The sequence below is a fragment of the Solanum lycopersicum genome, chromosome 4 (genome assembly GCF_036512215.1).
Source record: "Solanum lycopersicum chromosome 4, SLM_r2.1".
NCBI lineage: Eukaryota > Viridiplantae > Streptophyta > Magnoliopsida > Solanales > Solanaceae > Solanum > Solanum lycopersicum.
Window position 1 is genome coordinate 34,926,095 of NC_090803.1, and position 72,089 is coordinate 34,998,183.

General features: G+C 36.5%; 2 protein-coding genes, 1 long non-coding RNA gene and 1 pseudogene across 3 annotated transcripts; 3 read left to right on the forward strand and 1 right to left on the reverse strand.

Annotated features, from left to right (window-relative positions):
• The first annotated feature begins 15,299 nt into the window (after positions 1-15,299).
• On the forward strand, positions 15,300-20,906 carry LOC101245642 (squamosa promoter-binding-like protein 3). Its single transcript, XM_004237646.5, has 4 exons — positions 15,300-15,728; positions 15,809-15,936; positions 16,718-16,981; positions 20,210-20,906. Exons 1-4 carry the CDS (start codon positions 15,385-15,387, stop codon positions 20,527-20,529), a joined length of 1,056 nt encoding a protein of 351 aa, XP_004237694.3. The 5' UTR covers positions 15,300-15,384; the 3' UTR covers positions 20,530-20,906.
• A 3,088-nt stretch (positions 20,907-23,994) lies between these two features.
• Positions 23,995-26,187, forward strand: LOC104647012 (uncharacterized). The gene is made up of 2 exons (XR_741213.4): positions 23,995-24,149; positions 25,929-26,187. It is a non-coding gene; the product is annotated as an uncharacterized lncRNA (long non-coding RNA).
• A 4,651-nt stretch (positions 26,188-30,838) lies between these two features.
• LOC101265915 (uncharacterized) lies at positions 30,839-47,151 on the reverse strand. Its single transcript, XM_004237517.5, has 4 exons — positions 46,687-47,151; positions 46,400-46,513; positions 31,095-31,178; positions 30,839-31,011 (listed from the first exon to the last, which is right to left on the reverse strand). Exons 1-4 carry the CDS (start codon positions 47,032-47,034, stop codon positions 30,955-30,957), a joined length of 603 nt encoding a protein of 200 aa, XP_004237565.1. The 5' UTR covers positions 47,035-47,151; the 3' UTR covers positions 30,839-30,954.
• Positions 36,638-36,921, forward strand: LOC138348277 (large ribosomal subunit protein eL37x-like; annotated as a pseudogene).
• Positions 47,152-72,089: the final 24,938 nt, after the last annotated feature.

Genomic DNA, 72,089 nt, shown 5'->3' on the forward strand with positions numbered 1-72,089 from the left:
TAACTGACTTAGATTATGTGAGCTAACATGAAATCAAGTGTCTTCCCCACACTGAAAATAGGTGGTTCACCGGCTAAAGTGAACCTAGATCATGTGAGTTAACATGAAATACAATATCTACCCCACACTGAAAAGAGGTGGTTCACCGGCTAAAGTGAAACCGAATATGGATCATTTAACCGACATAGATCATGTGATCTAAACATGAAATACAGTGTCTTTTTAACTGAAAAGAGGTGGTTCACCGGCCATACTACCTAGCACTCTTAGGTGGAATCCACTTGCTTGTACCTATGCTGGCAACATAGTTCAAAGACTAGGAGTTTTAGGAGACTCTTATCCACCTTGGTGGCAGTCCATCTCATGAGGCTTACATGTGCTTGCACAAGCTCATTGCTAGTATATAGGTGCTTTAATCAATTTCTTATATTTTACATCTTTTAGAGTTGACTCATGCATTATGGAAGCTCTCTTCTAGTATGAGATATACTTAAATTAATGGATGATTGGTCATCCCTTTTCTATACTTGATGAATATGAGCTTAAATCTTACATTATCATCATAGTGTGAGTGAGACTTGTGTCACAGTTTCTAGCACCCTCTTTTGTGAGTATCTTAGACTTAATCGTTTAAGTGTAAGTGAGATTTGTGTCACTTCCTTTAACACTCTATGTTACGTCAATTTCATAACTCATAGATTTTTGTTCTTTCATCACTCACCTTATATTGCTCAACTTATTTGGTAGTCTTGTACCATTTTTTATGGAATTTATAAGGACCTATTCAAAATGTTATTATGTTGACAAGTTTGTGTGGATAGGGTATGTTAGGACTTGTCCTAATTATTAGCACCCCCTATGTTAATATTTCATTCAGTTAAGATTGGTATGACTTTACATATTTTGGAAATAATATTGCTGGCCAATTTATTGGCATAAATTAAACTATGATATTATCACAAGCCAAGTCAATTATTTCATGAATACATTATAGTAATCTCATCACGTTAACCAGCCAACTTTTAACCTTTAATTATCCTATAAGAACAATTCAATGAACAACTTATAACAATTTCATCTTCTCGAACATAAGTAGGCATTACAACATTTATCATCTCACATAAATAATACCCTAATCATAAGAATCTATCATATAGGTTTCATTCGACATTATAAAATATAGAACCTACACATAATGATAAGTTAGAACCACATACCAACAACATGCTCGAGATTTACATTATACATACTACAAGAATCGGAAATAGGGAGAACTAGGGAGATAAACATGTGATTCATTAGGAACAACCCTAATTTCGGTATTCTTGAATTCAAAATGTTTGAAAAGAATATTGGGGAAAGAAATCCAAGAGAGAAAACGCATACCTTATTGTAGAATTTAATCTACGAATATCACCTTGCAATTTGCACGTAAATCTTGAAGGATTGCCTTGAATAGCCTAAGGAGAACTTTCTTATGTTTGTTACTATTTTTTGAGTCATGAGGTTTCGACTGATTAATCGTGAGTCTGTCTTAGGAATTAATTCAACTTAGGCTAATTAATTTAATTAAATAAGTAAATTAATTAATTACCAAAATGCCCCTCCTAAATTGACTGAAAATAGGAGAGCATTTGACTTAGCCATCTGAAATTTTCCTAAGGGTTTCGGCTTTGACCTTGAATTTTAATTAATTAATTAAGTTTCTAATTTTATTAATTAAGTTACCTTGGGTAATTCCAAAGTACCCCTAAGTCATTAGGACCATAATCAACACCTTTGGACCATCCTAGGTTAGGTACTAGGATGTTTCTTGAGTTAGTCACTAAGTTAGTGTCACCCGGTTAGGTCTTAGGATTTCGGTCACACTAGTTAGTTTATTTTAGTTTGTCCTAGGTAATATATCTAGTTAGGTAGAGCCTAGAGTTGGTTAGGAAGCTATTCCCCACGTGGCTTTAGTTGTTCGCTCGCCTGGCCCCTAACCGCCCTAACTGAATTCAATTGGGCTTGGTTTCTTGTCTCTTGGCCGGTTAGCACATGTGCTTGCACATGTGGTGCAGCTCATTTCTAGTCCAAGGACCCTCATTATATCCTTGGGAACTACTTAATCTACATGATCATTTTATATGATCTTGTGCTATGGCACCTAGGCTTGACACCTTGATGCCTCGTAATGCTATTAGCTTAGGGTCTTCATTGCATGTACAATTCTAAACAAGCTTGGATTGGGGAATTTGAGCCAAAATGTATTTTAAGTTACTTATTAATACATAGAAATTGGCTACCCTTAAGCCAATATTCTCTAACATGACAAATATTACTCAATAGCGGGCATTGGAATGCCTATGTACCCCAATACATATTCTTAAAATCTAATAGGCTCTTCACTAGACAAGTACATTTTCTATAAGGTTACAGTTACTTTATGTAATATGATCATCATGGGTTTGTTTGCAAACTACTTGAATTAATATGGCTAACTATGAAGTTGGTTATGTGAAGTATGACAATATTTCTCTACATGTGAAGTCATATATGGGTTCTTCTATCATGTAATCTTAGGTGATCATGTTAGACTATTACTATGGTTTGTGTGTGTATATTCTTAGGGTTGATGTATGTTATTCTAATTGACTATATGAGTCTATGTTGGTCACATTGATGATGATATGATAGTGTATAGGATGACTTGAAGATGATATGGTTATGTCTATGTGTTTTTAGAATGACATGTATTATGAGTTAAAGTGAAGTATGTGGTGTCTTGTCTTGGTTGACCTATGTCACTTGCTTGATGAATGTATGAATGTGAATATGTGATGTATTAACTTAGGATGCAAAAGTCTCTTAGTCTTTAATGAATGAATGACATGTGACCTTAAATAAAGTTAAGAGGGTCTTTTATGTGAAACACTGAATCTAGTGGTAAGGTTATGAATGTTAAAGTTCGTAATCCTTGATGGTAACCTTCAAAGTAAAGGAATTATAGACTTAAGGTTAATCGGCTGGAATGGCATCAAATTAATCCATAGGAAAGTTATTATGGACTTTTTGTCGCCATTGTAAGGTAACCCTAGAAGACCTCTTTGGTAGGGTGAATGTAATTGGGTTATGACTTAATGTGGAACCCTTTTATGTGAACCTTAGGTGTAAATTAATCTATGGGAAAGAAGGCTAGCACCGAATGAATATGGAAATGGAATCAGTTCTAGTTTAAGAATGAGAATAGATTACAAATCATGCCATTCATATTCCTTAACCATGTGCCTACATGGTATGTGTCCTAGTTCTACCATTAGCAAGTAGAACAATCTCATTGGAGTAGGTTAGAACTCCGGATTCCATGTCTTACTATCTTGGTCTATGTTGGTTATTGCCTATTTTCATCATGTGGGATACTTACTAGCATTAGAGAATTTTTATAATGTTTAGGTGGTTGTATGGGATGCTATATAGACATTGCACAATAGGCTTTGAAGGCATTAGTTAGAGTCCCTAGGTCTTGTCCAACACTATTACTTGAATGTCTTTTATGTGTTCAATGTCTCATAAATGAACTAATGAATATAATGACATAAGTTAATAAATTATGTCAATTGAACCAATACTTATCTAGAGTAGTTAAGGGTTGTCTAGTTAAGGTGTGAAGGGGGCATAGGAATGGTCACTTCGTATCTTACCTAGATGAGTCTTAAGAACGACTCTAGTTAGGAAAGATGTTGATTATGTGGACATGATCTATGTCTTAGGTAGTCTTAAGGATTATTTAGGTAGTCTTGAAGAGGTCAATCATGGACGTTATCTTCTTGATTTACTTAAGTAAGTCTTTTGATAGCCTTTGGAAGGAGAATGTCATACTATTTATGTGTTGATGCTTTGATATCTTGTAAGTGTGTACGTGACTTCTTATAAGTGTTCTTGAGGTCCATTTAGGTATGAATAGGGAGGTTTTATGGGTGGTCTCTATTTGTGTTGCATAAGTGGGTCTTGGGATAACTTTTAGTGAGGGAACTACATGCTAGAAAGTGTGTAAACTACATGATAAGACACTTCACTGTACAATGAATAGAGTTACTGTAAAGTGACTCTAAAATTACGATATTTGGTTTAAATGGTATCTTATGTCTTTATAAGTTGATAAATGTTCTTCTTATGTTTATAATGTGATTTTTAAATGAAAAGATGCATATTTCAAATAAATGTCAATTTTCATGATTTTTATGTATTTTGTCATACTTAATACATGTGGTTGTTCTAATTCCATGTTTTTATCTATCTCTATAGTTGTTGGTAGGTTAGGAGCATTTGGGAAGGAAGACTTGGACCGTAGCATCGTTCAAAAGAAGTTTCAGTATGTCCTCATTTGACTCGAAGGCATAGATGTCTTTTATGTTTTCTATTAGAAGTATTATAATAGACTAAGTGTTTCTAAATTAGTATTGTATATGGGCCGTGTCCGAAAAATATTTCTCGTGTCTTAAGTTTAATGAGATTGAGACTTAGTATTTCCAATGACTTTATATGAAAGAGTTTTTATAGACTATGATATGTTTTGCGAAATGTTTTAATTTCATACTACTTTTCATTATGTTTTTGCGATGAATGATATGTAAGGCCTTGTACAAGACCTCCGAGAGGTCAAGAACGCCGATTAGAAATCTAAATTGCCCCTAACTTCTAGGGTATGGTTTTGAGATGTGACAATTATGTTGAATTTCTAAAAACCCTATGTCTAATCATGTTATGGGAATCAAGAATATGACTAAAAACTAGGGATCCAATGGGAAAAAGGAACCCAATAGTGAAATTCCACATACCTGGTGATGAAATTCACAGAGAAATCTTTAGATTTTGGGGTTGGAACTAATGGAACCTTGTTGCGTTCTTGAACTAGGGTTCTTGACCTTTTACTCTTCTCTTGCTTCTCATTTTCTAAGTTTTTATTAATGATTTTGACTCAGGTGAGTTATTGTTATTTTTTTAGGCTTAAACTGACTAAAACCTCATAATTTAGGATCTAAATAATGAAGCTTAGGGGTCTAACGATGTGGTAAAAGACCAAAAGACCGTTGACTTAATTGTTGTCAAAGTGATCGACAGACCTGGTCCACGGACTGTGGTCCTAACTACGGTCCATGGGTCCTGTCCATCATCTGTGGACCAAGATCTACAGACCTGGTCCACGGTCCGTGGTTCTACCTACGTTCCGTAGAACATGGTCGTCATTTGGTTTAGAGAATGGGTATGTGGACCAAGATCCACATACCTGATCCACAGACCGTGGTCCCACTTGCAAGCCGTCATGTTTCTCTGTTGTTTAATTCATAAGATGGGTTCTGAGGACCAAGATCGATGTACCTATTTTATGGGTCGTGGTCATACCTATGGTCCATAGGTCCTAGACATCGTTTGATATCTTTGAGTTTTTTGTGGACCAAGATCGACGGACGTTCCACAGACTGTGGTCCTACCTATGGTCCGTTGGTTGCCATCGTAGATGGCACCTGTACTTCTGGAAAATCTGAATTTTGGTGTATCTAGGATACGCGTTGTTACATAACTTATCGAGATCTCTTAATTTTTTATCATTTTCAGGTATATGAACCTTTGCCAAATTTTGATGAAGTGTTATGTCAGAGTTCTCTTTGAAGCACTTACCTCATTATAATGACCATTTTGATAATTTGCTCCTCTCCTTCCTCAATGAATTTTATGTTTGAATCCGATTGGTCTATCACGCTTGTGGTGTACCATAGACTCTGTCTTTTAAGGACTATTGATTGGAGAATTTGCAGTTTAATTAAAATATTAGATCAGCAAATACATCGGGCAAATTATTTGCTACATTTTGCAAATAAATTATTTCTTGAACTTCAAATTCACATTATCTTGTAACGATGATCTAGATAATTCACCTCACACATGATTTTCAGGTGCTAAACTATCTCCTCCTAATGTGAGGAAATCTAACATTTATCCCCAACCTAATTTAGAGATCCATCTTTTAGCGTGGTGGAGCAATAAAATCATATGTGCACGCATCAAATTATTAGATGGAAATTAATTGGTCCCTGACGCTGAACCAATTGTGATAGATGAACCTTGTTGTCTTGATGCATACATGTTAAATAAACTCATCTCATATCACATTTAATTGCGAGATTTGTTCACATAATCAATTTTCTAGCAATAATTGGAGGCAAACAATTTCTGTTAAATCAACTAGTATTATCAACATTGTCACGACCGGAATCTAGACCCCTGAAGAGACTGGCGTCGTTGACCTCTCAAAGGTCGCAGACAAGCCTACATACGTCATTCTTACTTCATCTAGGTTAATTTTAGCAAAAAATTTGAATCTTTTTGTTTCTTAACATGCTTACTAAACATTCTATTACATGTATAGTTGTTCACCATCAACCATCAAACATTAAAATCATCAAATGAAAGAAATAGTTCATAGCTGCATTAAATGTGTTCTTGTCAAAACGGCACCAATACAAAGTCTAAAATGAAATGGGAAATGAAACACTAGTGGAACATGCTCCACTAGCTAAAGCCTACATCTAAGCTAGATAATAACAGTAGACAGCCTCAAAATCATGAGGGCCTATTATGTCCGGATGAAAGCTCCACGTCTGGATAGATGCAACATCGTACTGTAAGATCTAACATCAACCTGTATCTGCACCTAAAAGTAGGTATTTGTATGGAATTAGTAAGCACTTGTAATAAATATGGGTATATTCAAGCACACACCAAGGACATGCATGAGAAAGAATAACTCTTTCCTAACAACATGATTTATGGAAAGTCAAGTCAGAAGACTTGCCAACTTTGGATCAGGAAAATCAATGGACCTGCCAAATTTGAATTTGGAAAGTCATGCCATGAGTGTAACATGCATCATCAAACTTATCATTTTGCAAACAGCACATAACATATTTCACATATCATATGAAGTAGTTCATATAATTCTTTCATATACCATTAGACCTTGGGATCATGGAATTGACGTTAGGACTTCCCAAAATAAGGGCTCAACATATGGGACCTCAACTAGGGATCTTTCTTTAGAAAACACAGAGTCTGCTTCATTTATTCATATGTACTTGATTTTTCATTCTTTCATATACTAGTGCAATCACCAGTCATACCTGGGTTATAGTTTAAGACTCTCATCAGGTTTGTTGTGCAATGCCCAAGAATGACCTAGCGTCATTACTTTAAGTCTAGCTCACCTTTTGATTATCCTATCCCTACACCTTTGGTATCGTTCATTTCATTATGTGCATCATTTGAGGGTGGCCTCATACATTCTTTGGTAACTTCAACTTTAACCGACTTAGATTATGTGAGCATCATGGAATCCAGTGTCTCCCCAACACCGAAAAGAGGTGGAATCACCGGACAAAGTGACCAAAATTATGTTGGCTTAAATGGAAATTTAACCCCGCCAGATCGCTATATTGGAAGTAGAGGTTCGAAGACTAAAGGATATAAGGAGACCCATACCCTACGTGCCGGACAATATCATCTCATGAGAATTACGTGAAACTCTGCCCTTCCCGAAAGAAGGCATCATCACTCATAGCTAGCCTATCGGTGCTCAGTATAAAGTTCCATTACATTCAACTCAGATATCATGGAAGTTGGCTTTTAGCATGAGAACATCATAGCTTATTAGATGATTTCTCATCTCATCATTAGTATTAAGCATGTATTAACTTCAATACTTTCATTAGAGTGTTCATAGAGATTGGTCTCTTCATTAACTTTACACTCTCATAGGTGAGTATGTTTTGGTAACATTTACTTAGGCTCGTTTGAGATTGCTCTCATCTTTTACATTAGCCTCATATCATGTTGTCACCACATTCATTAACATTAGCACATTTGCTCTTCATAATTACCCACCCCTTTTTACGTGAATGTTCATTTCACCATATGTCAATGCACTTGGACATTTAGTGTGTTTGATACTCTTACTTAACCCTTCTAGCGTTTCATCATTTCATTGTTCATTTCATCATTTTATTGTTCATTTTTTCATATGCCAATGCACTTGGAAATTTAGTGTATCTTACACTCGTACTTAACCCTTCGAGGGTTTCATCATTTCATTACATACATCTTAGGTTCACTTATTTTTAATCGTATGCTAGACTTATGGGTATATACATACAATCCACGAGGCTTCATTAATAGTTTGTTAAGTGATTCATATATTCCTAAGATTATGTAGTACTAGACTTATGTATCTTGTATGTATGTCAAGATCTCAATTTCGATCTAAGTAGGTGGCATTATTCTTGAACATTTAATTCACGTATGATTTATGTATCAATACAGAAAGTTGGTCAAGGGAACCCAAGTTCGAACCCCTTGGACAATACTTACATTTTTCCTTGACTTTATTTTTAGTCTTGATGACATTGGACCCTAGATCGAGCCCCAACATCAACATTCTATCTTTATTTTTCTCCTTGGATTCTCCTCTTATTTGACCGAAGGGTTGTGGTATCGAACCCCCACAAACCCCTTTAAGTTTTCATTTAAAATTGTGTTGTCCAAATCGCCTAGACCAAGAGGTTGTGGGATCAAATCCCCACAACCTCTTTTTATTTTACTCTTTATTTCGCTGGGAATTGGGAGGTTGTGGGTTCGAACCCCCACAACCTCCTTAATTTTATTTTGTTTAAAATTTTCCTTACCTATGCGTAGGTAGTGAGGTTGTGGGATTGAGCCCCCACAACCTCACTTTATTTTTTATTTAATTCGCCCATTATCCCTTCCATCCTTGAGGTCTTGAGTTCGATTCTCACGCCTCACATTTACTTTCTTTTAATTTTATTTCCCTTCATTCGCTGATTGGAGGTCGTGGGTTCGATTTCCACGCCTCTCATTTTATTTATTTAAATTGTTTCTCTCTCCTTTCTCAACCAGTAGACCCCATTTCGAATCCCCCCAACTCATTTCCTTTTATTGCAAATTTAAGTTTTCACACGGGTGATGTCACAGGTTCTAATCCTTGTGGCCTCACTGTAACGACCTGTTTAGTCGTTTTGAGCAGCAGACTTCAATTCTGGGAAAACTGGCAGAAACGACAGACCCCACGACGGACCGTCATGGGAACGACGGACCGTCGAGGGGGTCTCGTTCCAAAATACTTAGAATTCTGAAAAATGGGCACTGAAATCGACTCTATGAACTTCGTAACGGAATAGCAGGACGGACCGTCACAGGTGTGACGGACCGTCACAGACTCTTCAGAGAAATTGAGTCTCTGAACTCTGTGACGGAGCAGAAGGACGGACCGTCACAGGCGCGACGGGCCGTCACAGGCGCGACGGGCCGTCACAGGCGCGACGGGCCGTCACAGGCTGCGTAATCCCAGTCTGAGTCGAATTTCCTCAATTGTTTTAAGGGACGTTTTTGACTATTCCTGCTTTAATTATATAGTTATTGGGTTAATGTTAATAAGTCTAATTACTTGGGGGTTAAAAGAGGTAACCTTAAGTTAATTAGTGGGTTATTATTGCCATCTTTTATTCATAATTATATGCTAATTAGGGTAAAAGAAAGAGGGTTTTGAATAAAGAAAATAGAAAGAACAAGAGAACGAGAGAGAAAGTCAAACGAGAAAGAGGAGAAACGAAGAGAAACAAAGCTTGGGAAATTGCTTGCTTGATCACTAATCTTCGGTGGAGGTAGGTTATGGTTTCTCGTACGATATTCGTAGTAAACTCTTAATAGTGAATGATATGTACTGATAATATTGTAAACCCTGCTATGTGCTTAATTGTATGCTTGCATGAATGTAATTATATAATTGTGATTATATAAGCATGATGAAGTTATTGAATCCCAAATCTTGCAAAACCCTAATCTCTTTGTTAATAATGAGGCCTTGGTATAAAAGAAGGCGTGATGAACTAAAATAATGAGATTGATGATACCTTGGTAAGAAAGGAGGCTTGATGAATTGATAGAAGGAGATTTAGGGGATCGAGTGTCACGAACCGACACGTAGATTTAGGGGATCGGGTGTCACGAACCGACACGTAGATTTAGGGGATCGGGTGTCATGAACCGACACGTAGATTTAGGGGATCGGAGTGTCACGTTCCGACACATAGTAGTAGGGGATAGGAGTGTCACGTACCGACATAAGAGGATTATGAATATGAGGGAGCGGAGTGTCACGTACCGACACAAGAGAAATAAAGATAATGAATCTTGAAAGATGTTAATATACTCAATCTAATGAACATAATTCCCAAATGAGTATGGTATTGAGGCTTGAGTCCTCATGTGTGAACTTGATGGTAATTGTTAATGATATAGTACTTGTTGTTGCTACATGTGGAGTATCATAGTTGATTTTATGATATTACTTGGTATATATTGATTTCTGTTTTGAGTTGGCCGATGATATCTACTCAGTACCCGTGTTTTGTACTGACCCCTACTTTTATGTTTTCTTCTTGTTTATTTGTGGAGTGCAGCAAACGTGTCGTCATCTTCGACTCAACAGTAACTCTAGCCAGTCTTCATTACTCCGGATATCAGGGTGAGCTAATGCTTCTAGCTTGGACTGGATCTTCCTCTTCATGTCTTGATGCCTTGAAGTTCTGACATGGACTAGCTTTTATGTATTTTTAGCTTCTTAGAAACTCTTAGATTTAGTAATTTGAAGTAGATGTTCTTGTGATGATGACTTCCAGATTTTGGGAAATAATAGTTATTGAATTGTTTTTTATTAATGAGTTTAAGTCTTCCGCATTACTTTATGTTGATATTACATTGAAATGTTAAGGTTTAGATTGGTTGGTTCGCTCACATAGGAGGGTAAGTGTGGGTGTCAGTCGCGGCTCGGTTTTGGGTCGTGACACTCACCCTTTTAAAATTAACTAAATTTTCAAGATTTCTTCACTAAACTTTAGCCTAAACAAAACTTATAATTTTTACTGAAAACTTAATCTTTTTCTTACTTTTTTCATCAATATTTTCCACTTGAAAACTTAGGAAGATTCATGGATCGGTTAACACTTTTTGGGGTGTATTTCATAGATTCGTTTAACCGACATATTGACACTCAAATCAGCCCCACTTCCGTTTCAATGAACATCACGATTTACATAGGTTTATACACGTAAAATGACAATCAAAACAATATCAAACTTGAAGCCTTAACTTGAGACTTCATTCACAGTACATTCACTATAACCTTTTTGCACATACACACACTTGCTCAAACTTTAGAACACATGGTTGTCTTTCCTACGATTTCAAGCATACAAAAAAATCATGTTCATCATAAAATCATAACATACACTTAAATCTACCAGCAATCATATCCAACCTATGATTCATTGGGAGCTAGTGACTGTGGCATGCAAAAAGGGAAACAATCCGAGTTTTCGAACAAATAATTTGAACATCAAGGGGTCTCTTGGAAAATGTACCAAGACAGAAGAAAACTCATACCTTTTTGAAGTTAAACTCTTGAATTTCTGCCCAAAAACTTCACCCAAGAACACGTCTACACCTTCTCAATATCAACTCCACTCGAATGACAACCTCTCTTAGCCTAGTCTGCAATTAATGTTTGCTTTCTTGTGATTTCGTGTTAGTTCTTCAAGTGTGAAGAACTTGGTTTATTTTTCTGCTTTTGTATCTTATTTTAGCAGAGAAATTTCATGTGAAATAACAAGGGATATTAAGCGTGAGAATTGAGACATAGACGTGAGAGAGTAGGAGTTATATTAGGCTTAGGAGTCTAGTTTATGACTTAATCAAATAAGATTTACTTAATTATTAAAAATCTGATTTTTGTTTTATTTTAAATCAACTAATGAATAATAATTATTAGTTAATAATATTAATTCAATAGCTTAAATAAAAATAACATTAATTCATTGCTTCCACGTAGGTCCAAACCCGGGTGAAGCAAGACTTCACTTCCAAAGCTCAATTTTGGCTCTCTCTCTCCAAATTGACCCTCCACCTTATTAATTAAATAATTAATTATATATTTAAGATAATTATGATATTATCCTTATCCTGGAAAAAGACCATTTTACCTCTAGACCCTCCAAACCTAAGATTTCCTCTTTTTTAAGTTCAGTAAAGACTCATTTGAGTAAATCTTCGTATTCGAGAGCCATACATGGTTGGACCCAATCTTTCCTAGCTAAACAAACTCCCATGTTAGTTGGCTTGGATGTATCAAGGGTTTCGAAGTCTGGTTCTACGCACATCAATCCGTGTGAACCCTGATCTAATCATTGGCATTCTTGACACATTAAGTATCACTTAGTATATCCCTTTTTAGGGTTGTTACATAATTTTATATTAAACTTCTCTCTTAATTTAACAATTTTTGCAAACAATCTTGCAAAAACTAATTTGTAAGTTGATACAAATCACATGTGAACATTCCATAGATGCATTTATTAAATCATAATAGTAAGAGGTCCACATGGCAGGTGAACGACCCATATTCACCTTTTTATATGTTCTAAATAATTCAAGGATACAATCTCAACCTTTGTTGGTACAATAATCATTTTATCATGAGAACAAACAACATAAGAGAATTCTTGAAAAATCTTTTATTTTTTCAAACATATAGTCACGTGAATTCTCAACTTCTTTTGCATCACATTTGAATTGAAATGTTCAATTGATTATGCCAACTAATACTTAAAATAGTAAACTTCTAGTTTACTTTTGCATGTGATTTTATCATCATGCCCGCATTTTTATACAACAAAGAAAGGGTATATAATGGGTAATCGTATAAGTAAATAATTATAACCCACTTTGGTTGTTGTAATTTGAAGATATTAAATTTTCCCATAATATATAGTCTCAATACAATATTTTTTTCAATTCTTTCAAAACATAAAAAGTTTCTTTGAGACTTACTGCAACATCAATATTATGAACAATTTCATTCCTTCAGATAGTAGTAAATTAGCCCTTTCGGAACTCCCAATTAATTTTGTGTACTACCACAAATTTTACAACGTCATTCTTATGATGACCATCTCCTTCAAGGAGAAAAATATTATTATTGGCATGGTTAAAGTTATCACATGCAAGACTTATATCTTGGCAATCAATGACAAATTTGTGTTCCCACACAACAACATTTATTTTGGTCATGGCCACAATCTTTATAGAAAAGATTTATTTCTTTCTTTTGTCCTCCAATAGTTCATAATAAAACATACCACAATTTTTGTGTAGTACTCAAAGTATATAAACCAAAGTGATCATTTATGTCAAAATATTTTCTTTCAATCTCTCAAACCTCCTGTAAAGGTGAGATGTGATATTCATCCAACAATACATGGACATATTCTTATCCATACGAAAACAAATCACATTTTCTTCAAGAAATTGATCATAACCATTTGAAGGAACATCTTAAGAACCCGTAATGTTACCATTAATATTTTACCACACTCATATTCATATAATTAACCACTTGTCATTTTTCAGTCATATTATGCTCTACGAACACATTCACATAAGAGAATGGAGCAAATTAATTGGGCAGATTTCATGATTTTTATCAAGAGCATATCAATTTGCTCAATCATCACTATAATCAGTATTCTATATTATGTTGGGACTTGAATTCAATTTCTTACCCGTAAGAAGGCATTTTAGGTCATCATTTGTTGGGATCCAATGCAACATTTTATCAACATGATGTATCAGGACTATCACCCGATTACCTCTTGGTGCGATAGGACTTGAATTCTTTGTCTTACCCTCAATCAATGACATAATATGGCAAATATGGTATGACTCACCATTGAGCCTTTTAGAAAAAATATTATCACTTTCGGATTAATATGTACAAATAAATATAGTCCAAAAGAAACACGATAAAAATATTCTCAAAAAAGTACGTACTAATATCGTAAACTTATCAAAATAGAGAGTTACATATAGCATACATACTAATATCGTAAACTTATCAAAATAGGGAGTTACATATAGTATTATATTATGTTATATTATGTGTGGTGCATAATAATTAAGCTAGGGAATTATATTTATAAATCAGGAAATCAATATCCAGATTGAGAAAATAATAATTCCAATCACACTGAAATAAAACTGCTTCCTACCATCACCCATTTTAAATTTTCAGGTGAACTCAAAATATCTCACACACAAAACAAAATAGATTAAACACTTATGTAATAACGAAAATAGTGAGCATAATCATAAATAAAATATAAAATTGATTATATAATAATTTACTTTGTTTCTGAGAGAAAAATAAACAGATATTTTTACTTTTTTTATATTTACTTTGTTCCAATCCTTCAATAGTAGAACAATCGTGTTGATAACGTTTTGTAAAACATAAGAACAATAGAATTATATAAAGATGAAGATAAGAAGAATATAAGACAAGAGAATAACTTTCTTTGTTTCAAGTATTCACCAAATTTTCAAGTGTATACAATATGAACTCTTATATCTTTACTTATAGTGTAACATAGAGACACACAAAAAGTTAATCATAAACATGAATATAATGGGGGATGTTATAAAAGTAAAAGGTTATAAGAATAATGATTATGAAGATTATGATTATATTCATAATTGAGAAACTAATAGAGTAAATTGTTATTTTAGTGGACATTCACATATATTATTTTATAACTTCAAATAGTAAAAAATATTAAAGGGTAATAGATAGAGTATTTTAATTAAATGAAATATACGAAGCCCAGGATTTTTTGTGGATGCGAAGTTAACTGTGGGGGATTTGATGCCAAGTTATGTTGGCGGTTTTGGGAAACTGTAGATTGTTGTTTGGGGTTTTTGTTGGCTGATATTTATTTCCTTTTGTTTTCTTCTCTTTTTTTTTCAAATTTATATTAGTTGTATTTTCATTATCATGATTTGTACCAAGACCTTTTCAATATACGAATATTTACTGTAATGATTCTTGTTGATTTGTTGCGGAAGTCATAAATCTTGTTACGTGAGATTTCTATTGTGCTATGTAATACAAATTTATGGTTAGTTTGATAGTTTTAAAAACTTATGGGCATAAATCATATTTTTTAAAAAAATGAAATATGTTTCTCAAATTCTATGGCCAAACACATGGTAAAATTTCATCCAAATTTTCATCCAAATAATATTTGCCAAAAATATTTGAATATCTATGACCGAACGGTAGCTTAATATTTAGGTGAGTGAAAAGGATGTAGTGGTGTTAATTATTAATGACTTAATGGTTGTAGTTGTGGACTTATTCTTTAGTCAACTAACCAAAATGAATATTGTCTTTATTTGCTTTGGGGATAATTTTGCAATTACTCAATGTTTATGTAAAGTTGATTGATGATGTTTGGTTCAGGTTTTGACAGTCCTCCCGTTGGTGTTTATGAGAAGAATTCGAATTGTACAGTTGAGGAGGGATGTACAAGTTCAGCAGCACCTATGATGTACGGACTTGGGAAGCGAAACAACAGCAGTGTTGAGCTGCCACTCCCGTCCTTGTCTAAGAAAACAAAGTCATCTACTCACAATCCACTAAAACCGCACTGTCAGGTTGATTCCTGCAATCTTGATCTCTCTTCAGCTAAACAATATCACCGAAAACATCGAGTTTGTCACATTCATTCCAAATGCCCAAAAGTCGTTATACTAGGTCGACACCGACGCTTTTGTCAGCAGTGTAGCAGGTAAACCACTTAATAACAACTAATTCTTCTTTCGTCCCCATGCCATATTTTGACATCATTAATTCCTTCTCCCACTCAAGGTTCCATAGCTTGTCTGATTTTGATGAAAACAAACGAAGCTGTCGCACCAGGCTTTCTGATCACAATGCACGCCGCCGCAAGCCACAGTTTAACTCCACAAGCACGAGGTTTTCTTCGTTGTTTTATGGTATGATACCTATATATGTTAAGATTAATTGCTTAAATGTGAATCAGTGAGCATTCAAATAAAAAGGTTTCTGGAGAAGACTAATTTTTAATATGGACACAAATGTGATTAATTCCCAATGTTTCTATAAGATCAAATTCTTTTTCTATGCCATTGGTTTGCTTTAATCCATACATTTTAATTTTAAGGCATACACACACCTATAAAAGTATTTATACTCGAACAATTTTCCCATCTGAGATTGGATATGTAGCTTCTTTCTTATAATGACATGAAATGTGACTTTTTCTGTACGTCTTCTGCTATTATCTTTCTCTGTTTTGTTTCTTTGAACATGTTCTGTGGTGGAGGTTCATCCAACTTTTAGTTCACCTCTTTTTGCATTTTTCTAGTTCTACTGTCCTATTATACCCTTTCTTTCTCTGGTGATGGGTGCTGGTGCATGAAGGGTGGAGGTTGTGGTGACTGCAGCAGCGAAATCAGAATTTTCATAATATTAATGAAATCAACGGGATTCTAACAGACAGTATATGTGCATAGAATTATTTTTTATACCATTCAGCATGTAATTTTTCTGCAAAGTGTTGTCAATTGACTCTTCTTGGACGAGTATAGCTTCACAAACGGTGATGACTGATGAGTGTGGGGTAGGGAGCTAATTAGAACATTTTTTTATTCAGGTTTCTACCTTATCAATTATCATCTAATTGAAAGACATTTCTTACATTGTTTTTTGTCTTGTGCTTACCCACTACCATTTCATGTTCTTATGCATTTACAGATAATAAGCAATCGATGAATCTTGTGTTCAACAATGCCCCCCTTGTCCACTCTAAACCTACTGCAGATTCTACCTGGGAAACCTCTGAAGTTTCCAAGTTCACATTAACAAGAGGGTTAACTTTAAAGCCCTACAAAGCTGACAGTTTTAATGGGCAATCACTTGTGGGGGGATTCAAGCTTTCAGGGACCACTGAGATGCAGACCAATGCATCTAACTTATACTCGGTGTCCAATGACACAAAAGCTGAGGTCTTCAGTCAAGGTTTGTTTCAATACCAAGGAACTCCACCCTACAATAGTTTTCATTTTAAGTTCTGTTGTAGTTCTCCTTGTTGTTCATGAGATCCATCATTAATCTTTTCTTCTCTTGATTTGAGTGGGAAAGATCTCTACTTTTGTGTTGGTAAGGCTAGTTCTCTCTAAAGATATGCATCAAGTCATTGAATTATTAGCTTTCAGTGGCTGCAAGATATCTTAATATAACAACTGATATTTGCATGATAATCACATGGCTTGCACGAGTACTTAAACTTCTTGATGAACCTATTGGATAAATTTTATATTCTGCACACTTTTTCTTGGAACTGAATTGAAAGCTTTACCTTTATGCCGTAGGAAACCCTTGTATGTTGGGTTATAAATATTGGTTCTGCAGATGATAGAAATTATTGTTATTGCCTGATTTCTGGTTGTGATCCTTAATTTCTTTTAAAAAGCCTAATCTTACTAGACTCTCAAGGGTTCAAGTACAAATTATCCATGTTTTTTTGTTACTGAGACCTAAAATAATGGTTGAAGCTGAATATAAATTATCATGACCCAAAAACCAAGGTCCTGATGGAACCTATCCTAACCCACCGATAGGTGAGCCAACCCTTATCTAGACCAAATATTAAATACATCGCCAGACAAATGTAAATAAGTAGCGGAAGTGAAGTCTTAACATTAGGCTTTCATAAATCAAAACCGAAATGTGGAATAATAACGTTTGCAACCCCAAAATCTGGTGACATGAGTACAAGCCTCGAAGATATACCAATAAGATCCAAAATTACTACACTGTTTGAAAGTTAAGACAGGAAATAAACAAAGAAATGAAAGTTTGGATGCTGCAGAACAGCTAAGCAGCTACCTAGAAAGACTTCAATGAACACCAATGAGGATCACCTAGTGCTAGTACTGGGCTCGGAACCTGCACAGTAGAGGTGCAGAAAGCAAGGGTGAGTACGAAAGATCACATGTACTCAGCAACATTGTTGACCGACTTTTAAAAGAAGCAATGGCGAAGATCAGTCCTACACTGCTCCTTCAACACTTGGGCAAAAATATCAGAATAAAACCTTTGTTAAAAGGCAGACTAGCAGTTAAAGACAATATCAAATCAGTTCATAAACAATGCCTAATCCAGCTAAAATCTGCGATTTCCACAGTAAATATAAACTATGGCACACCATCTATTTGGGTCAAAACAGCCAACAAAGAGAAAAATAGTCATGTTCATTGACACTTAGCCATTTCACATTCACGAATCAACAAGTTATGTAAAGATGATGGGATGAATGCAATGCATGTGCTACGTATACACCCGCTTCCTCTGTCCGGTAGTAGGTACCAAGGAGGACACATAAGGTCTGTCTACTGTGCAGGCGTGCAACTCCGATCCATAAATATTATTTAATAATACATGTAGAGATGTGCAACTCCGATCCATATATGTATGTGCATGATGCAACTCCAATCTCAATGATATTGTTATGTAGGCGTGCAATACCGATCCCAAACTTTAAAACTTTTTATGAACCTTAAATTTTTTAAAAATCATGAATCCAACCAATAATCAAATCACTCCCGAATACTTGGGGATCCATACCAACCACCCAATTAAGTCAAAAATCACTTTTCCAGACCTAACAGAACTGTTAGACTTTGAACCTGCACTTGTTAACCTAGAAAATTGACTTTGGTCAAACTTTAGGCCTTCAAATTTGAAAATATCATCCAATATTCATCCGACCACCTCAGTAATCATGTCACTCATCCCCGCAAGTCACAAATGATATACTGAAGCTATGGAGTGGGTTAAAAAACAGGACATGCAGAAAACTAAAAACGACTATGAGTCGTTACACAGACGGTCTACCACTTCTATTGTTCGATGATCAATTCATTTGTAAGAACTTAACTTGAATGCATCATAAACTAATAGAAGTATGCAGTGGTTGTGGATCATGATTTATTTTCTCTCTTCTCTCACTAAGTATCTTGGAAAATTAAAAGATTTAGGTGACAGCATAGAGCTGTTGCCTAATACCACCAAAAGGTTCTTAACCAAGAAAGGCCTAGATGATGGTTAGGTTAGTAACCTTGCATTAAAGATTGTAAGCACTGACAAAAAGAAGTGAAATGTTCAGTAGCATCTGTTATACAATGTATATGTACTAAGCTTGTAAAAAATTATGGGACGAAAGAGTTTGCTTCTTTACAATATAGCTATATGTAAACGTGTTTAGTTTCTTTGAAGGTACAAAGTATCTATTGCTGGTACACACCAAGGTGTAGCCCGACAGTCAAAGAACGGGAGTGACAATTTTTGCTCTGGAGACCATGGTACAAATACAAAAGAGGCACACTGGGTGAGCTTGTTTTATATGTGCAAGCTTTGGTGGACAAAGTTATCGATATGTGCTTTGGTAGAGAGTTCTAGGTGGCCTGTGGATTAAAGTAAGTTTCAGTAAGTTGGCCTAATGCCACTTGAAAAGAAAGGTTACCAGCTAATCCTGATATTTCCCATTTGATGGGATGTAAATACTCTATCAGGCACACATAGAATGTATAGTTTCTTTCATCAGTCGAAGAAGCCATGTGCAGGCATCCAAAAATGTGGACATTTACCTTTCTTCTTAGTTCTGATAGAAAACACTTGGGCAATGTACAGAAATGATGGGACAAATTTTGTTTATCTTTGTTTGATGGGAGTTTGGAGAGGAGTGACAGGAGATGCTTGAGCGTTTGATTTCTTAGACAATTTGCCTCCAGCATTTATATGTTGCTGATCGGAGTAAAGAGGATAAAATATCAGTTATATTGTTGTTTGCTCTCATTAATGGAGTAAAGAGGATATAATATCAGTTATATTGTTGTTTGCTCTCATTAATGGTACAATAATAGTGAGATTACATGTTGCTAGTTATATATCTGCAGTAGAATATTTTGCCCCTTGTCAGTATAATAGGAATAACGTACTTGAATCCAATTTATCTTGTTTGCTTTTATGATTGGCCAAATTACCTTTGTAAAAGCTTCTAAGGAGCTGTCTTCAATCAGTTTTCTGAGAGTTCTCTTACATTCATATGTGTTCTCAAAAGTAACTTGAAATGCTAGATATTATATTCACCTGAGGCACCATGTTATTTAAAATTCACAATGTTATTACTTTTATTTCTATGATTGTTTGATTATTAAATAAAAAAACCTTTGATTTCTCTATCAGGTGTCAAGGAGACCACGTTCTCTCTAAATATGGGTGTGGCGCCAGAATTACCTCGTGCTCTCTCTCTTCTGTCAAATGAGAATGAATTTATTTCAATTGGCCACTCCAAGCATGTAAACCAGATCATCATACCGGAGCAGGTGACGCATGCAATTCCTCAGAGTTTGCCATTTGAGTCCAGTGAACGCTGGCAAGCTGAGCAACATCTATTCAATCCACACATTCATACGTTGGTTGCGAATGGTCACAGTGGTGGTAGCTTTCAGGAAATCCAGCTTTCCAAAGATCCATTTGACGATTCCTATATGTCAATGGATTGAACTGCAGGGTAGAATAGTCAGCCTACTCTCAACATCGAAATGGATCTGATTACAATTTTTGCTGGCTCTACTTTTTCCATTTAAGCAGTTGTTAAACTGGACCCACCAGATGGTTTATAAGTAGGGTATTGGAAGCAGCCTTTCAGCCTTACACAAGTGCATGGAACTCCAGATGTCGAAAGAAAGCTTTGGATTGAAAAGTATGCCGTATTTATTTGCTTAATAAACCAACATGGGTTGTTACTTGTTTCTGCACTTTAACATGATATTACGACAAAGATCTAATGTAATGTATGATAGGCCAAAACGCCGAGATGGTGAATTTATCTATCTAAAATGGTTCTGATATGGGATTCAGTTGAATTGGATTACCTTCACCTAGAATTTTCGGGTAAAAATGACTAATATGGTTTTGTCTTGTCAAGACGGTTGAACTTACATAACGATAATAGCTTTAGTAAATTTTGATTCTTGAAGTCTCTTATGTTAGAAATCATTTGTGCTGAGCTGAGATCCTGGGAAATTTCTGATACCAAAATGAAGGTATGAGATAAGAAGAACAATAAAGAGGAAGAGGAAGAACATACGAGAAATTGAGAGAGAATTAGGGAGGAATGGGAAATTGTATTGAGCTCACACATTCAAATTATGCCTCACAAGTATTATCCACTCCTATTAATACTACTTAGTCAGAAGTAAAGGAAAATACAATGAACAATAAACTAACTATTTTTCCCGCCAAAAAGTGATCATGCTAATTGTGTGATCGTCAAGCTCAGCAATGATGTGGCACCTGCATGTGATTGAAGCATTACATGGCTCTTGAATCCAAATTGGTATCAATCGCCTCTGTGAAACAACACCCTTTCCCACAAGGGTGATAGAAGAAAACCTACTCTACAATGCAGAAGCCAACAGTTCCCAAGTTGCATGAGATTGATAAAGACCAGACCACTGGATAAGTCACTAAGCAACCGTTTGATACCATGCTTCACCATTCGGCGCTCCTAGATATATTCAGGCTCAGGGCGATAAGGACTAGACAATTCAATGACAAAAGGATGCACTATAGTACTGCAATTCATGACAAAATTTAAGCCAAGAAATATGGAAGATAGGATGCATTTGCACCTCAGGAGGGAGGAGTCTGTAAGCCACAACATCTATCTTCTCCACAACGAGATATGGACCAAAATATCTAGAACTGAGTTTGTGATATGGAAAAATAGACAAGGAAGACTGTCTATAAGGTTGAAGTTTAACATAAACCCAATCACAAACCTAGAAATGCCTATCAGTCCTATGAGTATTGGCATGTGCATTCATCCTTTGTTGGGCTTGATGCAAATGAAACTTAGCCAACTCAAGTTCAAATTGTCTGCTTAACTAAAATCCTGAACAATATCAGATTCAGAGTCACCAGGCAAGTACAAAAGATGTAAGAGAGGAAGATGACCATATAACAACTCAAAAAGAGAAGTTTGAATAGAAGAATATGGGCCAGAGTTGTACCACCATTCAACTAAGGCTAGACAAGAAACCCAATTAGCAGGAAGAAACATCTGAGATAAGTTTCAAGACACCTATTCAGAACGTCAGTTTATCCATCAATCGGAGGATGGTAAGTTGTAAAAGTCTGCATGGACACCCCCTGAATACTTAAGAATGCCTTCCGAAAGTTGCTAATGCATATAGGATCCCTATCACAGATTATAGTTGCTGGAAACCGTGCAATTTGAAAATGTTATCCAAGAAGATAGGAACAAGAGATTGAGGACTATAGGGATGTGATAAGTCAATAAAAAGACCAGCTTTGGTTAATCTATCAACTACTACCCAAATAACAGTTTTTCCTTCATATCTAGGGAGTCCTTCAATAAAGTACATACATATAATTGTCCATGGAAAAGAAGGCACAGGCAGGGACTGGACCAGACCAAAATAAGATGATGTCTCATACTTGTTCCTTTGGTACATAGCACACTTGGGCACAAAAACAACTAATATGATTGAATACACTTCCAATAAAAATAAGCCATGACCTTCTTATTAGTGGCATCAATGCCTGAATGCCCACCACTAGGAGTATAATGCCATACTGATAAAGATTTTGGCCTAAAATAAGAATCATCACTAATAACTAATTTCCCTTTTCTTCTCAGTTGTGCATTAAGCCAAGTGAGATGCTTATGAGGTTGCGCCTGCAAGTTCTGCACCTTGGATCCTAGACAAAGCATCCGCAACCAAATTTTTCTTATCCTTTTTATACTAAATTTTAAAGTCAAAAGGCAACAGTTAAGCCAATCACCTAATCTGAGAATCTATATGTAGCTTTTGCTCCAATAGATAATTCAAGGCTTTGTGATCAGTTTTAAAAATGAAGTGTTGACCAAGTAGTGAAAGCAAATATGAAGGTCAATAATTCCTTCTCGTACACAGATAAAGCAACATAGAATGCATATCAAAACCTTGCCAATGAAAGAAATAGGGTGGTCATGTTGCATAAGGATAACAAGAATGCCAATATCACTGGCATATGTTTCAACAACAAATGAAATAGAGTAATTAGGTAGAGCAGGAACATGTGCAGTAACCATTGCTGATTTCAACTCCACAAAGGCTTGAAAAGCACGGCCAGACCTCATGAATTGTCCATTTTCAATTACTCGGTGAGGGGTCTGGTAATGAAACCATATCCCTGAGTAAACTTTTGTTAATAACCTGCCATACCTACGAAACCCCTACATTGATTAAGGGTACTAGGAACGGGCCAACTCTATAAAGCCTTTATGTAACACTCCAGAAGTCCAAAATCTAATCTAGAGCCTCACATATTGAACTCAGGTTGGTAACACTGTTTTAAGGCTTAAAATATTGCATATAAATCATTTAGGAAGTTTTAGAGTCAAAACGTCAAGGAACGTCCATGACGTCCGATGGATTGTGAAAAGAGGTAATTGTGTCTTGGCATATTTCATGGGGTTTTAGAAGTCGGAATTCAATGAAATTTGGTAGGATGATGTTAAACATGTATTAGAATATGTTTGAGGTCGAAACGTCTGGGTACGACTCCCCAAAGACCACCCTAAGGGTCCTTTGAGGAGGACCCTTTAAAATGACAAAAAAGATGTCAAAAGACAGTAGCCATCTACTGTTGCCAAACGATGAGCCGTCGTCTTTTTGACGGGGCGTCGATGTCTCCGTGCCCCCAGCCTTAGACATTTTCCAAAAGTTGTCCAAAGGACTAGTCTTTGAACTTATCGACGGACGTGCAGTACGGGAGACATGGCTGGCGTCGACTGACCTACGGACCATAGGTCGGGGTGTCGTAGGTCAGGTCTGTTATGGACTGTTCAATTTTTAATGAAGCCACTTAATTAGTTAATTAGTTGGGGGTTAATTTGGGGTTAAGAGATGTTTGATTTAGTTAGTTAAGAGACTATAAAAGGTCTAACACTCATTAAACTAACCTAACACTCTTCAATTAGAAAACCCAAATCCTCCACCTTCTCTCTACTCTCTCTCTCTCCTCAATGAAGACCCTATTGGAGACCAAGGTCAAAGGGCTTAGGTCTGCAAGAACTTCACTTTCTATCCATCAATATTCAAGGATTAACAAGGTATAGGAACTCTTCACCTTTGGGACTCATTTCCCCAAAGGGTTCTTTCAAATTGATTTCCAAAAGTTGAGAAAAACATGGGTTTCATTCTTAATCCTAAATTAATGTTTCAAATTTTATTGTTCTTGATTTCTTTTTATTAGTACGAATGAATTATGATGGATTATTGGTGATTTAGGGTAGTTCTTGATGTTAGACCTAGTTCTATGAAAGAGATCATGAATTGACCCTATTTTCCTAACCCTAGGTTATGAATTGATGTTGAATTGGTTAGTGATGATGCAATTGACTTAGTTCTTGTGTTAATTAATATATTATGATATTATTAAGTCTATTATTGGATTAATATGGTTGGTTGATGGTAAGACCATGGAATAAGGCTTGTGAAAGTGAATTGGTAAGACCTATAATTTTGAATCCTTACTTCAATTGTGATGGCTTATAATTGATGCTGGTATTCAACTTAAGTGTTGGTTTTGATTAGATTATATAGGTGTTGGTATGATGAATGTAATTAAAATGTCTTGATCATATGGATTGTGAAATTTTGATTAAGGTGTAATGATATAAGGTTGATTGTGAATCACTTATGTGTCTTACTATAACATGATGATGCTAATGTGTTAATCTCACATATAAGGGTTGTTATGAAAGGAAGTTCTCATGCAATTTCAAATGATCTAATGATTATTATATACAAGGGGTTAGTCCTCTATGATCTATACAAAGCTATGATGATTTATAAAGACTTAAAGACATTTTAAAAAAGGGACTTTAGCTTAGCACTGAGTGAACTCGACAATGAGAGGTGTTGACTCCCTCATAGAAGGGAGATTCACCAAGGGTTACCATGATATAGTGTCTATAATGGAATTGTGCATAAAGAGAATCCAACATATGTCTCCTAAATCTGAACTATGTTGCCCCATAGGAATACTAGTTAGTGGATCCACCTAGAACACTATGTTCATGTTTTGGTACTACCTTGGCAAGTAGTCCACCTTCTTTCAGTGTAGGTTTTCATGACACTGGATTCCACATTAAGGCAATTGTTTCCCGAAACTAAAATGAAGTAATAAATTGAACTCTAACTATGGTGACTTAAGGGGTTTGGCTTAGTCTAGCTAGGGGTATGTGACTCTACCTATACATTGCACTAGTTGGCGAATCCATAGGAGGATGTTCCTATGTTCTTATAAAGTAATGATATGCATATGTTGACTTTACATGTTGATGATCCTATATGATGTTGGTTTCACTTATGAACATATTGTTGGTCTATATTGCTACATATGATGATGACTACTCATGATGCTATGTTATATTAAGTTAGACATTAGTTGTGATCCTTTGTTTGGTTTACTTGGGTGAGTGGGGTTATGGGGCTTCACTTGGTCATTGCACTTGTAAGTTTGGTAATAGGTTATGAGTAAGGGTCTTACATATGTTGTAATGGTATGAACTCTTGTACATACATTATTATTATAACATGATTTTGGAGTTGCTTTAGTTATGGGTTCTTATATGTTACTACACATGTTGACTTGATCTATTTGATGATGTTGATCTTGTGTTGTATATGGTCTTCTATTAAGGGATATGTGATCATTGTCTTATATGTGTTCTTGGTAGTGCACAAGGCTTTTCAAAGTAACTTGGCATGATTTTGAACAAATATCCCTTTAAGCATGATTTCAAACATTATCTGTTGATATGTTTCCATACTTAGTACAAGTGGATGTACTAACCCATTTACTTTATATTTCTACAATTATGTAGGTTCCGATTATTGAGTTCTTAGAAGGCCAATTGAAGAAGACTTGAACTCTTTTCCCAAGTGTTAGTAGATCTTTATGTTCGGGGATGTTACCTTGTTCCACATTCTAGCTTTAAAGTTGTATTGTCATAAAAACATTGTTCATTTCTTTATCATTTGGATATTTATGTAAGCCTATATTGGCATGTTTACTTTGTATTGGCTATGTCAAAGATTTGTACTCGTTTAGACGGTTCAATATCAGAAGAAGTATTAGACTAATTCTTATTTATTGATTATGTTATCTAAAAGAGAAGCCAATGCAAGATTTTTGTGTGCGGTTTCTATGTAAGCTCTATACGTAGTATGCGAGAGGTGTACGTAAACCTCATTATATAGTTGTATATGAAAAATTTAAATTTTTCTGCATTTGTAGCCTATGATATGTGATGACAAATGCTAAGAGGCTAGTCTTAGTCCTCTCCGAGGATGACGACGCCGATTACGTCTAGGGGGTTCTCCCCGATCGTGACACTTTATCTTTCTTTGGTAGTGGAAACCCCTTCATAGGATATAAAGAAAACCCCAAGTATTCGACCTTAGAAACCCTAATTACACACTTTGATTGATTTGCCAACAATTGATGGTTGATCATAAGATCAAAACTAACTTCAAATGGTTGGCATGATCTTGTAATGACCTGTTATATATCAAAATGTCATTAAAGAATATTAGTACAAATTTCCTCAAATGTTGCTGGAAAATGTGATTCATAAAACATTGGAATGTAAAAGGTGCATTAGTTAAGACATAAGGCATAACTAAGAAGTCATAGTGACCCATCTGAGTTTCGAAAGCAGATTTATGGACATTATCATCTACCATCCTAATATGGTGATAACCAGATCTTATATCCACCTTAGAAAATACTCTTGATCTTTCCAAATCATCTAGGAGATCATCAATAATAGGGATAGGAAACTTATCTTTTATTCTCACTGATTAAGATCCTTATAGTCTACACATAATCTGTATGTTCCATCTTTTTCCACAACCACCACTGGAGAAAGATAAGGGGTTATTACAATATTGAATAACAACTTGTTGGAGCATGTCACTTTCCACCTTCTCTATAATATTTTTCTTCATAGATGAATATTTGTAAGGTATGATATTAACAAGTTTGGATCCATATTGTAAATGGATCTTACGATCAAATAGAAACCTTAGAGGAGGTAAGGTTGTAGGTTTAGAAAATATCTTATGATATTGATTAAGTAAAACAACAATTTCAGGTGCTATAGTTTTCTCCTTCGGTAACTATAGGGCAAAATTCTGTCCCACGGAGTCTTCCCCATTCATAACTGGCAGCATTTGTAATATGAATAGTTCAACCTCATCTCCTGATAACTTGTTCATAGCTTTAGAACTGGTTAACCTACAATCTTCATGCACCTCTTTAAGTATATGTTTCTGCCCTTGGTGATTGAACGACATAGTAAATTTGGTAAAATACATGGTCTTTTGACCCAGTGTCTTCATCCATAATGCTCCTGAACAATATAATATCTACCAATAGGGAACATTATTAAGTTCCTGCAACATCCACTCAAAGTTCTCAACGACTTCAGTTATGGTCTCCTTAGCATTGTTACCAAGACTCATATAGCTCGTGGGAGTAGGAATAACAGTGTATCATGACCTTTTCACACAATCATTACAATAAAGTTGTATGTACTACCTCTATCAAGTAATATTTGAACTTGTCTCTTACCACTATATCCCTTCACATGAATAGTTTGAGAACCTTGAACTCCGGAAATGGCACACAGCGAAATCAAAGAAGTAGGACCATTGACTATCGTTTCACCTTTCACATACATTTTATCATTAATATGGAGATTTCAGTTCAACTTTTAGATCTTCTAACTCAATACTTTCCATTTCTAGTATATATAACTTCTTAGGGATTTTATATTTATGACCAATGTTGTACTTCCCATTGCAAAAGCAACACAACCCTTGAGCCCTTTTTGTTTGCTTTAAACCTAGGGAGATAGTTCTCCTAGGTCTGTCTTCAATAGAAAATGATGAAGTCAATCGAATTCCCTGATTATAATGGATAGGTTGTAGCCTTGCAACAAGTGTCTCCTGATGTTGCTTCCTAACTATTCTTCCTTATATTCCATATGCTCTTGGGATCTAGCTTTAGCTAGCTGAGTAGATTCTATTAGTCTAGACAACTTTATCACCTTAGACAATGTTTCTGGTTCATGTATCAGCATAGTCCCTACCAATTCATCCTTCAATCCACCTAAGAAACACGAAATGACTTGGACAGTAGTGAGATTACATTGTGTCAATAGTCTACTAAATTCAAATCAAAATTTTGATATTGTTCCAATTTTTGTTAGTTGCTTAAGTTCAAGCATAGGATCAGAAAAATCATCCCTAAATGTTTATGTTATTGCTCTCAAGTATTCATCCACCTAGGTACGTTAGGTGTAACTCTACACCACAGGTAAGCCTGGTGCCAAACTAAAGCCTTATCTTCCAAGTTCATTGCTACCTATGATTTACTGGAGTTTTATCGATAGAAAAATACTGATCTATCTGATACAACCACGTTTTTAGATGTTATCAATTGAAATGATGAAAAAGTAAATTATGATTACAATGGTTATTATTATGAAACAAATTAGGGCCCAAGATTCCATGACCACCATTTGATGGTGGTTAATTGAACGTGAAGCCGCATATATCTCCTTGGCTTGTAGGTGCAGTCGCATTCCATCAACAATGTCCTTTAATGATTGGGCTAATCTTATCACCTCTACTGGTGTACGATCTATGTTCAACCTTAATTCCTCATGTCACTCGTCCATAACAGAGTGTAGATCCAATTGTTGAGCTGTCAGATCCTCAAACTGCCCTTGGACATTATATTCAGTTGCTTCAGAAACTGTTTTAATATTTTTTCGTGGTCTCATAGTGTAAGATTATTCTACTCTAAGTTTAACACATTCAAATCATGTCTTACAAGTATCATCCACTTCTATTGATATTACTCAATCAGAATTAAAGGAAAATATAATGAAAAGTAAAAATGGATACTATAACTGGCTCTAACTACTTTTTCCGTCAAAATAGTGATCATGATAATGGTATAATCGTCCCATTCATCAATGATGTGGCACCAACCATGTGATTGAAGAATTACATGGATCTTGAACCCATATTGGTATAGTTTTCTTTCTATATTCATGCATTGACATTATTTAATTTTTTTTGTGTGTTTGATTGTGAGCATTTGAAATAAGAAAATTTTGAGATCTTGCTTCTTTTTTTTTATATAAATATTTTTTGGGCTTTTACATAAAATTCAAATTTTAATGTATGTTCATAGTGGTTCTTCTCTCTTAGAAAAATCCTCTCTAGATTTTCTTCAAAATTAGTAATAGTAAATTGAGCGATTTTCAATTGTCTGAATAAAATCTTTGTAAATAAACATTGCAAGTTTTCATAATTCTCCTCTCTGAGCTTGAATGAAATTTGTAATTGTGATAATTTTTTTGGTGGGTTTGGTTGATGGATGAAAAATTAGTGGTAGTATGACTTTTAATTTCGATAATGATAATGAAACTCGTGTTTTTGATGTGGATGATCAATTTATGGTTATGATGAATTTCAATGATAGTGATGTGATTTTGATAGTGATTTAGTTAAACTTATGATGGGTTATCAATTTTTTATGATGACAATGGTTGTGGGAAGATTCCGGTGGAAAATTTGATTATGGACAGTGAAATATATGGTGATAGAAAAGTGAACTTAATGATAATAGCAACAATGATAGTGATTTGATGGTGAGTTTGAGGGGTGTATGGAGAAGAAGAAGAAATTGGGTGACATGAATTTTTTTTAAAAGAAACTTGCATAATTAATGTGGCAGTGACATGGTGATGACATGACACGAGCGTGAAACACTTTCTCATCATGTAATTGGATGTATGTGCGTCAAGGTTGAAATAAATTAACTTTTAAGCAATTCAGGTGTTTCATAGTTCATCACAATAGTTTAAGTGTGTAACCGATTTTTTCTTACAAATTTAGGGGGAAGTTTATACATTTTACTATATTCAGAGCCAAGTGTCAAAAATACATCAATTTTTTTAATTTAAATTTTTATAGCAAGAGTATAAGTTTCATAGTTAAACTATTACCTATTAGTTTGAAAATACGCTTCATTGATGTGTACAATACACTATCTTATTTTTAAAAAAAATACTTGTCACATAGTGCCACATGGATAAAATGTTCCACCTTGACAAAAATTAAACAAACTATTAGTATTAGTTAAAAGTTAAAATTAAAATATTACAACCCAAAAAAAAAAATTAGAAGTAAAATTCAAAGTATTTTTCAGACCTCACTTCTCCACATCCTTCCTCTTAGCCCCTTCCCCAGACAATCCCCCTGTTCTTGATTGTGTCTTGTAATAATTGGACACTAACAGATAAGATGGATCAACTAAACTTCACAATTATGTAGTACCTTGAAAAGAATTTGTATTAACAAAAATGTCAAACCTTAAAAAGTAGTGAAGAAACCATTAAAACGAAGTGCTTATCAAGCATCCCATCGACTTTTCACATAAAATCAAACAAACGTGTATCGATAAAGACATGCCATAGGTTGGTAATTGGTATACTAAGAAATACTTCCCAGTGATTCAAAAGGCACATCTACCCACACCATATCAACGCAAAGTGCAAGTCCAACACCTAGGTACCTCTGAGGAGTTCAAGCCTGGTGAGGTGAATTCCACCGATATCATCCAGCAGCACATTAAAGGTCTCTTACTCGCATTAAAGGGAAAAAACCCATAAATAAATAACCCTCCACACGTGTTCCCAGAAATCCAGTAAGAATGTTTAGTTCAATGAATATACGATATATATATATTAGGAAAACAAGGTCAAAACTACATTATAAAATGACACTCTCTTAGGTATTGCCATTATATACAAAGGTAGTGACGGAAGTAGTTTACAGAAAGTATTTCATCCTAACATCTCTCTTCATGGCCTCGTATACAGCTTGAACCTGGACAAGGGCAATCGTGTCATAGAATGGATCATGGCACAGTGGATTTACAAATTTAAGGTGCAAAAGACAAAGGATATTACCTGCTCACTGGAAACAACTTGAATGGGTCCGATATTTACTGATACGTATTTTCCACCTGAAGATAGCTTCTGCTTCACCTGTCCCTGAATAGAAGCAGAAAAACCTTAAGATATGGCTCAATCTAGTTCGCCTTGACACAGAGGTTAAGGTTCGATTCAGTTCAAAAGATTTCTTGCTTTGTCCTCAAATCCTGTACATGAACTAATGGTTGCTGAAAAGCAAAAAGAGGCTCAGAGCCTCAGACTAGAAGGTTGGGACACCACCTTAAGGTATTTTGGCCCGTAAATTACTTTGGGGTTATTTGGTTGTTAGTTTGAAAGAAAGGTATTCATGTATTAAAACTCACATAGTTAATATCATGTTGGAAGTTTTTTTAGTTGCTTTTTATAAAATTCAGCAATCAAGAATGGTGTTTGATTATCATTTTACAATTATATATTAGTTTATGTGCGGTAGAAGATTGGAATAACTAATACATTGATTGTAATGCATGAATAACTAAACTTTAGGTAACTAATTTTTGTATAACTAATCTCTACATTACTAATAACTGCATAATTCTAACAAGCAACCAAATGACCCCTTACTGTATGTAGTCTGATTATTGTCAACTTTTCAATCAGTTGTGCTGACAAAACAAAGACATTCCCTCTAGAAGGTCTTATTTTGTAAATGAAGCATGTACATTTCTACCATAGATACAAACATCATAAGACAGATTTTCCCAAAGATGTAGGACATGAAACAATGACATGACAACCAATGCTTTTTTACAACCGAGAAATCATTGTTGCAGCTTTGGAACTCGGTGGGTATTGGATTCGCTCCTCTACTCTTCTCCACTTAAATATCACACTTCATTCAAAGCAGGTTTTGAATTCGCAATGTGCATCGACCCCACATCCCATGCTATAGTATCTTTACCATTGAACCAAAGCTATGGGGTCATGAAAACGAATGCATTAACTAATGATATGCCTGTATATAGCTCCGATCATTTTTTGTGACATGTGAATCTTTTTTTAAAAAACAGATATAGTTCCAATACATCATATATTATTATAAATGGAAAGATTAAAAACTCAAAGTTGAATGACCATTTTACCCTTATATTAAAATAATTAAAACAAATGTTATAAAATATGTTACAATATTTAATAAATAACTCATTTACATGAATCAAATTCACATTAGTAATTCATTTCTCTTTTGCAGTAAAAATCATGAGTATTTGAAGAGTTTTTTTAAATAAATTTGATATGGACTAAAATCATCGAACTAATTTAAGGCAAATAAAATTTACCTACTCAAAAGTCATCCGAGCTACTGCTTTAAAATACATAGCATGGTCTCCATGTAAGTGATAAGAGGATGATGAGAGATTATCAAGTAAAAAATTAGTCTTGCTCAACATTTTGTATTGCAGTAATTTTCTTTTGTTTTTATCGATTCCTTCTTGTCAAGCTTTTGTATTTTGTACATCCTTTTTTAATATTTTGATGATATGCGTTCTTATGGTTTTGTTTTTCTATTGGAATATCTTTTCTCCTATATGAAAATTAGAGTTATACAATATAATTCATGTTCAACTATATTTCTTAATTATTGATGAAATTCATAATGAAAGATTAATTAGTTAATTTGATATGTGACTAACGATAGAGTGCCTTTAGTTTAAATATATTTCGAGATTATTATTTATTAGTAGTGAGAGGAATAACTAAATAAGAAAAATCACATATGATTTGTTTAAAAAGTATTTTTATTTGACTTTTCATTTATATTGTATAATCTATTGATCTTATTAGTCTATTATTTATTTGTGGAAACATTCATTTTTCAAATTGACCAAATATCTAGAATATAAACATTCATTCTTCAAATTGACCATATATATAGAATATAAATATTCATTCTTCAAATTGACCATATATCTCGTATATGTCATTTCGAAAAGTTTGTGTTGCTCTATTTATATTAATTATTCAAAGAGAAATTTTATGAAAAAAAGAGTATTATTCTTTTCTCTTCATAAATCATATGTACAATATTTCTCTTAGGTTTAAAAGAAGATGTACATGTGATTCAATAATAAAAATAATTAACATAATAATTATGATTGGTTGCTAGTGTGTCTCGTAATACATCAAGTGTTTATATCATTTCCATATGTACCAAATTGATGATATCTTTTAGCACTTATAAATTGTATGCATCAAACCTCTATTTACTGTGATGAGAAGTTATTTATTGTTGATGTAAAATTTTAATTATGGCTGGAAAATTGTGAACTTTGGTTTCCAAATTATTGGCTGGACCCATAAATAGTTAAGTAGTAACTGTCAAAATTAGAATGTCTGCTTTTGGCTTAGAGATATTATTTTATTTAAGAGAATGTGATATTCTTTTGCCCAATTATTGAATGTTAATTATTATTTATACTCATAATTTTTTAAAATGAAAGTTGAATATGAAGATTCTCTCCACTATTCTGTAAAAACACTTTCAGAATTAAAATTTCAACATGCCTTTTAAAAATAAATTTACAAAGATTTATGTTATGTGCATAATTCAACATGAGAAAAAAAGAGAATGAGAAACTACAAATGAAGGATAACAAAAAATTCCTCAAGTATTCATAGTATATTTTTTTAGTATTTACTGAACGAAATATAAATGGTAAAGCTACTATTGCTAATTTCAGCATTTCCTATTTTATAATTCGATTTTTTAGTATACAAAAAATTAAAAAAGGGACAAACGTGCAGCACACGTTCCCTAAAACTAGTATGGCCATAAATATCAACTCCTGTCAACTCTTTGCAACACAAATACGTTGTGTAATTAGTAAATTATTAGAGTGGCTAGCATATCCCTGAATACTGACGAATACAAATACCAGTTTCAAAAAAAAAAATACCTTGTGTTATTTTATTTTATTTTATTTTATTTTTGATAAAGCTAACAAGTTTTTGTATAAATCTTCAGCATTAAGGTTGGTGTCCCAAAAATTTACATCACAGAGCTACTTACAATTGAGTAGGCTCAGCAACCCCCAAAAAAAGAAAATCTATCTCTAGGTCCCTATCTCATCTTACAAGAAAATACCTTGTGTAATTAAGATTACAACATTAGTTCACCTCTTCCATTGTAATTTTTTGTACTCATACAAGAAATACATTCTAGGAGCGCAAAATCTATAAGTCCCTCCGTTTTATGTTCTGTGACTCTATATAACTAAGCATGATGTTTAAGAAGAAAGGAACATTTTTAAACAAATCAAGATGATCCTTGATGTAAGGGGTTAGCTTATCTTGATCCTTAATATATATCATTGGATAGAAATAGTCCTTAATGTATGCAAAATGGGTGTCATTTTGATCTTAAGCCCTAAATTTAACTTTTCTCTGTTAAAGCTAACGTTTATTTTTCAAGATCATCCCTTTCTTCTCCTTGGTTGCTCTGCCTCCCTCTCTACTTCTCTCTTAGCTGCATCTTAAATAGATTTTTTAAAAAAAAAAACTTTTCATTTTTGAACTATCTTTTGAGTTGTGTTCGTTGATCCCTAAAATAGATAAATTTTACTTTTTCCACCTATATGTAGAAGTTCATACCTATCAAAAATTATTTAAAATTTGACTCCTCGTTTTCCACAATGAGCATGAATAAAGAATAAGTATTCTACAAGCCCCTCGTCTTTTGAAGCATTCCTATTAGTTTTTTACTATTTTTCTTACTTGTCAACTCTTCAGCTTTAGAAAAATTCAATACTTGGATGTGAATTCAATGATATACTTATTTGAGCAGCTTGTTTTGTTTTTCTGTTGATGATATAAATGAATTACTTTGATTGAATCCACAAAAATCATATAAACAGACAATATAATGATACAAGCAGTAGCATAACCATACTTATGACAGACACACATGATTCTCCAGTATTTTCTTACTATTAATTTGAATGAATTAGATAATTTTTGGATTGGATGAACTGATTGGTTAATTCAATGAAACATAAATCCAATAGGTGGGCTTTTTTTTTTTGCCCTTTCACTGAGTCCAATGAATTTTCAGTTGACCTAGAAGTTACTTTAGTTAAAAGGACCAAAAAATATTTTTTTTAGGTTGCAGAAGTTATGGGTGAGTTTGAATAAGCATCAAAATAAGGAGTGGATTAGAATCATCAATAAGAAAAAACATCTACAGAAGAAGAACCAGAGAAGGGGTTGGGCAGAAGAAGAGAGAAATGAGCTTGAATGGGAGACATTAGTTCTTTAATGGAGAAAAGTTAAAGTTAGGGCTTAGGACCAAATTAATACCCCTTTTGCATATATTAAGGACTATTTCTATCAAATGATATGTATTAAGGATCAAAATAATCCAACCCCTATACCAGAAGGACTATTTTGATCATTATCTCTGATATTTGTGTGGCCATCACATTAGAAACTTATGGTCTTAAGCATGTCATCACATTTGTGTGACTAAAACTTTAGGGGTAAACGGGAAGTTCAAGTTAATAATTTTCAGATTTAGAAAAGGATCATTCTTTTTAAAACAAACTTAAAAGGAAATAGGGTCACAGAAACTGGAATGGAGGGATCATAAAATTTATAATTATGACTAACTTTTAGAAAGATTACCATTATGTATAGGATGAGAGAAATTTCATGATATACCTCACAAAACTGGCATTGTTTTGTGAGGCTCTTCTATGGTTGATAAGTGTTTTTCGTAGGTCCTGATCTCCACTCACAAACAAACTCCTGTCCTATACGTCTATTTATTTTTCAAACCTTCTCTTTCAACTATTTCCACTCCCACATTCAGTACCTCCTCCTCACACACCCAAGTTCCTTCTCTCAAACTCCTCTTATACTTGAAAGGGCATAATTTTTTTATTGTATCTTCCATCTCCAATATTTTTAGCTTATTTAACTTAATATTATTAAATCATGGATGAAACTTATTTAGCTTCATGCAACTGTCAAGAATCTTAAAAGAAAATGGGTATGATATTTTTTCTGGCATATTTCAATGATTTCTTAATTACCATATGCCAAAAGTGAAATGAGTAGAACAACTAGAAAACTTATTTAGCTTCATGCAACTGTCAAGAATCTTAAAAGAAAATGGGTATGATATTTTTTCTGGCATATTTCAATGATTTCTTAATTACCAGATGCCAAAAGTGAAATGAGTAGAACACCTAGAAAAAGATCTCATGGCAAAGTCTTGTTAAGGGATTTATTTAGAACGGAAAAGGGTCATATATGCCATTGTACTGTCAGAAAAGGGTTATATTTACGCTTCATTATACTTTCAGTTATATTTGCCCCTACCATCAAACTTTGGGTTCATATTTACCCTTTCCGCTGTTAAGTTCCACAACACCCCTTTTATTGTCCTACGTGGCTTCTTTGTGGCACCTACATGGATATAAGCTTTGCTAATTTAATTATTATACATCACCCCCAATATTATAAACCTGAGTTGAGAACGCCCAAAAGGAGGTTGCTAGGGTTTCTGCAACTGCTGCGTAATGGGGAAGGAAATAGGCAGCATTGGTGAGAGGAATAAGATCCACACACTATGTGTGAGGTGTGGAAGACGAAGTTGCAATCTCCAGAAGAGCCGTTGCTCTGTTTGTGCTTACCCTGCTGCCCATAAAAGGATATACAACTGAAGTGTGAAGGCAATTCGCAAAAAGATAACTGCAATTGGCTGCATGAGGTATCTTAATTTGTAACGTCCCTCACAAGTTCAAGACCAATTTCAGAAGTTACTGAAGCAGCTATAAGAAAGAAGGCAGCAGTTTCGGCTTGAGGCCTTTGAGATAGATACTTGAGAGGCTGTTAGTGATAGCTTAATTTTGATATATTGAGTGTTAGAGACTTAGAGCTAATGGAGATAATTATTGTTTTGTGTACAAATTTGCATCACTGTTTGATTTTTGAAATCAATTTCTATGTAAAGTGGTTGCAATATTGGGGTGAGGCGTAATAATTAAATTAGAGAATGATTATATCTATGTAGGTGTCACGTACGATAATGAAAGGGGAGATGTGGAACTTAACAGTTGAAAGGGTAAATATGAACCCAAAGTTGGATGGCAGGGGCAAATATATATTTTTTGAAACTGGTATGTTTATATTCTTCAGCATTAAGGATATGCTAGCCACCACCAAAAAGTTAAACTACAGACTCCCTATCAGATCTATAATCTGATCAGTATCTTCTATACATAACTGTTTACACCAAAAGAGTAAAGATACAATACAATTCCATTTGACTTTATGAATTGGATTGGACCTATCTTCGAAACATATGACATTTCTCTCCCTCCATACTGAACACCATATACATCAGTAAATTAATCTTTACCATCCCTTTTGGCTCTTACTTCCCCCTCTTCTGGTCCAGCAGCTAAGAAGGTCTAATGTATGCTCAAGCATGACCCAGCTATAGCCAGTAATCTTGAGAAAGAAATTCCACAACTGAGCAGTGTACTTGCAGTGCAAAAAAAGGTGCTTGTTTGTCTCCTTAGTCACCATACAAAACACCTAGAAACCAATTGTCTCTTCTTCTTCTGTAGCACTTCTTGGGTTAGGCAGGCCCTTTTGATAACCAACCAAGTGAATCAACTGTTTTGATACAAACTTCCATCAATTTCACCCGTTTATCTCCAAATCCCATTTGCCTTGGGATATTGAGGTAGTCCAGTTCACATGATCAAAAGCTTTTTGTATGTCAAGCTTACACATCATTTCAGGAATACCATTCTTCCTTCTTGAATCTATGCACTCACTAGCTAATAATGCAGCAAACATGATTTGTCTGCCCTTTATGAATGCCATCTGATGGTTGTTGACTTGCTTATCTGCCACTGTTTAGAGCCTCTCAGCTAGAATTCTAGCTATGATTTTGTAAATCCCCCCACCAGACTAATAGGTCTATAGTCTTTTAACACTATGGCACCTGCTTTCTTTGGAATTAATGCTATGAAGGTTGCATTGAAGCTTTTCTCAAAAGTTTGGCTGGTGCGAAAAAATTGACAGTATTTATGATGACCTTCTTCAAGGTGTCCTAGAAAGTTTTAAAGAAAACCATTGGGAAATCATCTGGATCAGGAGCCTTCTCCATAGCGCACATGTTAAGGCATTTCATGATTTCCTCTTCTTCAAATGGCCTCTACAGCCATGCCTGTTCTTTGACAATAATTTTTGTCCCTCTATGTAGATTTAGATCTGTTCTCCATTGCCCAGTCTCCTTATATAGATCTTTGTAGAAACTTTGCACCGCTTCCTTAATACTGTTAGGATTATTTATTACAGTGCCATCCACATTTAGTTGATCTATAGAATTAAACCTTCTATTTGCAGTAGCAATTCTATGAAAAAGAATTTGTATTTTTGTCTCCCTGTTTCAGCCATTAGATCCTTGACCTTTGTCACCAAGCGATCTCTTCATTTTTTGCTACGTCTTCATATTCCAAACCCGGGTGAGTCTTCTACAACACTTCATCATCAGTGAGTGGTCTTACTTCCTGCACAACTTCCCAGTTTGATATTTGGGCCAAAATATCCTCTTTTCTTTGCCTCCAGCTTCCCCTGTTTTCTCTGCTCCATTCCTTCAACTTCCCCTTGAGCAATTTCAGCTTTTCTGCCAACAGATAGCCTGGTCTGCCATTTATATTGGAAGAAACCAACCATTCTATGACTTATTTCCTTGAAACCATCAACTTCTAGCCACCAAGAAGTCTTTTGGGGTTGGATCAGATATTAACTTTGGTAGAATGGTTTGTTTGATTTGAGAGAAGCTCTCCTCCAATTCTGCACAGTGTAAGAATCTATCAATTCTGGAGGTGCAATCAAAACCCTCACCCCTTCTCCAAATGAAGGATCCTCCAAATAAAGGAGGATCCACCAATTCTAATTCCTCTAAGCAATTGGAAAATTCAGCCATGCTCCCACTTAACCTGCGGCAGTTTGTTCTCTCTGAGGGATATCTACTGACATTAAAGTCACCGCATACTATCCATGGCCCAAGACATGTACTTCTCACATTGATCAACTTTTGTCAGTGTGTCCTCCTAGTCACTCTATTGCAATCAGCACACACACCAGTCAAATGCCAGCTCCAGTCATCATTGAAACTGGTGAACTTGCCAGTTATGCAGGGGTAAATATAACCAAAAAGTATAACGAAGGGTAAATATAACCCTTTTCTAAGAGTAAGGGCAAATATGACCCTTTTCCCTAGTTAGAATGTTCCATTTTTCTCTTTCCAGCAAGTATTATATTTGTGCTCTTTGAGTTGCCTTAAACTGCCTTTACTAAAACGAATTTTAGCAACTATCGCTGGAACCAGCATACGATGAAACAGAAACAGAACAAAATTTCACCTTTTTTGTCAAATATAATAGTTACCACCAGATTTACCTCACCTTTTTTTTGGGTAACCCTGGTGTCCAGGCCAGCTTTCACACACCTCGACTAATTCCACGGGATATCTGTCTCCTCCCACCAGCAGGTACCAGTAACTCTGTCCAACAAGGCTAAAACAGATAGAAAGTATCACCTAGGTTTTATGTCTCTGTTGGGATTTGAACATGAGACCTCATGGTTTTCAACCAACTTCATTGACCACTAGGCCACACCCTTGGGTGCATATAACCTGCAAATTTACCCAAGTTTATTCTCTTTTTATTTTGACTAGTTCAAATTCTTACATTTTGCTGCAATATACTGTGATTCTCTTTTCCTTATTCTGTTTCTCATTCATTACTTTATGAGTTTCTTTGGAGTTTGTTGTTGGACTCACCGAGCTATTGATGTTAGAGAGGAAGGTGTGACAACAAAGAAAGGCCCACGAAGAAAGGTACTGGGAGTGTGAAAACAAGCAAAGTCTGGGAAGTAAAAAAGAGATAAAAGAAAAGGCGAAAATGAGATATTAGAGAATGGGAGTTTGTTTGTTTGGGATTGGGACCCACAAAAGCGACATGCCCTGAAATAAAAAGCTCCATACAACTAGTGTCAGTTGTGTGAGACATAATAATAATAAGCTTCATAGAATGATTGGAATGACTTCACAGAGAATGGTGGTCGACTCTGCTCATTCACTTCGGAAATTATTGTTTACAACATCCAGGTGCAAGCAATATCAATGAAATGATATTGACTTATGAAACAAAAAAAGTCGGACTATTCCAACATTTCAGTGTAACATCGATGGGATAATCTTGACTAAAAGTAATCAGATGCGAAACTAACTTGTACAAAAAAAATGACTTGCAATATCTGGTCTCAGTTCATTCCTGAAATGAAATTTGTCATTTGAGTTCCAAGAGAAAGTGAAGTTGAAGATAAAAGGATTGGATGCTTGAGATTTGTGAGATCTTCCACAAGGAATACTCTAGAGAAGAGCAGGTGGTGGCACCTAAAAGATTGATCCCTCTTCAGGAAACCGTTATGCCAATATTTAATTATATACAATTTTGACACTCTAGTTGAACTAGGGCCTACTGTCAAGAATATCTATATTTGTTCAAGGGAGCAGTGTAGAATATCTAGTATGTTAATTAGGAGATTACTTTCGAACAATACACTCCTTGTAAATAAGTAACTAATTAAAATGGTCAAACAAGTGAAACAACACTCTTACAGCTTTGGTCTAATGGACAGAGCACAGTGCGTGATGTGTGGGACTGTGGGTTAGGCACATGTAGGGGTTCCAACCCTACCATGTACAAGAGCCCGATATTTAAGTAGAGAAGGGTAGGGCCAAACCTATTATCTACCAAATTTTGAACCGTGCATCACTGGAGGGAATTGCCAGTTATCAGGAAAAAAATACAGACGAACAACTTCCAAGTCCTCCATAAAGAAGACACTTCGTATTGAATTTTATAGTTAAGAATAATAACAGATTCTGCATCTCCTTATTTCACATGATATCAGAGCCAACAAGGGGAAATATCGGAGTCTAAATGCTTTGTCACCGGAAATGTTTTCTTGCAAGATTGGAAAGTGATTCATTCATTTTCTCCAAAACTGTATCAGTCCTTAGGAAATTGCTCAACTAACCAAATCAAAACTTCGACTCAACGAGATAACGTAGCATTCAATATATCTAATCTCATCAGCTTAGTGACACATTTTCATCTCCAATGGGTCCATATAGCACCATCAACGATATCATTTGCCCGTCTGCTCAATCATCACACCACATAAGCAAATTACATTCCCTCCAAGGATTTCATGACATCCTGAATTGAATTAAATCCAAATTTGACTCCTAAACAACAATGGAAACCAAGAACCATAGTTCGTCTAATGTTTACTTCTTTGAAGAATTAGATTCTTGGAGGACGATTTCATTTTGAAGCGAACCAATATACAGGTCATGACCATAGGCTAGGATTACTTATCCATGTTGCATCGCAAGCCATCAAGAAATAAAATCATTATACTTTTTGGTACTAATTAAAGTAAGTTCCTAAAACTCAAGGTAGCTAATAAGTCTTCAACCATCTCCTTCATACCGATAACTCAACATGCCTCACTCACACTTCATCTTTTGTTCACTCAATTTCTGATTCATGTACCTTAGATCACATATCTGGTAGATAATCTATTTATATCAATCCACTCCTTTATCACTATCCATAGTCAAACTTATCAATGGTACCAAAACAATGCCTAAGGACACCTATCAAGTCTCTATTATTCCATTAAATCCTTATTGATATGGTATTTGATTTTCCATATTAAGTTTCACATAACTTATGTGAGTTCAATACCGAAAACCAAATGTTGTATTGACTATACAAAAATTATATTAATAATGAAATCAAATATTGTATAAGTTAGAGTCCGTTTGGATTTTTAGAGGGAGGAGATTTTTAAATGGTTCAGCGTTTCTTTGGTGATGCCAAGATCCGTGAAGGAGTTGATGTTCAGCTGTAAGAGTGGAGCTAGGAGAAGAAAGCACAAGGCCTGGAATGTTACTCCTCTTGCTTTAATGAGGGCCATTTGGAGATGAGCTTTTGCTCATTTGAGGAGTAGACTCCATTCCCTTATTTACTTTAGGCGCACCCATGTAGTTTCTCTGTATATAGAGGATTGGGTGTATTTTGGAGAGAACAATTTTTTGTAGGTTTCTCCTCTTTTTGGTATACCTTGTAAATGGTCAAGTTGACCTTGTTATTACCAAAGAACCCTTTTACTTGATACAAAAAAAAAAACAATGCAGTAGGTCTTTAGGAGATTCTGGCATGAACCAGTAACTTCAAGAAAATTTAAGAACATGCATCATGGTTTGTGATTCTGTGATGGATAAGCAAGTGTATTGCATCTTTATTAACTTCTTAACACATAATCATCTATTCCATATAGTTATACTTCTTTGTAGACTGTGCAGGGTCAAGCAGTCTCTCCTATACTAGCCATGAAACAATTCTACCTTGTAATGTGTTCTGGTTCTCCATATCAATTTTATGGGCATACTTATTCTTGTTCATTTTTAGACAAAAAATTCAAGTTTCATTGTGAATAGGTCATCCATATCCTATGTTCCTTCCATACTGTCATATCTGGCATAAACTGTTGCCCTTGGATGCTTTCTGTCATCAGCAGTTCCCGATCATTTAACCTTCTCTTTGAGCGAAACTGGCTTGGTTCTTCTTATGGTGTCAAATGGGTGAGTTGGTCAAATTTGGGCAGGTCAAAACAGTTGAGTGAATGGACGGGTCATGACCTAACTCACCTAAAGTCTGTTTCGGCCAAAATGGGTTGGATTGAGATAGGTTAAATTGCAGGTCATAAGTCAACCCACCCAATAGTTATTGATATTGAAGCAACACTGAGTCAAAGTTACTCAAAGCTGGACAGACTTAGGAGGGATTTTCTGTGGCATGGTTGTAAATAGGGCAAAGAATATAAACTAGTCAATTCGCAGATAACATGCACAGTAGAGAACAAGGTGGTTTGGGCATCAGAAATTCGAGAGCACAGAAAAATAGTTTATTGATGATATGGCTCTGGAGATACAATGGGGAGGATCACGCATTATGAAGGGAGGTAACTAGACACAAGTTTGGTGAACTCAGCCCATGGTGTACCAACGTGAGCACTGATACTTATGGAGTTGGAGTTTGGAAGACCATTAGAGCTCTATGGCCCAAACTGGAAGGGAACTCTCAGAAGAGAGTTGGAGATGGGAAAAAAACAAAATTCTGGAATGATGCTTGGAAGGAGCTAAGTCCATTAATGGAGATTTCTCCAGAGCGGTTTAATCTAAGCGACAACCCAGATGGCGCCATTTATGATATGTGAAGTGCACAGGGATGGAACTTATTCTTCAGGAGATTGCTAAATGACTGGGAGATCGATAGACTAGTCGATTTGCTAAATAGGATTTGATGATTTCAATGCCGCTACTGCTGAACCAGATACATTAAGATGAAAACACAATATTGATGGGCAATTCTCTGTTAAAAGGGTTTATGAAAAAGAAGAAAGGGTAGAGTGTAGAGGGCAACCAAAAATATGGAGAAACTTATGGAATAGTCCATCCCCAACCAAGGTAAAATGCTTTACTTGGTTGGTGGTAAAAGAGCATGCCTGACACAAGAAGTTTTGAAGAAAAAAGGGGCCATCATAGTTTCCCGGTGCTTCTTATGCAATGAGACAAATGAAACCAACAGTCATCTATTTTTGCACTGCACCTTTACAACACAACTTTGGTCTCTATTTCTCAACATAACAAAGACAAGCTGGACTATGCCGGAGCATACTGCAGATTTGCTTAGTTGCTGGATGAAAAGAGGAGACAGAAAAAGTCAAAAGAAGTGGTGAAGGATCATCCCACAATGCATCTGGTGGATAGTTTGGAGAGAGAGAAATGGGAGGTGTTATGAAGATAGTTCCAATTCCATCCAGAGAGTTTTGAGGATATAGACTAGTTTGTAGATTTATTAAGATCTGGGTAAGTATCTTGTTTTCTTGTTGTTGTTTTTTTTCTCTAACAGTTTTTTATGGTGTTCAGCATGTTCTTAATGCTGAGGAATATATATTTACCAGTTTCAAAAAAAAAAAAACTACTCAACATTTGCTTGGGTCAATGTTGAGTAGGTGAGATGTAGGATGGGAAGCGGGTGGAAGGTGGCGTGAAGATGGTGCTTTTAGTCTTAGTCAATGTTGGACTTCGACCAACAGTCTAACACTTAGATCGCAAGGAATTTAGAAGAAGCATATCTCAATAACTGAATTCTACAACTTTGGCCCTTAGACAATACTTTGACACAAACAGAGTGCAACTGAAGAATTCCATGGGTTTATTAGCTGATCAATTTAATATATGGGTCAATTCAGATAACAACCCAATTGACTCATTAAGAAAATACGTATGACCCAACAATAAAAGTTTGGGCGAGTTCGGAGGATTACACATTTCTAGGTCAAATTTGACACCTTAAACAACTATAAACCTGATATATAGTCCAACAAATAGGGTCTGGAGAGGGTAGAGTGTACACAGAGCTTACCTACCTTACCTCTATCTTGTTAGGTAGAGAGGTTGTTTCCGGAGGGAGTAATAATTTTTCTTGCTCATTTTCCTTCTCTGTACTTATGGACGAGACAAATCATATCACATAACTATACCTTTGAAGAGAAGACAACGATGGTTCTTACGTCAACGGTCAATCTGACTTTAAAACAAGACAGTAATTCCACTGACCCCTTAAAAATCACCCACAACTCTTGTGTCTGACTGACTCAACTATACCAATTAATACTTCTCTCTGTCCCTTTCTTTTTCTATATACCAAAGGAGGGGACAGATTAGACCACACAGAGGCAGATGTAGCATACAAATATCGGCTTCATTTGAACTCAGTACTTTCAACACAGAGAATAATTTTTTATGTAAAAATTACACAGAAAGTTGAGATCCTTGGCTCTGTTTAGATTTTAGATTCAGAAATCCTGTTTTGTTGATAGGTTGTAATCATGGTTTTCAGGATAACCCATGTACTGGTTTTAGTCAATACAGACGAATGTTACCTTGCTCAAAAAAAAATATTGCACCAAATAGTAGATTTGTAACCATATCTTTAAAGATGTAACGGGTTCAATCCTAAGAACCTTAAATGTTGAACCCATAGAACTTCAATCTTTTTTTAAAAAAATTAATCCAATAAACTTCAATCTTGGATCCGCCTTTGAAGACAGAGATAGTTTTTACACCGCTCTAACTTAACTAGGACAATAATTCTACTGCCCCTTTGACTCTTCAAAATCTCCTTCAGGTAAGATAGAAGATCACTTAACGTTTCATGTTGAACTGGTGCTGCTGAGCCGTCTTGAACTAGTCAGTAAAGTCAAGAACTCCCAATTCCATTGTTGTTTATTTCACATCTCGTTCTTCAATTTTTTGTATTCTAACCTCATAGTGTGGTTTTCATCTACTGCAATACACTTGGTGTGATTCTGACATTGACAATTCATAATTTGCATCATTTAAAATATTCAGTAGTGCAGATTAAATTGAGCCGAAGAGTAATTTCAGCAAGCTTAGAAGCTCAGAAAGCTCAGTAAGACCCAAGGTTGGTTGTTTAAGTTTCAATCATAACTGGTAGAACTTGACTCGAATTACAGCAGTATAAATGCTAATATTATACAGTGTAATTCTTTGAAGAGAACTTTCTTCACTTACATCTCCAGTAATACAAGGAGTAGTCAGTTTTCAGTGTAAGGAAACTCTTTCAGAAGCTTCTCAATGTTATCATATGATAGCTAAGTTGAAGAGAAATATATTTTTTTATTAATTTGGCTTTGGAGATCACGTTTTTTAACTCATTCCCCATCAACTTACAAACAGCTGAAACAGTTTGGACAATATATAATACTTCATTGTAGGAGAACTGCAATTGAGCAGCATTGAACAGCTTGACATAAAGAACAACCCCAGAACCTGTCCTGTTTCCTCATCATATAAAGTTATAAGCATACAGAACTTATCTTTGGCAATAACATAGCTAGCTGTTATCCATTCACACAGTTATAATTGTTTGGTTACTTGATTCAACTTCTACCCAATATCATATAGAGGTCAAGCACAACCGATAGTTTATGATCTCTATAATAAAAGAGAATAAGCCAAGTATGGCAAAAAAGAAATAGGACAAACCAACTAGTAATAGAAGAATCAAACTAGTCATGTAATCCTCCAAAATTCCAAATTTAATCCACATACTTGAATTAGTGGTCTAACTATTCGTACATTAAGTAATTCCACTTACCTGGGGAACGGGCTGTTGTATCACTGACTCTACAGCAACAATCATAGAATGCACAAAATCATCACCTCCAGTACCAATAGCTGTAAAGCCTCTTTCAGTTGGGTAAGAATTCACCTTTTAAGTATAAAAGTATTTATCAGTTTCTCATCAAAGTAAAACAGTAGTTGTGAATCTTGCGATCGGTTATGAGTGATTAATCATCTCTACAAATATGACGCATTTGGCATTAATCTTTAAATCTTTATCTAAATTGCAGACAAATAAAAATTGGGTTTAGGAATTCGCACCTTCTTATCGAGAGCTAGCCACTCATTAGTTGAATCATCATGCACGGTGCCTCCAATAACAACATTGGTAGTTTGTCCAACTCTCCCTTCTGTCTTGGACACTTCTGAAATGGCCTTAAGGACAACTTCTTGAGGAGGACCCTGTTCATCTGGGTTTCCGTTATTGGAGCAATTAAGAAACTGAGTTCTTCTATAATTTGGGGATTTACATTTACAGCGACAAGGGAAAATGGATAAAGAAGATTTGTGGTTATAAAATAATGGTAGAGGAAAAGAGGTGGGATTCCTTGGAAGAGATAACCATGGTTCCTTTGACAATACCGTTCTCAACACACTCCTGCACGCCATTCTTGATAATCCTTCTCTACACTCTTTCAGAGCTATATGCACAAGTGAACCAACGGTTTTCCGACCTCACCAGCTTTTGCTTTGGCTGTAACTTCAAATAAATATGGACTTGGCCCCAAATATTTATTTGTTTTATTTTCAACAATAAAATATAGAGTATATAAAAATTATATTTGATGTTATAGCTATACTTTGTATAATTATACTCCATAGCTAACATAAATATGTATATTTCGCTATACATATAAAAAAAATAGTTGTATAATTCGTTGTACATATACAAAGAAATCAGTTGTATACATATACGAAAAAAAACAGTTGTATACAAACGATCAATTGTATAATGTTGTGTATGTATAAAACGAGAAAGAGAGAAAGTCAAAAGAAAATTTGGCAGAGAAATATTTGTATTGTATAATTATAATTATATGGATGAAGATATATGTATTTGCATTTGTATATACAATTTTCTCTCCCTTTATACAAAAAGAAACACAATTTATACATTTTGTTTTTTGTTTGTATAAGCGAGAGAGGCGAGGGCGGCGAGCAAGATATGAGAGAATGACGAGCGAGATCTGGCAGAGGGGAGAGAGGGGAACAAAAATATATGTATAGATACAATTTTTTCTCGCTTTATACAAACACAAAAATATTTTATACATTTGTGTTTGTATAAAAGCGAGAGGGAGCAAGCGAGAGAGGGAAAGTAGCGAGCAAGAGTTTGAGGGAGAGAAACGACTAACAAACAGTTTGCTCTAGGGCACAATTAATCAAAGTGTAGTTATGACATTTAATTTAATTTATTAATTTGTCATTATATACAATTTTTCCTAACATATACCATAATAGAGGAGAGGGTTTTTTATTTTATTTTTCATCTCTTCCCCAAATTTATGAATTATTATGTGGGTTTCATAAAGGCATACAAAAGATTAGTCATAAACATAATATCAATTCGGGAGTTATGAGGAAATATTATAGATTTGTGGGAGCTAATATCATTAAAATGAGGAGTAGAGACTTCATTTCTCGAAAAATGGATATCCACAATTAGTTTCATAACACGCCTTTTAATTGTTCATGCCTTGATTGATAATGTGTCTCATTAAAATTATTCTAGAAAAATATTGTTGGAATTTTTTAGTGAAGAAAAAAGAGTAGACATATCTTCTTTTAATAGGTATTGTTTGTTGTCTCATAAAGATCTTGCTAGAATAATTCAATGGGACAGACCTAGCCAAGGAAAAAAGTGTGGGTATTTTATTCACCGTTTTGAAAACATCACATTATTTCTTAGAGACTGTCATGCCCAAAGGGTACCCCCTAGACGTAACATGGCGTACTTGACTTCGAAGGGGTCGCATACAAGCCCTTAGCATAATCATAACATAAAATCATAGAAATCAAGGGAAACATTAAAACATATTTAAACCACACAATCGAAAACACTTTCATAAAGCAAACGGGAGACTTTTACTAACTCTGTAAGGACCATCAAATGAATTTAGGTGGTTAGAGACTCATATGTGTCTAAAATGGATTAAAATATGTTAAACAAATGTTTTACAGTATGCATACTTGATTTGAATTCATTTGGAGGACAAACGTCCAATGATGTTCGAAAGTTAGCCTTGAGACGTGCATGTATGTTTTGGTGTGTCTTGACATGTTTTACGAGTTTTTTTTGATTGAAACTTATGTGGAAGGTCCCTAACATGTTAATGAGTATATTTATATTGGAAACATCCGGGTACGACTCCAAAGGACCCCCGCAAAATTCCCTTAAGGAGGATCTCAAACACTGCCAGGCATTGCCTTGGTAGTGTCAAACGACGGCCTTGAATGACGCCTCGTCAGTGAACCTACACCCCATCGATGGAGGCATCGTTCAACACTTAGCCTGGTGAAGGATCAAGCCAAACGACAACCCTCCGACCCAAACGACGGTTGCCAATACGACCCGTCGATGGGTCTACTAGGCGTCGTTTAGTGGCGTCAATTCAGCATGCCATTGCCGCCAAGCATACTATTTTATTAAGGGGTGAATGAGAAATTTACCCCACGTTCCCAAACTACTATAGACGATTATTTCATGTATATTTGGGTATATTAAGTTGGTTATAAGAATCAAACCCCCAAACACAATTTATATTTCAAAATTAGACTTCCCTCTCCCAAAGAAACCTCTCTACAAACCTCGAATGGAATTGAAGCTCAAGAACAGCATGGATCTAGGATTCCCTTGGATTCTTCACAAATATTTCGTGGTTTTCTCCTAAAATGAGGTATGGTGATCCTTCATCCTTAGTCAACCTTTCTTCTAAGGAGTCCCTTCCAATTTCAATGAAAGTTCATGATCAAACCTCTAATCTCCCAATCTAGCCATGGGTTCTTTCTCAAAATGTTTTCAAAATCTTGATTATGATGATTTAATGTTAATGTACTGATTGTAAAGTGAATTTCAATCCAATTGCATGATGAACCCATGTTCCCTCCAATTCTCAAAATTACTCTATGTTATGGGCATTGTGATCTTGATTATGTGTTAATTGAATACTGATCCTATTATGTTGAATTGGCTATTACTACTGTTTTATACTCAAATTGGTGGTGAATTATTGATGATTCATCCATGTGGATCAAGTCTTGGAGAGTTGGTAAAGATTGACTTATGTTCTTCTATCTTCTATTGATTTTTAATGTAGAGCACTTGTATGATCTCGATTCTGGGGCAATTGAAGTATGATTTCGTTTAGGTTATGATATCTTTATATACTGACCTATATTGCATAATTTATGAATTATGAGTATTGATTATTGATGATCAAATCAAGGGAAATTTGGTAAGATTGATCTATGTTCTTCTATCCTCTATAGATTGATAATGAAATGTGTATAATGTGATTTTAATTCTAGGATAGATGAAGCATGATTTAGTTTATGATTAATATACATTTAGATACTTCCCTATAATTGAATTGTTGATGAAATATGAGTATTGATCAATTGTGATAAAAGGTTGATGAATTGGTAAAATCGCCTACTTTCTCTACTTCTCTTGTAGAATTGCTAGATGATTGGCCTTGTATGGCATTGTGTAGTATGGTCCACTTATGGTGGCAGTGTTTACTTTATTCTAAATATATATGTAATTTGATCATGGCATTGAAGGCAATTGTATTATGAAGGTGTGGTGGTGTTGATCACAAAATGTTAAGTATGCCTAGTATTCCATTCTAGTTATAATCTAGGTTGTGTGGCTATTGTTATAAGCATGTGAATGACTATGTTAGGGTTAGGTTTTTGTAACACTTCGAAAATCCAAGATGTGGTCTAGAGCCTAACATAAGTGTCACAAAGTGTATACATTCTTTTAAAGTTCATTTTAATGATTATAAGTCATTTAGGAAGTCTAGAAACCAAAACATCCAAGAACGTCCATGACGTTCGGAAACTAGTTCAAGGAGCTACTAGCGTGCCTTAGCCTATTTGACTAGATTTTAGGAATCGAAAATTCATGAAATTTGGTGGAAGGGTGTCTAATATGTGTTTAAGTTGGTTCATGGTTGAAACGTCTGGGTAAGACTCCCAAGGACCAACCAAGGGCCCTTGAGAAGGACCCTTTGGTTTTGGGGTCAAAAGCACTGCCTGGGCATTGTGCACCCGCGAGGGGAGTTGACGGAACGTCTTGATGTTGAATTGAAATGTTTTGATTATGATTGTGAGGTGTTTCTTAAGATGTAAATGTTATAAGGATGGTGAATGATTTACCAATGTGCCTTATCATGATATGAAAATGTTAATGTGCTAACCTCACCTATATGAATTGTAATAAAAGATGAATATTCATGCAACTCTTATTGAGCTATGATGATGATGAATATACAAATTTTAGGCCCTATGACCTATATTAAGCTATGATGATTAATAAAGACATTAAAGACATTTCAAAAAGGGACTTTAGTTTAGCACCGAGTGAACTAGAGTGAGGGGTGTCCCTTCACACATAAGAAAGGTAGGATCCCTATGTACTCCTGAGATTGGATATTAAAATGCATGTAGCATATAGAGGGTCCCAACTATATCTCCTAGTTATTGAACTATGTTGCCCCTATAAGAATACTAGGTAGTGGATCCACGCAGTTGCTATGTTTATGTTTTGGTACTAACTTGGCAAGTAGTCCACCTTCTTTCGGTATAGGGTTCCATGACTCCGGATTCCACATTAGCTCATGTGGTCTATGTCGGTTAGGTAAGATGTTCCCAAAAGGTAAAATGAATTAAAGGAATGAACTCTGACTAAGGTGACCTAAGGGGTTTAGCTTAGTCTAGGTAGGGGCATGAGACTCTACCTAAACATTGCACTAGTTAGCCTTGGAGGGTGTCTTAGGAAAAGGTTTTTATGTATGAATATGCTTATAATGCTATATGACATGTATATGATGAACTTGCACATTGTTGATACTATATGTTAATTGGTGTCACTTATGAATATGTGGTGGTCTATATTGTTAAAGTATGATGTTATATATTCTTAAATGTTATGATACGTGAAGTAGGATGTTATCCAATGTTCTTGTTGGGTTACTTGATTGAGTAAGGTTATGAGCCTTTGCTTGGTCATTACATTTGTTGGCTTGATAGGGCTTCATGATTAATTGTCTTGCTTTGGTTAGGTTGAAATGTACTCTTATTTATGTTTGTTGCCATTATGACTTGATGATAGAGTTACTTGACTATGTATCCAATTACATGATATGCATGTTGAATCGACTATGCCTTGATGCTGTTGGTTTTGTGATGTACATGCCTATGGCTTAATGAATATGCCTAGAGATTTGGTATGATCTTGTTGAATGTGCATAAAGGTTTTTAAATGAAAAATGCATACTTTATGAAATGTCCCTTTTTCTTAGCATGATTTTCAAAGTATGTGTGCATATGATTTCATACTTAGTACAACTGGTGTACTAACCCCATTTCTTACTTTTCCACAACATTTTAGGTTCTGGTCGTTGAAGTTCTTTTAAGACGACTTGAAAAAGGCTTGGATCTCTTATTCATCCAAGTAGAGTTGGTCCTCACTTTCCGAGGGCGATGCCACTATCTAGATAATGGAGTTGTTTTGAGTTTAAAACTCTTATGTTTCAAAATTTTCAATTAAGAACTAAACATTTGTATGACCTATATGTGGTCTTATTAATTGATGTATGGGCTCGGCCCAATTCGATATACTCTTATTAGATGGTTATTAGATGAGACGACTATTGGGACTATGTTATATTTTATATACTTATGTGCAATGAAAGTAGAAGACTTAATAAGCTTTCTATACGAAGGGTCTGTGTATACTCGATATATATATACTATGTGTATGTAGAGGTCTATGTAATCCTCTGAGTAGAAGTAATGAAAAGTTCTAAATTTTCCTCTAAATTTGACCTATGAATGTAATGGTTTAAGATAAGAGGCTCGTCTTAGTCCTCAAAGAGGACGATGACACCAGTTACGACTAGGGGCTTTTCTCAAATGTGACAATCTTGTTATCAGAGCATGAGGTTAAATATCTTTGAGTCGATGTCTCTCTCAACCACGTCTATGTAAGTTTGTATTCATAATTGTGAAGCGCGCCACACTTATGGATAGAAACGTATGTGCTGCCTAGGAAACTCCACTTTCTTGGAAGCCAAATATCATGCCTTTGGAGTGTTAACTCTTTGTGATTTTGCATCTAATCCTCTTATTGTGATTATAGCAATGAATACCCGGAGGAATGCGGCACGAAGACTTGAAGAAGAGATTGCCAATGCGGGAGTTCCTCCTTGTGGTGATCAAGTTCCACCTCTGGAAAATGATGTGAATGATGACCAAGCCCTCGTGAATCCTCCTCCTTAGAGGGATGAGAACATAAGGTACGCTCTCCTCCAAATGGACCAAGCCTTCTCTACACAAGCATAAGCCGCCATACTCAGACCCAAGCCATGATGACCCAAGCTAATAGAGAGGTTGTACCCCAAGCTCATCAACAAGTTGCTAACATGGCCTCCCGCCTAAGGGATTTTGCTAGGATGAATCCTCCTACTTTCTATGGGTCCAAGGTTGAAGAAGACCCCCAAGAGTTCATCAATAAAATCTACAAGATCCTCTATGCTATGGGGTTGTCTACTAGTGAGAAGGCCAAGTTAGCCACTAATCAATTCAAGGATTTGGCTCAATCATGGTACATCCAATAGAGGGACAATAGGCCTTTGAGAGGTGGACCCGGGACTTGGGAAATGTTCAAGAAGGCTTTTCTTGATCAGTTCTTTCCTAGGGAGAAAACGAAAGCTAAAGTGGAGTTCATAAGCCTTTTCCAAGGAGGTAAAAGTGTTCATGAATACTCCTTGAAATTCACTAAATTTTCAAATATGCTCCTTTTTTGGTTTTCGATCCTAGAGATGAAATGAGCCATTTTGTGACGGGGGTGTCGAATAATTTGCAAGAGGAGTGTTATTCGACTATGCTACATGACAACATGAACATTTTTCATCTTATTGTTCATGCCCAACATGTAGAATAGACAAGGGCTAAGAGGAAGAGTAAAGACGCCAAGAAGGAAAGATCTTTAGATGGTGGTTCTTTAAGAATAGACTTGAGATGGAAGACAAGCCTAGGTTCAAGAAGCGGGTTTCTAATAATGTTCATTCTAAATTCCTAAGGCTAGGGATGATAGGGTGTCTTACCCTAATCCTAAAAAAGGAAAGGGTACTAGTTCACCAACCGGAAGCCAACTTGTGGAAAGTGTGGCAAGAAGTATTATGGTAATTGTCATAAGGGGGCGAATAATTGTTTTGGTTGTGGTAAAAGTGGGCACAAGGTTAGGGATTGCCCTAATGTGAGGGGTCAAGACAAGGGTAGTGGTCAAGCTCAAGCAAATGATTCAAATGAGACTCCTAAGAAGAACTAATTCTATGCTCTCCGCTCTAGGGGTGAGCAAGAGACTTCTCCCAACATGGTGAATGGTATGTTGAAAGTCTTCTCTATTGTTGTATATGACTTACTTGATCCCGGTTCTATTTCATCATTTGTTACTCCGCTAGTAGCTAAAAAGTTTGACATTTTGTCCGATATTTTGCATGAACCTTTTATAATGTCTACCCCGGTGAGTGAGTCGGTTGTTGCAAAACTGGTGTATAGAAATTTTCCTATAACGATGCCCAATACAAACTCTTATGTTGAGCTAGTAGAACTTGATATGCTTTATTTTGATGTCATTTTGGGTATGGATTAGTTTCATGCTTGCTTTGCCTCTATAGATTGTAGAACGAGGGTGGTGAAGTTTAACTTTCCAAATGAGCCCGTTTTAGAGTGGAAGGGGGGAAATTCTATTCCTAGAGGTCGTATCATCTCTTGTTTGAGAGAATGCAAAATGATCTCAAAATGGAGTTTATATCATATAGTAAGAGTCCAAGATCGATACTCCGAAATTCCTCCCATTGAGTCGGTCCCCGTAGTGAGGGAATTTCCTGAGGTCTTTCCTAATAACCTTCCGGGTATTCCTCCCGAATGAGAAATTGATTTTTGTATCAACTTGATACCGGTTATAAATCCCATTTAACTTCCACATTATCGGATGGCTCTGGCCAAATTGAAAGAGTTGAAGGCTCAACTTAAAGGTTTAATAGACAAGGTATTCATTAAACCTAGTATTTCTCCATTGGGTGCTCCCGTTTTTTTGTGAAGAATAAGGATGGGTCCCTTAGCATGTGCATTGATTAATGCCAACTCAATAAAGTCACAATCAAGAACAAGTATCCTCTCCCTCGGATTGATGACTTGTTTGATCAACTCCAAGGGGCAATCTACTTTTCTAAGATTGACTTGAGATCAAGGTATCACCAACTTAGGGTGAGAGGTATGTATATACCAAAGACGATATTTCAGACTAGATATGGTCATTATGAGTTCTTAGTAATGTCCTTTGGTCTCACAAATGAGCCGGCGGCTTTTATAGATCTCTTGAATAGGGTGTTCAGAAATTACCTAAACTCATTTGTAATTATCTTCATTGATGACATCTTGGTATATTCGAAAATGAGGGTGACCACATGAACCATTTGAGGGTGGTATTACAAGTTCTTAAGTAAAACCAATTATTTGCCAAATATAACAAGTGTGAGTTTTGTCTAAGGTCGGTAACATTTCTTGGTCATATCATCTCTAGTGAGGGAGTTGTGATTGATCCAAGGAAAACTAAGGCGGTTAAAAATTGACCTAGATCATTGACTCCAACCAACATTAGGAGTTTCTTAGTTTAGCGGGTTACTATTAGAAGTTTATGGATGGTTTTGCGTTTATTGCATCTCCTTTGACTACTTTGACCCAAAAGAGTAGGAAATTTGAATGGTCCGAGGCATGTGAGAAAAGTTTCTGAATCTTGAAGGATAGGCTTACTTCTGCTCCGTTGTTGACTTTACAGAGGGAACAAATGGTCTCGTTGTGTATTGTGAAGGATCACGAGTGGGTATAAGGTGTGTGCTTATGCAATATGGGGAGATAATAGCGTATGCTTAAGGTGTAGAAGAGAAACTCTCCAACTCATGACCTTGAATTAGCGACCGTGGTTTTTGCCTTGAAAATATGGAGGCATTACTTGTATGATGTCCATGTTGATGTATATACTGACCACAAGATTCTTAAATATGTGTTTACCCAAAAGGAGTTGAATCTCATGTAGAAGAAGGCAAGAAAGGCTTAGTTAAAGATGTTCATAGTTTGGCTAGATTGGGTGTGAGGTTGGAAGATTCTCCAAATGGTGGTTTGATGGTCCATAATAACTCAAAGTCATCTTTGGTAGTCAAGGTGAAGTCCAAGCAACACCTTGATCAATCACTGATGGAGTTGAAGAAATCGGTTCTTCGTAAGCTTAATGAGTCATTCTCCTTATAGGGGGATGGTGTTTTGAGGTATCAAGAAAGATTATGTGTTCCCAATGTAGATAGGTTAAGGAACCGGATCTTTGAGGAAGACCATGGGTCCCGTTATTCCATTTATCCAGGTTAGACAAAAATGTACCATGACCTTAGGGAAGTATTTTGGTGGGATGGTTTGAAAAAGGATATAGCGGAATTTGTTGCTAAGTGTCGATATTACCAACATATGAAAGCTGAACACCAAAATCCCGATGTCTTACTACAAGAAATCCAAGTTCTTACTTGGAAGTGGGAAGACATCAATATGTATTTTGTAGTAGGGTTGCCTCGGACTCATAGGCAATATGACTCTATATGGGTGGTTGTGGATAGGTTGACCAAGTCCGCTCACTTTATCCCCGTCAAGTCTACTTATTTGGCAGAAGATTATGCAAGGATCTTCATAAATGAGATTGTGTGTCTCCATGATATTTTGTTATCCATCATTATCGGATAGGGGTGCACAATTTACATCTAGGTTTCGGAGGCCATTCTAAGAAGGGTTGGGTACCAAGGTGAAGTTAAGTACTGCTTTTCATCCCCAAACGGATGGTCAAACCCTTGAATATATGCATAGGGCTTGAAGGGATAATGGGACAAACATTTGCCTTTGGTGGAGTTTGCTTACAATATTAGTTTTCATTCATCCATATCATGGCTCCTTATGAAGCCTTGTATGGTAGGAAGTGTAGGTCTCCTATTGGATGGTTTGAATTGGGTGAACCTTCGCTTCTTTGTCTCAATTTGGTTTATAAGACTTTGGAGAAAGTTCATATTATAAGGAATCACTTGCAAATGGCCTATAGCAGGCAAAAGTCTTATGCCGATCATAAGAGAAGAGATTTGGAGTTTGAAGAAGGTGATAAAGTGTATTTGAAGATTTCGCCTATGAAAGGAGTGGTTAGATTTGGAAAGAAAGGGAAGTTGAGTCCTCGTTATGTGGGTCCCTATGAAATATTGCAAAAAGTTGGTAAAGTTGCTTATGAATTGAAGCTTCCTAGTGAAATTGCTCCGGTTCATCCGGTTTTCCATGTTTCCATGCTTAAGAAGTGTATCTGTGATCCCGACTCTATTATTCCTATTGAGGGTCTTGGTGTGAAAGATAACCTCTCTTATGAGGAAGTTCCGGTTCAATTCCTTGATAGTCAAGTAAGAAGTTAAGGAATAAAGAAGTGGTTTTTGTAAATGTGTTATGGAAGAATCACCTACTTGAGGGTGCAACATGGGAGTCGGAGGCCGACATGAAGTCCTGTTACCCTCATCTATTTGATAACTAAGGTTATTACTTCTTACTAATAATAAAAATAATGACTAAAATTAAAGTTGCTTTGACTTTTAGTGAGGTTTTGCAAAAATGTGCATTTTTGATATTGTTACGGTGAAACATGCCTAATTAACTTGAAAATTGTCAATTTTTTTCTTTGGCTTGTTTTGAGATATGTTATGCATTTTGATATGGTGAGTCTTTATGAATGATATGTAGCATGTTGATAAGTTGAACTTTGGCATAACTGACTCATAAATGCTATCTTGATCTCTTCTTGTTGTGAGAAGGATATTTCCTTATAATGTAATGATGAGCCTTAAGTGTGGTAATTGAAGTTTTGAATTACCTTGTGTAAGTGATATGGTTGATGTTTTTATGTGTTTTTTTTGGTTAGGATTCTAGTCTTGAGTATGTTCCTTCCTTCTAAAGATTTTTAGTGTCTTTCGGGGACGAATGTTCCTAAGGGAGGGGGGGGGGGGATAATGTAACACTTTGAAAATTCAAGACGTGTTTTAGAGCCTAACATAAGTTCCTAAGGTTTAGACATTGTTTTAAGGTCCATTTTAATGAATATAAGTCATTTAGAAAGTCTAGAAACCAAAACGTTAGGAGTCAGAATTTCACGAAAATTTATGGAAGGGTGTCTAACATGTGTTTTAGTTGTTTTATGGTAAAAATGTTTAGGTACGACTTCTAAGGACCAACCAAAGGCCCTTGAGGAGGACCCTTTCATTTTTGAGGTCAAAGACTCCCTGGGCAGTGTGCATCGACGAAGTAAGTCGACGGGGCGTCGATGCCATCCGTCGAACAACACTTATCCATTTTGTCTAATGGTCATATTGGACCATCTCTGAACTCATCAGTGAAGTGTAGAACGAAAGTATGCAACGCTCATCCACTCACAGACGGACCGTCGATCGAGGTCTCATCTGTGAGGGGTCCAATTTTCTGCACGTTTTTAAGTGACTAAAATTAATTAAATAGGGGGTAATTTAATTAGTTAGGGGTTTAGGGAGGTCTAATTATGTTAATTAATGACCTATATAAAGACCCTAGCCTAAATTAGATTAGCCTAAGCTCATAACTCCCAAACCCCAAACTCTCTTCCTTCTCTCTTCTTTCTCTATCTTGTGAAGACTCTATTGAAGAACAATCTAGGGGAGGGTTCTAGGGATGCCAATACAAAGGTTTATCCATCAATATCCATAAATTAACATGGTCTGGAATCTAATTCACCTTTGAGACCTCCTTCTTCAAAGGTTTCCATCAAATTGAGTTTCAAAAATTGAGTTTTCAAGTGGATTTCATCCAATCTCGAAATTGATGTTATAAACATGTAATTGAACTAGTTATGGTATATATTAATGGTTTTGTATAGTTTGTAGAAGATGACCTTTAACCCTTGGTTTTGATCCTGATATGAATTAGGTTGTATTATTTCAATTGACTTGGTTATTGGTTGAATTACTACTAGATGATGTTATTACACTAATCATGAATGAATTGGGGTGATTTATAGTCTTTCATGCTAATTCTTGAGAATATGATATTTGTTATGAAGTATGTTATTAATTGAACTAAGTATCTTGTATTAAACTATGATCTAATATTGAATTATGATGCAGTGATTCTTCTATCCTTGTTATCATGTTGTTTATTGAATTATGATGATGTATACCCAAATTGGGTTGGATTGAGGGTTTGTGGTAAGACCTTGATTGTAAGACCCCGAAAATGACTTAGGTAAACTAGAGCCTAACATTTTGTTAATGGTGGTATAAGGTCCTAAATAGGTCTATTATGTGTTAAGGAGACAGTGTCTAAGATTTTAGGTGCATTGGTAGTCAAACGTCAAAGGACGACTAGGACGTTCGATGACTAAGTCACCTATGTGCCTCATATGTGGTTTTATGTATGATTCATGAGGTTATAAAGTCCTTAAATGATCTATTATAGCATATATAGGCGGTGTGTCGAGTTTCATGGAGTTTGTAGGTCAAACAACCAAGAACGTCCATGACGTTCGAAAGTGTTGCCTTGAAATGACCTTATGTGTCTAAGCATGTTTCGTCGAGTTTTACGTGCTTACTTTGGGTGAAATTCATGCGAGAGGTGCTAAAATCGCATACAGTCATGTTTTGTTTGCAAATGTCCGGGCAAAACATCCCAAGTACTATCCAAGGGTCCTTGAGGAACGGTCCAAAGTTGGTGTCAAGGCTGCCAAGACAGCCCAAACCATGGAGGCAGTCGATGCCCGGTGGGTCAAATGACGCCCCGTTGGTTGGGTCTCTTCATTCGGGGCTTATCCTGGGGAAAGGAGGGACCAAATTAAAAGTCTAAGTCCTATACCATAGACCAAGAGTATGGTCCGTTGGTCAAGGGATAGTCCGTTGGTGGTCAGTCCGTCGATGGGTCTGCGTTATGCGCATGTTCACTGTAAGTTAAGGCTGAACTTGTAATTTCACCCCATTTCAAAATAAGAGTATTGGAGGTTCCTTAATGGTCATTTGGATATATTAAGTGTGTATATAAGTCTTTAACAATTAGAAGATTTCATTCTTTAAAATCAAAACCCCAAAATCCCTTAGACATTCCTTAAGACTCCATTAAAGTCCAAAGTCAAGGAAGAGCTTGGATTGTTGAATTGACTGGAGATTATTCATCAAAGTGAAGAAATAGCTTCATCAAGGTATATATTTTGATCCTTTAAAATCACTTCATCAAGGATCCCAACTATAAAGATGTTTACTAAAGTTTTCAAGTTGAATTGTCCAATTTCATGATTCTACCATGGGTTCTTGCACCAATTGTTTTTAAACGTTTATTATGGATTAAATTATTGATTTATTGATTATTTTAACCTATATTACCTATGAACCCATGAATTGGATGAACCCTAGCTTTTGACTATGTTATGGGTTACTTGATATTGATCTAATGTTGATGAATTATGGTGTAGATTTCTATGGGCTGTCTAATGATGTATAATTGTAATAAATTTATATATAGGTTGTATTGGATTGATTAATATGTAGTAATTTGACCTAGTTTCATGAATATTGATATAATTATGTTGAATTGTTTGTTTTGGCCATGGGTAAGGGCTTTGTGATATCGAATGTGATGATTCGACATTGGAATGAGGTGTTGAGGATGTTGTGGTGGTAATATGACCTATTTATTTTATTTTTTGTAAATTATACTTCAATTATGTTATGATTTGTATGGTCCACTTATGGTGGCGGATCCCGGGAGACAAAGTCAAAACGCAACATCCTTTGCCCCATACTTTGAGATGCTCTTTTATGTGCTTTACTTGCGATTAATGTTGCCTTGTCAGTGTTACTTTATGTATTATGATGATCATGGCCTTGTGGGCAAACTACTTAAAGTAATGTGTCTATTTGTGTAGTTTATAATGTAAATCATGATAATATCTATCTACATTTGAATTCATATATGTGTTTTTCTATTCATGTCATCCTAGGTGATCATGTTAGACTATGCCTTTGACCTTGTGTTGTATAGTCCTAGGGTTTAGACTTAGTTATTCCTAATTGAATATATGAGTATATTTTGGTCACATTGATGATTGTATGATAGTGTATAGGATGACTTGAAGATGATATGGTTATGTCTTTGTGTTTCTAGAATGGCATGTATTGTAAGTAAAAGTGAAGTATGTGATGTCTTGTCTTGGTTGTCTTCTGTTCCTTGCTTGATGTATGTGTGAAAGTGAATATGTGATGTCTTGAATTAGTATGCTGAAGTTTCTTAGTCTTGAATGTAAAAATGACATGTGACCTTAAATAAAGTTAAGAGGGTCTTTTATGTGAAACCCTGAACCTAGTGGTAAGGTTAAGAATGTTGAAATTGTAAGTCGTAATGGTATCCTTCAAAGTAAAGGAGTGATAGACTTAAGGTTTATTGGATGGAACAACATCATATCAAACCTTATAAAAGTCATCATGAGCTTCTTGTCGCCATTGTAAGGTAACTATAGAAGACCTCTTTGGTAGGGTAAATCTAATTGGGTTATGAACTTGATATGGAACCCCTTTATGTGAACCTTAAGTGTGAATTACTCTATGAGAAAGATGGCTAGCACCGAGTGAGTATGGTAAGGGAAGTAGTTTTAGTCAAATAATGAGACTAGAATACAAAGCACGCCCTTCATATTCCTTAACCATGTGCCTACACAGAATGTGTCTAAGTTCTACCATTGGCAAGCAGAACAACGTCATCGGAGTAGGATAGAATTACGAATTCCATGTATTTCTATCATGGTCTATGTCACTTATTGCCTATTCTCATCATATGGAATACCTATTAGAATTTGAGAAGTTCTATGAAGTTTAGGTGGTGGTATTGGACTCTATCTTGACATTGCACAATAGGCTTCGAAGGTGTTATAGGAGTTCCTAGGTCTTGTCCAAGACCATTACTTGAATGTCCTTTATGTATTGAATGTATCCTAAATGAACTAATGAATATAATGACTTAAGTTACTAAATCATGTTAACTGAATAAGTACTTATCTAGAGTAGTTAAGGGTTGTATAGTTAAGGTGTGAAGGGGGAATATTAATGGTCACTTCGTATCTTACCTAGATGAGTCTTAAGAATGACTCTAGTTAGGGAAAATGTTGGTTATGTGTACATGATCTAAACTTAGGTAGTCTTAAGGATTATTTAGGTAGTCTTGAAGAGGTTAATCATGGACGTTATCTTCTTGATTTACTTAAGTAAGTCTTTTGATAGCCTTTGGTATGTGAATGTCATATTATCTTATGTTGATATGTTTGATGTCTTGTAATTGTGTATGTGTCTCATTTTGAGTATTCTTGAGGGTAATTTAGGTATGCTTAAGGAGGTTGTATGGGCGGTCAATCTTTGTGTGTCTTAAGTGGGTCTTAGGATAGCTTTTAGTGAGAAGAATACATGTTAAGAACTTTTAAGAAGGAAGGAGAAGTAATTCACTGTAACAGTGAATTTCTTCACTATACACTGAATAGGGCTTACTGTAATGTTGGCTTTAAATTGTGATTAATTGTTTAATTGTTATCTTAATGTTATTCTTATGATGATAATATGATTTTTAAATGAAAAGATGCATGTTTCTAATAAATGTCCATTTTCATGATTTTCATACATTATGCCATACTTAGTACATGTGGTTGCAGTAATCCATGCTTTTATCTATCTCTAAAGTTGTTGTTAGGTGAGGAGCATTTGGAAAGTTAAAACCTGGATTGTAGCATCATTTAAGAGAAGTTGAAGAATCTCCTCATTTGATTCGAGGGCATAAATGTCTTTTATGTTTTCATTTAAAATATTATAATAGACGAAGTATTTCTATATTTTGAAGTATGGTTCGTGTCCCAAGTATTCTCATGTCTTAAGTTTGATGAGATTGAGTCTTAGTTTTTTCTATGACTTTATATGAAAAAGTTTTTAAAGACTATGACATGTTTTGTGAAAAGTTTTAATTCGGCTCTACTTTTCATTATGGTTATGCGGTGAATGATATGTAAGGGCCTGTACAAGACCTTCGAGAGGTCAAGTACGCCTGTTGCAATATGAGATTGCCCCTAACTTCTAGGGTGTGATTTTGGGATGTGACAAACTTGGTATAAGATCCAAGTTATAAAAGTAGTATTAGGAATCAAGAAGTCTCATCAAGTCACGTCTAATAGAGTCTTGACCATCAGTGTGAGTCACGACACATCTATAGGCGAGAGACTATAGGACGATAGAGTTTCCCTTATTTTTCTACTCCTATGTTGTGTGGTAGAGTAGAAGTTATGAGTACTCTTATCTTATGATTTTCCTTGTGTTCTAGGATGATGAATACGAGGAGGACACCAACTAGGAGAGTTGAGGAGAATGAGGTGCAAAAGGATATTCCTCTTTAAGTTGAGGAATTTGAGCAATTTTCTCAAGGTGTTCAAGATGATCAAGTCCCTATTGTGGGTGTAGGTGATGATGTCCCAAAATCGAGTAATAGGGATATTAGGGAGGCTATGCTTGCTTTAGACCGAGCTGTGACTACTCAAGTGATTTTGAATATGGTGCCTAAGGTGAATGTTGTGGAGAGAACTATGACATCTAGGTGGAGATCATTCCCAAGATTTCCTAGATGGAGTGTACAAGGTGTTGAGTGCTATGGGAGTTACATCTAGGGAGAAGGCAGAGTTGGTTTTGTATCAATTGAGGGATGTTTCTCAAATATGGTACACTCATAGAAGGATAATAGGCCGGAGGATTCGGGTCCTATTGGGTGGAAATAATTAATGGAAGCTTTCCTTTGTAAGTACTTTCCCCGTGAGAGGAGGGAAGTTAAGGTAGAGGAGTTTATCAATCTCAAGTAAGACAGTATGATTGTTGAGGAATACTTTTTGAAGTTCTCTATGCTGTCCAAATATGCTCCCTCCATTGTGTCAAATCCAAGGGACGAAATGAGTCGCTTTGTGACCGGGGTCGCCGACTTAGTAAGGGAAGAATGCCGTACGGCGATGCTACATGATGATATGACCATAGCTAGACTCATGGTGTATGCACAATTAATTGAAGAGTCTAAATTTAGGAGGATGGCTAGAAACTTGAAAAGTGGTGGTTCTAGTGATCAAGGGCAACCTAGGTTCAAGAGGAGGCTCAAACCCAAGATGGACCTATTTCTAAGGTGAAATTGGAGAAAGGAGGTGGTTTTCAAAATGTTAAACTTACATGTGTCACTTGTTGCATGAAACATTATGATGAGTGTCTATTGGGTACCGAGAGTTTCTGTGGTTTTTGTAAGGAAGGACACAAGGTGAGAGATTGTCCTACCATTGCTTCTAGAGGAAGAGAGAGTAAGCAAGTTGCTCCTTGTGATCCAAAGGATGATGCCCCAACAAACACGCGTTTCTATGTGATATACCGTGGTTTCACAGTATTATTAATACTTTTTCCTTAAGTTTACTGTGTCCAACAACCTTTTTGTGATAATTTTTATATAACTTTCTCCTTATTTGCAGGAAATCTGTCCAAAGATGAATGCGGAGGATTTTGAGCGAAGAAATGCAGAAGAGACCACCTACAGAGCTTTTGACGATCCGTCATGCTCGTGACAGTCCGTAGGTGGCAGCGTAGTGCAGCTGCTGAAGGAAGATGGGGAAGTCTGACCAAGTGTGGGGTTACGGAAAGCGTGACGGACCGTCATAGCCATGACGGTCTGTTCTGCAGGTTCGTCATGAAGATCAGAGAAGTAGTCCCAGTACCTATATTCCAAGAGTTCAAATGTTTTGGAACGGAGACCCTTGACGGACCATTGTGCCTCTGACGATCTGTCATACCTGCCGTCATGGGTAATGAAGAGAGTACCAGAAGAAATTGCACAAGTATCGGATGACGGAAACCATGACGGCCCGTCGTGACCACGACGATCCATCGCAAGGTCCGTCGACCCAGCCGCGTTTTGACAGATTTACAGCAAATATAGTCCTTGTTTAATTAGGTTTTTATTTTATATAAATAGTTCGAAAAACCTCGTTTTTGAGGTTAGACTCTGGATTATTTGGTTAGACTCTGGATTATTTGGTTAGGCCCTTGATTATTTTTTAGACCTTTTGTGAGATTCTTGATTATTTTGAGATTCTTGTAATTGATTGTTGGTGATTTTTGTTGATTAATCAAGCGAACTTTCGGATTTTACTCTTTCTCATTAAGTAAGTACATGAATTCCTATACCATATATTTGAATATTGTGATTATGACTATGGGTAACTTAACTCTATAACTAGGGTTATGGGAACCATAGGTGAATAATGAGATAAAACCTAACTAAAATAACAATTCTAGAATAGTGTCTTGCATGTATTGATAATTCGTTCACTTAGAAGTCTTTTTAACGGATGGCCAACGTTAGAACTCGCCTTAATGCTACTTGCCGCACCGAGGAGGTAGATAATAGGAAAAGAATTATCAACATAGATTTAGTGTATACTATCAAATAGGCTAGTATTGATTGGTACGAGGTAATAACTTAGTCAAATATCGAATACAATGCTTAATATGTGGTAAAGATAAGGGTTAGGATAGCAATACACGTAGCCGGACCAAGGTGCGGAGTGAAATTTTCTAGATGCCAGACCAAGGATTTAAAAATGCATAACTTATCAATTTGCATGCAAGATACTAGGAAAGAATTGTTATAGTTAGTCTTGTCAAGTTATGAACCTGTGGTGAACACGTAAACCCTAGTTACGTTCATTAATTGATTAAAATCCAACATTTGAAGCCGTTAAGTGTCTCTTTCAATTTCGCTAGTTATTTTAATTTATTTAGAAATAGAGAACCCCCCTTTTATAATTTTTGCTTTCCAAGTAAGTAATTGACTGAACAATAGTAACAATAGATTGAAGTTAAGTCTAAACTATTTCCTCGTGGGAACGATCCTAACCTCACTAGTTGGGTTATTTACTTGACACGACCGCTTTACTTCTTATTTGAGAAGTAAGTTTGAGAGTATCAAATTTTGACGCCGTTGCCAGGAAAAGTATCTTTTAGATTAACTTAAACTTATTACTATAGTTTAGTTGATATTTTCTTGATTTTACTTTGTTTTATCATTTTTGATTCGTGCAGAACCACCCTCCTTGTATGCCAAATACACGGAGAGGAAGAGAACCCTTGTTTCCCTACGATCACGAATTAGAGCGTACACTACGCAACATGAATCGAAACTTGGGAATTAATGATGATGATCCAAACCAGAACATCCCAGATCCGATTAATGTTCATGGTCAGTTGTTACCCGATGCCCTGGGTGAACACAAACAGAGGGGACAAAATCCCGCTCCACGGCCCCAAGCATACTACACAGGCTATGATAACATAGCAGACTCCGATGGGCCACTTGTCTTGCCTTCTCTACCACCAGGCCACATCTTTGTGGTAACTAGTAGCCTGTTGCAAATGCGCACTGCCAGAGGTTTGTTTTCAGGGCTACCTTCTGAGGATCCACATGCCCATATAGCTAAGGTAAGGGCAGTGTGTAAAAGCTGTGTAGGAAGGCCTGACTTGGACTTAGAAGTAATAGGGCTCAGAGTGTTTCCTCTCTCACTAACGGGAGAGGCTGCTATATGGTTCACTGAGCTCCCGTACAACTCAATTTTCACTTGGAACCAACTAAGGGATGTTTTCTTAGCACGCTACTATCCGGTCTCCATGAAATTAAACCACAAAGACAGAGTGAACAACTTTGTGGCACTACCAGGAAAGTCAGTTAGTAGTTCTTGGGATAGATTCACCTCGTTCTTGAGAAGTGTCCCAAATCACCGTATAGATGATGAGTCACTGAAGGAATACTTCTATCGAGGACAGGATGATAATAATAAAGCGGTGTTGGACACTATAGCAGGTGGATCTTATGGGGAGTGTCCTTATGCTGAGATTGCTGAAAAATTAGAGAAAATCTCCCGGAATAATAAATCTTGGAGTACTAGGAAGTCAGATATCGGGAGAAATACCTTGGCAGTGCAGTCCACTCACAACCCATCCACAGATGAGAGTCGTGAAGAAATGGCTCAGATGAGAACTGAGTTTGGGTTGGTACTAAAACATATCATTGGGGTGCAGAAAAGATAAATGCAATTAACTACTTGCCTAAACCACCACCACCTAATGATGAATGCTATTATGCTGAGGATTTCTATGCAGTAAATGAGCAGACGGGGTGTTTCCGACCGAGTGCCCAAGGGTAAATTCAGGATAATTGGCGCCAAGATCAAGGGAACCAAGGTCGGATCTATGGTAACTATAACCGTGAGGGTCATTATGTCCGAGATGGAAACTACAATCGTGACAAAAACTTTAACAGGGGTAACTATGGTAACAGAAATGTTAGGAATGGGCCCTATGTCCCTTCTCAAAATCGTGAAGTTACTCCTAGGGATGGTGGAGATAGTATGGTACGAGTTTAGGATATGTTGCACAAAATAATGAGGAGGTTCGATGCTAATGATGAGCACATTAAAGAGTTAAGGTGTAATTTAGCAGGTATTGTACACATGCAATATCGATTAAGCAGATCGAGTTGCAAATGGCCCAATTATCTGCGACAGTGAGCACACGGCAACCGGGCACTCTTCCTAGAAACACTGTCAAAAATCCAAAATATGATGCGCACTGTATGGCAATCACTACTCAGGGTGATAAGCAAACCATTGACCCACCTATGCCGTCTAATGAGAAAAAGGTGAGAAAGGATGATGATAAGGTGGTAAAGGGTAGTGGTGAAGCAGAAGAGAGCACTGGAAAAGATGGAGAAGTCCTTATGAAGGTAATTCCCATGCCTAGACCACCACCACCCTTCCCTCAGAGATTAGTGAAAAAGACCGAGGATGGTAAATATCGGCATTTTATAACAATGCTGAAGCAGCTATCGATCAATGTCCCTTTGTTAGAAGCTCTAGAACAAATGCCCGGTTATGCCAAGTTTATGAAAAATCTGGTTACAAAGAAAAAATCGGTCACTTTCCAGGACGATGATAGAATGCAGCATTGTAGTGCTATTGTTACAAGATCTCTCGTACAAAAGAAATAAGATCCGGGTGCATTCACTATTCCTTGTACAGTCGGGTCATTACATTTTGCGAAAACATTATGTGATCTGGGGGCAAGCATAAATCTCATGCCCCTCTCGATTTACAAGAAGTTGTCTTTGGGTGACCCAAAACCCACTGCGATGCGAATACTGATGGCTAATCGAACAGTAAAAAGGCCTATAGGGATACTCCATGATGTGTTAGTAAAAGTGGAGTCATTCATATTTCCGGCAGATTTTGTTATTCTTGATTGTGAAGTCGATTTTGAAGTGCCTATTATTGTTGGGTGGCCATTCCTTGCTACAGGTAGAGCCTTAGTTGATATGGAAAAGGGGCAGATGAAATTTCGGTTGAACAATGAAGAAGCGACCTTCAACATTTGTAGGACCATGAGGCAGAGTGGTGATCTCGAATCGGTATCCGCCATATCCCACAAAGAAAAGATGAAGAAGGAGAATGAACAAAAAAGTGCAAAACAAGAGTTTATGGTTGGAGATTTGGTGCTTTTAGACAGTTTTGGATTGTCTTGTCTTCCAGGCAAGCTCAAGTCCAAACGGACTGGCCCTTACTTGATTACCCAAGGAGGGATTGTGGTTTAAGGTGAATAGAGAACGAATAAAACTCTATTTTGGGCATACTGCATCGATGAATGAAGTGATAGAGGCATACCTTCTTGATGAAGGCTGAGTAATCAAGTGTCCTCAGTCGTGCCGCGACGTTAAATCAGGCGCTTGTTGGGAGGCAACCCAATACTTATAGTTTTTTTCTTTCTAGTAATGGTAGCATTTTCTACTAATGGGTTTTAAAGTTGCAGGCACATCACCAGGAAATTCTGCAGAAAATTAATCTGCAACAGTCACTGACGGATCGTTGCTCCTGAGACGGACCGTCGCATGAATCCGTCGTGCCAGGTACGTCTTTCTGTTATTTTTAAACTAGGGCACACGTGACGGATCCAACGACGAACCGTCACTACCGAGACAGACCATCGTCGTGGAATCGTCGTGTTTTTAACGAAGCGTACCCGACCCGACCCGACTGGGTTTTTTAAAAAAATTCATCATTTAAAACCCCCAACCCCTTCATTTCACCCCATTCTTTCGCTCTTTCTCCCATTTCCCTCCCTTTTCAACTTTCAAAGCTCTCTTACAACCGATCATTTTCCCCAAATTATCCAAATTCCTCAAAATTCATCATCTACTAGTCGGAGCTGCTGCTGTGAGTGTAATGATCGCCAAGTACCTTTCCCTCTTGTTTTTATCAAATTCTCAGGTATGTGTATCTAATTTCTACTCATTTAAATTGTATTTTTGTTTATCAATTAGTAGTAGCCTAGTTCTTATTGATATGTTCATTCTTTATCAAATTTTGTCTGACCTAGGTTAAAAAAATCCTCTAAATTGACGTGTTAAAACCCTAGAAATAGGTGCTTTAGCATTGCTTGTTTACTAGGTATTTGGGTTATACAAATATAGGTAAAAAAACTACCAATTTGATTTGGGTCATAGGGGATGAATGAGGCATCTCCAGTTCTGTCACTGAGTTACAGAACGAGACCCCGATGATGGACCGTCGTACCCACGACGGACCGTCATCGGGTCCGTTCCAACCGCCCTAACACTCCACGGTCCAATTTTCTCCAAGTGTCCACCAACGGCCACATGCTCTCACTTTTTCCAAGTGTCCTCCAATGGACACATGTGACGGACCATCATCCCTATGACGATCCGTCCTGCAGAACCGTTCTGGTTGTAAGAGACCCTGTTCCTAAGGGTCTCTCTCTATTTTTCTAAGTGTCCTCAACTTGAAAAGTACGACGGACCGTCATACTCACAATGGTCCGTCCTGCATGACCGTTATGATGGTCAGAGACCCCTCTCCTAAGGGTCTCCATATTTTTTTTCAAGTGTCCTCTGACGGACACCTACGATGGACCGTCGTACCTGTGACGGTCCGTCCTGCACATACGGTCATACTTGTCAAGACTCTCCTTCAGGGTTCTCCATATAAACAAAGTCCAAGTAAGACACGGCAGACCCCATGACGGTCCATCGTACTCACGACGAGTCGTCTCCTGGTCCGTTGTGTTTCACTGTTACTATAGCAATGTCATTTTTTATTTATTTATTTTGTATGGTTTTGATTGTCTTTTTTGCTCCTTCTAGTACTAATATTGATCATTTATAGGTACTATCTAGTATTGCACCAAAACAAGATCAAGTCTACGCACGCGGGCGATCGAAGTCTGCCGCCCCATCTGCCTTCCTAGTCATTGGCTCTTATGATGAGCATGACCCCGAGTACGTGCCTCCAGGCACTTCCACCCCATCCCGTGCTGCACGTGCTGCCAGAGCCACATCCAAAAAGGTGGCGTCCGGCGTAGTCACAGCCTCCCAGTCTGATGAGGAGCGCACAATGACCGGCACACCTTCTGGTTCACCCACTAATGAAGAAGGAGCGTCTGGCTCCTTAGGAGTTTCATGGTCGGAGGAAGTCCCCTGATCTGCTGAGGTTCCTGCACCCGCCACCGCTGCAGCGTCGACCTCGTCTAATGAGGCTGACAGTTCGGAACCCACACCTGGTTCACCAGCTCGTGCTCTCACCCTTGTTACTGACCAGACTGGTGGTGTGTGGACGGGCAGTTTCAAGTCTATTCCGATGCAAAGTTCCTGAATGACAAAGGAGTTATGACTCGGTCACTTACATTGGAGCGGCGGGTCCTTACGGGAAGTCTCCCGACGATGCCTCAGATCCACAATCTCTTCACTAGACATCGACTGGAGTGGATAACACGTCTATTGGGATGTTATAGTGAAGTGGTCCGAGAGTTCTATGCATCCTACGTAGCAACTCTCCGATCACAGATTGATAGGCGGGCTGCCCCCGCCAAACAGGCCCCACTGGAGCAGGTCTGAGTACGTGCGTTCAGGTTGATATCTCCCTGCCTGCCATCCACCGATTTCTATACGGGGAGGATGTTTATGGTAATCGGACCCTTCTGACTGCCGAGTTTAACTACCGATGGCAGATTGTTAAAGATGGCCAATTCCTACGTGAGCCATCGCTGAGAGAGACCACCAAGAGGTGGATGACCCTGCTCTTGTCCATTGATGAAGAGGTTGCCGACTGGGTGACTGAGCCGAAGGGGGCCATCAAGAAGGCCAACCTAACTTTCATGGCAAAGTTTTTGTGGTTGATTGTCCGCCAGTGCCTTTTCCCCACAGCCGCTGATAATATCGTCACATGGGGTCGAGTAGTACTGATGGCAGCGATGATAGCCGGTTTTGAGGTGGATTTTGCGTGGCTTCTATAGGCGGTCATGCACGAGAGGGATTTTAAGGTCACAACTACTTACCCTTTCCCGTGCATGATATTTTCTCTATGTAGGTCCGCAGGTGTGCCTATATGGCATGTTGATCAACTCAAGACCCCTCTGGGCACTGATGATATCGGCCTCATCAGGAATGAGGCCAATGATTTGGCTCCATGCAGAGGGCCCCGTCCAGAGTTGCCTCCACTTGTTGACAATCTGGCTGATACGGTAGCACAAGCCCGCACGGCTCCGCAGGCAGATTCCACTGATACTACCCCGATTGAGTCTATCCAGGGTGGTAGCACTGCTCCAAGCTCCTCACGCTCAGCCCCTTTACCCGCTTTGGTCCCGCATGCTAGGATCTAGAAATTAGTGGCGCAAGTGGCTACACTTCTGCATGATATCCAGCCTTGGATGTAGAGGTCTATTGCCAAGGCAGAAGAGCGCTTGGTGTGGAGAATGGTCCAGCACACAGAGCGGAAGATCGCTGAGGTTCATCAGCGCTTGGACGCTTTTGAGTTGCAGGTGCTAGCCCGGCCAGCCCCTCCGGTGGATGTGTCGACCCTTCAGGCTACGGGCGACAGTCTTCGCGCAGATATTGATATGATATTAGAGGCTAGGGTGCCTGAGTCTGAGGCCCCTTCTGCAGAGCCTGCTGAAGACACAGTGATGGCGGCCCTATTCGCCACTTCAGAGATTACACCACCTCCCCCTCGAGAGCATGCCAAGAGGTGTAGGGGTCGAGAGGAGGATGAAGCTCGAGCACGAAATAAGGAGCGCCATGAGATGGAGGCTGCAAAGAGAGCCTCGCTTTCTAAAGAGGAGGCGCGTCAGATGAGAGCAAGAGAGTTAGCTGCTGGGGCGTCTAGCTCCAGAACTATGGATATAGCGGGAGGTACTGCTGATAGTGTTGTTGATGTTGAGGACACCACTTAG

What these genes read in the sequence shown, in the direction of transcription:
- LOC101265915 (XM_004237517.5), bottom strand. Translation starts at nt 47,034, where the DNA reads ATGGCGTGCAGGAGTGTGTTGAGAACGGTATTGTCAAAGGAACCATGG. An exon ending in GGCTAGCTCTCGATAAGAAG is followed by an intron (nt 46,514 to 46,686) that starts GTGCGAATTCCT and finishes TATACTTAAAAG; the next exon opens with GTGAATTCTTACCCAACTGA. An exon ending in TACAACAGCCCGTTCCCCAG is followed by an intron (nt 31,179 to 46,399) that starts GTAAGTGGAATT and finishes GCTTCTATTCAG; the next exon opens with GGACAGGTGAAGCAGAAGCT.
- LOC101245642 (XM_004237646.5), top strand. Translation starts at nt 15,385, where the DNA reads ATGATGTTTGGTTCAGGTTTTGACAGTCCTCCCGTTGGTGTTTATGAG. An exon ending in TTTTGTCAGCAGTGTAGCAG is followed by an intron (nt 15,729 to 15,808) that starts GTAAACCACTTA and finishes CTCCCACTCAAG; the next exon opens with GTTCCATAGCTTGTCTGATT. An exon ending in AGCTGAGGTCTTCAGTCAAG is followed by an intron (nt 16,982 to 20,209) that starts GTTTGTTTCAAT and finishes TTTCTCTATCAG; the next exon opens with GTGTCAAGGAGACCACGTTC.